The sequence below is a fragment of the Myzus persicae genome, unplaced genomic scaffold, assembly GCF_001856785.1.
Source record: "Myzus persicae strain clone G006 unplaced genomic scaffold, MPER_G0061.0, whole genome shotgun sequence".
NCBI lineage: Eukaryota > Metazoa > Arthropoda > Insecta > Hemiptera > Aphididae > Myzus > Myzus persicae.
In genome coordinates, this window is record NW_019103222.1 from 808,990 (window position 1) to 861,150 (window position 52,161).

The following is a 52,161-nucleotide window of genomic DNA, read 5'->3' on the forward strand; positions in this document are numbered from 1 at the left end:
ATATAAAATGAAAAACAAAACATATTTTATTACGTTTTTCTCTTGGCCCGTCAGCATACTTTTATAGTATTTTAGATAAGTATTAATTTTTGATGGAAATTTCTTATTACTTATTAATATTTAATTGACCGTAATATTTTGTTCTTATCTTCGCTATAATATTATATAATTGCACTGCAGCCCTTTTAAGACATTATTACAATAAAATAATGAATGCTTATACAGTAGGCATTAATTTTGATTAAAAGTGCGAGTTATTGACGTAATAAAAAACGATTGATATTATTCCTTAAAAAGTATTCGCCACTGATCGGCCCTTCCAAGTTAAATAAATTCTGGTTTGCCTGTAGTTATTATATGAATGGTACGACGAATGCAATCGCTCTAAGATTAATTTTTAGAATCACCGGAATTCGCAATCGATCTCTACAAAATGTCACCAACGCCGACTATAAAGTATTTAACGAGCACGATGTGTTAACAAGTTCTCTTTTTTTTCCTTATCCAAATCGTTTTATAAAATATTTATTATATTATGTTAATATTTGAACCAATTTTTAAATTGATATTATTTTTATGACGTTATGAACTATTTTAAGTGCATATTTACTATATACGATATAATATTAAAACATATTAAATAAGTACTTGTATATTTACATCATAGTTTATACAGTATGTTACAGAAAGACACTATCTCAAAATTTGACTTATTTTTTTTAGTGATTCCCAAGTTGGTTTTGTTTTTATGCCTAACTTGCAAGTAATCTCACAGTAAGATCAAGACCAAGAAAGTACTCTCATTACCTAGAAATAAAAAAACAAGACCAACATTGATAGACCCTAGCAGTCTTTCAAATTCTTTTTCTAAAAAAACCCATTTAGTACACCAATAATATAAATATTAAATTAGGTATGTATATTTAACAAATATAATAAAAAAGTATCGCAACATTCATCTGGTGTTCGAAAAAATTACGAATGATTGAAGTCAATAGATTTTAATGGTTGGAAATAGTATTAAAAAATATAGCTGTTTTATACTAATTAGTCGCTACAATTCAATATATATATTATTTTTTAGTTGTTGACACAGACGTGGATGAGATCCGTATGTACTGATAGATCAATAAAAAAGCACTTTAAATATTTTATAATATAAGTTAAGAAAATTATATGAATTTCGTGAATAATTAAAATGATAATAATAAGTGCAGAGTGTTAAAGAATCAGGAAACAAAAAAAAAATTAGCATAGAAAATGCAATGAATATTTTTAAATCAATAATTAAATTATACGAAAGAAAAAAGTACAACATAATTATAATATTATACTGACGAGTGATGAACACCTAATGAATAAAAACGAAAGAAGCATTTATTATCAGTGCGTAAGAAAGATATATTATATTCCCAACATGCATTGTAAATAATAATTATAAACATAATATTGAACTTGCAAGTTTACAAGTGTAACTAAATAGCCTTAGTATGTAATTATTAATACAATATTATTTCGATGATAAATCACCACTTTATTCTAACTAAATATTTATTATTGTGTATTATTGAACATTTTTATAGAGAATTTTAGCTATACTAATGCTGTGAATGTAATACCGTTAAATAGAGTTATCAAAAATACTTAAACCATTACCATTTATGAAAATGGTATCTTGGTGGTCTCGCTTTTAAAGTAAAATGAATTATGAATTCGAGTTTTTTTCAAAGTATCAAACTTCAGTATTCGATTTTTTGAAATTTAAATAAAAATCAATTAAGTGAGCTAAAAAATGTTTATAATTGTTATTATATATATTTTTAAATATTTTACCTGCAGCACAATATTGCTGTTTTAATATTCTAATTCGATTTTAATAATATTTCATTAAAATTACTGAATATTGATTATTTAAGAATTTTATTCACCTACACAGTCATGCACCACTTTTGCCTATTCAAGGCGCCCAATCATAAATAATAATACTATTTGGCATAATGGTAGGCCGTCACTAATGCGTGCAGCGGTCAACCATCAACTGGCTTCAATAGCTCCCGGATGGGTGAACACCCGGGTTTTTAGAGACGAATCCTTGCCCCACAGACCCACGTGTTATTCAAAACCATCAGTAACCCCCTCACAAAATCTATAATACTCCCAAAAAATGCTAATGGATATAGTCTCCGATGCTTTGGAGATTAGACTAATAATAATAAAAAAAAATTATATTATTATACTTATTCTTTTCTTTATTATATTATTAATGTTTTATTGCCTAATGCCTATAATAAATTGTACTGCACAATTTATATACATAAATTGAAAATGTATTAATTTTTTTAATTAGGGAAATAATAATTATAATAATAATATGTCCAGTGACGAAGTATTATAGATGAGTACCATTTTTTTCCACGTATTTTGGAGTTTTGATGTTATGTTATAATCATTATTGGTTAATAAAAACTTTTTTATTCGGCCACTAATAAAAAAATAAGTTTCTTAATATTTTAAGTATATCAAGCAATCTGAATTACCGCAATCAATCAAACTATAATTATTTATAATTAAGTTAAGTATAAGTAAGTTTAATACGTAAAAAAATTATATAATCCTTCATTACCAAAATTATTCAACATAATATTATAATTCAAAAACAATAAATATATTTTTATTAATATGTTGCAGCTCATTAGTACACAACAATCATTTACTCGATTCTTAATATAATGACATCGATTGAACTATTAGAATTTAAAACAAAACAAATTCTATTCTATTTTATTTTTACTGAACAAACAATGAGTTTTATACAAACATTATCATTCATATTGTATTATAGATTTATGGTTAGTAAATTAAGTGTAATGCGAGAAATGATATAGGTTTAGACGATATAGTAAAAAGAAATTATGTTGTTTACTTAGTTATTAAAATTGTAGAGGGTGTTTATATTTAATAATACATTGATAAAACTGGTTATAATTAATGTAACTTAACGAGTGAGTATCAGAACCATTGGAAGGTTCAAAATCGACATAATGAGCAAACTTCATTTTTTTAATCATAATTATTATTTTTATTGAATTAAAAAATAATATGTACAACCATATTTTTAGTTATTGTATATATCCTTACTGCCATGGTCTTAAAAATTGTGGAAATCAGAAAATCAATCTGATCATTTGACCATACACTTGTATTAACGAATTTATAAAATAATTAATATTATAGAATTTCATCAAATATAATCATGCCTATTTTGTTAATAATGAAAATGCAAAATTTGAACACGGTTTTTTTATCAAAGAGATTTATCGGTTTATTTGTATATAATAATTAAAACCATGTACCTACCTAAAGTCTTTGTGGTAGCTATGCAAGTTAATCAGAAACCAAATGTCTGGGGGCCTTTTATCAAAGGATTTTCATTGCGAGAACTAATATTGTGCATGACAATGAAGAGCGACATTTCAAGAGAAGTGCGTTTTAATACGCGTTTGATATTCCATAGATAATTTTATGTAATATTAATATCACACACAATGTAAATTTTAAAATTTAAAATCAGAAAGTAATAATTTGAGTAGGTGTATTAAAAAGGGATCATAATAGGTTTTGATGTTAACAAAACCTTTGTAGTTAATTGATTATTTTTTAAAGTAGTATCATGAGTGATTACAAGGTATAAAATGTTGAATTAAATTATTATGATTTATCGATTTAATAAACGTTAGATTAGACTTTTTATACATCACATACAATTATAAACTTTTTATAATACACCTATCAACCTTTATACATTTATTATTGAAACAAATAATACCGTATAACCAAAAAGTTTTGACTTTTAAGTGTAAATAATAAATGCATTTCGTTGACAATGATAGGTTTTTAATAAATTACGTAGACTGTCGTCAAAATATTATCGATTTGTTCAGTAATCAAAATCGCCGTTGAGAATGATTATACATTTAGGACTTGGGTATACTTAACTAATAATTATTATACTATTATTTGTATTATTTGCTTTTTAACTTGCATATAAATATTATAATTTATAAGGCGTGCAAATTGTGTTATGTAAGTAGGTTTTATAGATGAATAATAGGTAGAGAATTCAATAGTTACATCCATTGCATTTTTTTAAAATTAAATACCAAAGTTTTACATCTCTTGAAAAAAAAACCAATACGATACGTCCGTCTTAGACAGTACGTATTCACTATATATTAGGAAGTACTGATGTGACAGATTTAAAATTGAATCTGTTTGTTTGAATTTAAGTTTGTGTTTATTTAACAACTGTAAATATAATTTTTAAGTTTAAAATACATTTGAAAATTTATTTATTTATTAAGTTATTTTATTATTGTTCAAAGATACAATATATTGAACATATTGCATATTAGCTTATAAAGAATTTATTATTAATTAATTTTTTTTAACATGTTTTTAGATCGTTTTTTACCTATATTTGTTTGCTATTGTTTATGTAATTCAATTTATAACATTTTAAGCTTAACTTATTTAGCGTAATATTAATTTAAATTTAAAATTAAATTTTTAGCTGATTCCATTATAAATTTTAATGTTATTGATGCCATTAAAAAAAAAATGACTATAAATAATTCATCTAAATAAAAAAAAACACAAGATTTAAATTAATTTAATATACATTGTTACCTGAATAATTCGAGTAAAGATTTTTATCATGATTGCATTAAGGAAATTCAAAAACAGTAGAAATAAGTCTTTTTTAAATGTCTGGCGTTAGATGAAACTTAAACAAAAGTTGAACCGTTCAATATGAAGGAAAGCTCGTCTGATGTCATTAGACGTTGTGATAATTGAAAAGTTATTGGTTATTACTTATTAGTTATTACAACATATAACCATTAAAAATAATAAAACTAAAATTAATGGTTTATTGAATAAATAACAAAATACAGTAGGACATTATAGTCTTCCTTAAAAACATATGTATATTAATGCTCTTGTACGTAACGAATAATATTATTTATAATATTGTTTTTTTACATACTTATTGTTTATTTAACGTTATAAGATGTAATTTCCTGACCTTGGAATCAGCGTTAGGACATCGTCTCCGAATTATTGGTTTATTTATTATTTTCAAGTTTATGTCACTGGATCCTTTATTAACATTCTTCTTGAAAGGTTTTTTTTCTCCCATGATCAAATTTACTTATTTTATTTACCTATTAATTTAGATTGTAAGTAAAAAAATAAATACACAAAACAAAATTTGATGATTTATATACCTGGACAATTGATGCCATTTTACATAGATCATAGATAATATAATACGATAAATCATACGTTTTTACAAATTCTTAGATATTTTAGCAATACTGACCGATGACGCCATCTATCGTGCTAAGTTCATCGTATTCGCCGTATACATATTGTATTGTAAAAAATGCACTGCGTCAAAGTTCATTCGATGTGATGTGGTTATTCTGCAATCAGTCTATTTATAACGATATTATTCAAATCAAATCGTTCAAATTAATGAAACATTGGTACGGATCGTTATATTTTGTTGGCATAAAAACGAAAAAGATAAAATAAAAAAACTTGTCCGTTTCTAAGGCCATTACTGTCAACTGATCGTTCAGTAATATTTTTATAGGTAGGTAGATTTCTTTTCATTCAGTTACGGAAAAGCATAAATCTAAGTTAAAAAAATTTAAAAAAGTTAATACTTTTTGAAATAATTAGTGAGCTCTCTTAAATGGATCACCCTGCATGTTAAAACAAGAAAATGTGTAATTTAATTATGTCCCCCTTCATTTTTTTATTATTCAGTAAAGGTCTTAACATCTGAGGTCATTAGCCAGGGTTATTTTGGTAGGTTTATTACTGTGAGGGAGGATACGATTGGTTAGAGCACGAGTATATGTGGCAAAGATCTGTCACTAAAAACTTGGGTGGTCACCCATCCGGGAACTAGTGTAACCGACTGATGCTTGATATCAGAACACAATGGTGATTGACGCCAAGCACTGGGCAAAACCAGGCCACCATTCCATCTTCTGTCTAGAATATTCACAATAATGTATGAGAATACATGAATCAAAAATAAACTAAAAATTTAAAATATCTATAAATAGCAAAACAAGAGACAAAATATGTTTAACATTATTCGTCGTGTATTTTAAATGCTTATGTTAATATTATGTGAAAATTGCAGACTTGAAGAGATTTCTAGTTTCTAGAACTATTACATTTTAAATTAAGTATAAGAAAAAAAAATGTTTTTCTTCAAAAACTGATATATCAATAAATCACAATATTGTTTTCCTATTATTTTGGAAAAGTTGAAAATCGACACATTTTTACTGATCCAAAATATAGTGACACACAGAAAACACACGATTTTTAAGTCAACTCGGTCATCCCTCCGCGATGAGAGAATCAAAAATAGGTATATATGTTTACTACTTAAGAACTAAGAACTAAGTACCTATAGGTATAAATATAGTTCTCAATGCATTACATTACAAAATGTTTTGTTAGACCTATACCTTTAGTTGTTTAATGAGTACCTATTATATTTATATTGACTTAATAAGGGATTACAACCTATACTTTATAAAGCATATCTATGCAGGTATAGGTAATGGATAAAAAGCGGGTAAGTGGATGTCGCACTGCTGTACATTATAAAAAAAACCTTTTAATATTTTTCAACTGATATTGTAACAATGTATCAGAAGCCTTGTATTAAATTTTCACTTTTTTGACCCAACAAATAAAATTTTATTGGCACTTGTAGTAAAAAAATTTTAAATGTCCGACGGCAGCTTAAAACAACACAAAATATTTTGAAAATGTTATCAAGTATAAGAATTGATAAAATAAACATGATATAAATTTCAAGTATCTATAGTTATTCGTTTTTGAATTACAACAAAATAAGAAAATCACTACATGAGAAAAAGAGTAGATATCCAATGTTGTAAAAATTTAATTTGACTTTTCGATAGAAATTTTTTTTTTTTGTGATAGGTAGACAAACTTATAAAGGGATCTTGTATTAAATGTTTAAATTTTAAATATGAAAAGAAAATTTTTTATGTACTTCTAACCCAAAATGATTTGCTAACTTTCGTGATTTTACAAATTTTGTGAAAATTCTAAATTCAAACGCTCATAAAAAATTATTTTGGATTTGGGCTAAATTTTTTTTTAAATTTCCATTAATAACAACCTACGAGGAACCATGTGGCTTGAATTACATTTTAAAGATTTTCAGAGCGAAAAATTGTTTATCGATATTAGTTTAAAAACAACAAATAATAGCCGAAAATTGCATATGCTTTTAAATAGTTCAACCGGAGTCAAACTATTTTGAATATGTTATGTGTTGTATGGAAAATGCCACCGAAAACATTCAGTGAAAATTTCATGTATCTGAGGTAATTTTTTTTAGAGTTACGCTAAAGACTAAAATCGATTTTTTTGAAAACTAGTTTTGCGTAAAAATTAGCGTTTTTCCTGTCGCATTTGAAAACTATTGGGAATTTCAAATTTTGACTTCCCTAATGCACCTAACCAGAACCTAACCAGATTTACTTTCCTACCAGAAAAGTTGCTGTTGGAGAAAATTGAAGCACTTTCACTGCTCCAAACCGTGATGACAGACAACAAAAGAAAAATATATATAATATGTATATAAAAACACATATCATTGTAAAGCAATAAATTCATCGCTCCGCCCAGAATCTAAAATTGTTAATTAATAGACAATTTTAATACATATTATCGTACTTGATTTATTTTCATTTAATTAACTAAAAAAAAGAGAGAGAAATAGAGAAAAATAAACACAGCGTCGTTTTTTCTGAAACTTAAATAATCAATTTGTCAAACACGAAAAAAAATACTGAAAGGCGGCAGTATTCCCTAATGCCTCTTAAAATATTACCGCTGTAATACTGAATTACAAATTACTTTAGTACACATTAATCTAGTTCATGAATCTTTACTGTAAAATAAAAACTGAGTTTTCACATCAATATTTTGACACAGTGATATTTCTGTTTCACCATATCCGTTTGGGATGTGTAAGTTTATAAGGTGTATAGCCGTATCGGTAAGTGGTGTAAATATTTAAAAAGTCAATGCATTCTTGCTAAATACCTAGGTACCTACATAATATTATATTAAGACAGTACACGAAATAATCTTTGAAATTTGTTGTTTGTATCATATTGATCAAGTATTGTATTATTTGATTTCAGCTATATGAATCGGTATATAACAATAATAATATATTAATATTATGGACAAAGGTCCCTCAGGTAAAATGTTTGGCCCCTATACTCAATGTTTTACGAGCTCTAAACAAAACTTCCAACAATAAAATACAACCCATTACAAGTGATCAGGGCCTTCCCGAACGAAATGATAAGGGGGGATGAAATGCATTTATGCGCCAACTTGAAAAAATGTTCTCTCATTGCTCGACCACAATCTCCTACCTAGGTACATGCATAGTAATCAGTAAACATATTTTACACCATATTACAAAATATTAAATATTTTAGTATGTTTTTTATTTTACTAGCTTTTATACACATATTTTTTCATCACATCTTGACTAGTAGGTATATTAGAATAAGATATTTTCAATAACAAAATGTTTAACACTCTTGCATATTGATTAAGCTATTATGGAATGATCGGAATGAATAATGACTCAAATTACAAAATAACCAAATATTCAATAACAATATTAATTAAATAGTAAATATTGTCAAATGTCAATACTGACTAACATAATATAAGTGAAACAATTTAAGAATCTTATTGCTTCGTCGATGTCAGAGACGAGACGAGTCGAGGCGAGTCAACATAAAATGTTCGCATTACTTCTATAAGCAGAAATTACAGTCGGCAGCGCACAACAGTTTCTCATAAGTTATCATAACAGTATTATTGAAAATAATTTAATAATTATACGGATGTATAGTCAAATTTTCATACTGTTATAATATTATATAATAGTACATTGTTAGGTACTTAATATTCTTATAGTATTTGTGTTGGACAGTTGGCAATCGTACAATTAACTTATATTCCTTCATATTATTACAAATTACAATATATTATTATGACATATATTTTGTACTTTGTAATACTTACAAAATTATTTAAAAACGGTAAAAAAAAAATAATATAATTTGCAAAGTGCCAACTCAAATACTTCATGTACCTATTAATGTGCCAACTAGGCATTAATGTATTATACATAATGTACCTTTTGGGGGGGGGACTCATTTTTTCGCGTATATAGATTCACATACCTCGGTGGCATAGAAGGTGAAGGGGTTACATTTTAAAGTATTTGAACGTCACACATCAGATGTTGACGTATTACTACCTATTCGATATATTCGATATACAAACAATTATGTCAAATATTTAATAGAAAGTCAAATAGGAAAACTATTGAGTTATGTATAAATAAATAATAAATAGGCCATAGGTACCTTTGATTGACGACAATCGTGGTTGAATCAACTATACTTTAAATCTATAAGATAAAAATTAAACACTTTAGGTACCTTAGTGGCTTAGTAGATACGTTTATATTTTCGTTTATTGTTTATAGTTAATTTTATAAAACAAAATAATGTTTAAAAATATCGTAGATGGTAAATAATTTCGTTGAGTAATTTCGAACAACAACAAGTCACCCCTCGGCACTCGGGAGTCGCGAGTTCGCGACCGATGATTCACCAGAATTAAAAATATGGAACATAATTATTTACATAATATAATTAAATTCGGTATTATGTTATATTTAACGAATGGGTATTACCCACGCTTTACCTGATATTCTGATGTGTGTATTGTATCCATAGAGTATAGGCCTTAATAAATTGTACCAAGGTCGTAGCATAAACTATAAGGTCTATGATTGGAACAATGTAGTTTTAGTAGTAGTTTGTGCCACGGTTTAAGATATATCTTATTATAGATTATATATAAGATATATCTTAAACCGTGATTTGTACTATTCTAAAAAATAAAAATTATAATAATTCTTACCTGTCAGTAGTTGTCGTACCTTAGATCATATACACTGGATAGAGCTATAGCGTATATCAAGAGTAGTCCGTGTTTGAAGAAGACATGTTCATGCCCGAAGTACTTATTGCGCATGCGTGAGAAATGAAATAGATCGCGCGGGACGGAGAAGGAACAATAATGTGTTATAGTGATAAGGACGATTAGGTACTGAATGCTTAGATCATAAACTTTGCTCATGCGCAGTGATGACTTCGAGCACGAACAGCTATGCTTCAAGATTTTAAACCATAGCTCTATCCAGTCCCAGTGTATATGATCTAAGTGTCGTACACTACAGTCACGATTATAATCTTTATAATCGTGACTACAACAGTACAACACTTGCACAAAATACCATAATAGACCTTATCAGTTATAATATGGAAAGTCTATGCCAAGTACGTACTTTGCAGTGTGCCAGTGTCTATATGTGCCTGAAATCGAAGTGTGAGCGCTAAATAGGTACCAACTGGCAACTGACCTTACTTGGACACTGCGGCAGCCGGCAGGTATTTAATTAATATATTAAGTATAAATAGATAAAGTAATTACACATTTTGTGCATACCTACTTTATTTATAAAATATCAATATTATGACAATAGTCTGAGAAGTAATAAACAAGACTTTTTGCTATTTAAATGTACCGTCTTGAGTTTGATGTAAATATTAGACAGGGGCAAATGCCACCCTCTCCAAATGACGCCACCGTCAATGTAATTGCCATAGTTCTTATGCCTATATCAATGTCACATGTTCAATCCAAAAATAAGTGTCTACTGTGTGTTACCTACCTAAATTTAAATATTTTTAAAAATAATATAATCCTTAAACTTTCGCGACCGATGAAAGGTTGGTAGGTAACAACTAACAATATTATTACCAACCTATCGTAAAATGCCAATAGATTTTTCGTCCTAGCATGTACAATATAAAACACTTTATAACGCGATAACAATTTTAATTACCTTCACAAGCATTTGAAAATAAATTAGGTATATACAATTCTACATAATAGAGGAGGTACGTCCCTACCTATTAATTATTATCTTTTATGTATTTTCGTTTAAAATTAAATAACAATATTAAATTGAACTAATTGAAGAGAACAATATAATACAATGTTCAAATATCCAAACAACGTGCTCTGACCCGTATTGTATGTCTTCTATTAAGTACCCAATGCCAACCATGAATTCATCACATCCCCATTTTCGTGTGTAATTAAAGGACAGGAGTTGACGGGTCTCAGGTCTGTAGAAAGGTCCGCACTCGACGACCTCAAAACTTTACGAAATGTCAAAGGAATAAATAACTCAGGTCAAGATGCATCAGTAGACAATTATTTAACTTGACAATTATTTACAAAGATGAGTGACTATGATGGTCACTAATTCCTTCTGCTTTCGTGAATATTTTATTTCATTTCGAACGCCATGTTTAAATGACTCGTTGTTAGAGCAAAACGCCTTTGGCTGAAACTGGGAATAATACCTAACATAAGTACCCGGTGTGGTTTTATAATTATGTATCTATCTGACTATCTGAATTGGCAGCAACAAACGGTTCTTTATAATAACATTCTTACTCAATGAGGAAGACACACTGTCAGGTCTTTATCTTGAATCTAGGAAAAAAGACCAAGGAAAAAAAGAACACGGAAAAAAAGAACAAGTAAAAAAGAACACGGAAAAAAAACAATTTTTAAAAATTTTAAACAGTGTCCCACTAATCAATATTTTTTTAAAAAAAAATTTTAATATAATGCATAGACACTTATGCTATATTTTTGGTATTATTTATTATTATTATTATTATTATTTATTATAAAAAAAATACGAAACATAAATACAATAAAGGTTAGTATAATAATATAGAGTAAGATGCATTTTTATTACTGGAAATGCCCTAAGTAATCCTAGTGCCCTTATAGTTGACTATAGGTGACCTTTTCATACTTTATCATAAAATATAACTAAATAGTGGTAAAATATAAAATAACATTTTACTACTGGAAATTTCCCATGTAGACTTTTCATACTTAAGAGCTATAATTTGAGTGAACATATTTTAGTCTATTGACAGTCATTGAAGTGTTCAAGTGTTTTCATTAAATTTCTATACTTCAATTTTTTAAATACATTTGAAATGGAAATTTTTAAATATAATAAAGGAGGTGAAAAGTAGCTTTTGAAGGATATACTTATATCACAAAACACAAAGGTAAAAACTATTTTACATGGAAATGTTCGACTAAAAATACGACAAATTGTGCTGGAATATTAAGGACTAGTATTTTGAAAACTGATCCTACCGTGACAATAGAACACAATCATCCTGCGAACCAATCCGAAGTAAATGTTATGAAAGCAGTATCAAAAATGAAATTAATGGCTAAGACATCCTGTACAAATCCAGTCGAGATTTATGCTCGATGTGTCTCCGAGTTCGATGAACGTTCTAAATCAAAAATTTATGTTTCGTATTTTTTTATAATAAATAATAATAATAATAAATAATAATACCAAAAATATAGCATAAGTGTCTATGCATTATATTAAAATTTTTTTAAAAAAAAATATTGATTAGTGGGACACTTTAAAATTTTTAAAAATTGTTCTCTTTTTCCTTTGTTCTTTTTTTCCGTGTTCTTTTTTACTTGTTCTTTTTTTCCGTGTTCTTTTTTTCCTTGATCTTTTTTACCGATTACCCTTTATCTTACATTAGGTAGATACCTACCTACTATTAAGTTATGCAAAATACAATTTTTTCTGAAAAAAGTTTTGATCATTTAATTGAACATGAATTTATTAAATAAACAATTTTATTATAAATACGTATTTTTATAAATTACCTACTGTCTTGACTTTATTAGGAACAGTAAATAAACAATGTTCCAATTGTATTATAATAATTATTATATAGTCTGCTTTGGCATTTTTGCTACAAATTTGCTGTAAGATTTTCCATTCCCCGACAGCGGCGTACACACAGATATGGGGGATTGGCCCTCCCCCACCCATTTGTAATTTAATTACTGTATGTACAGTATAGACTATAGATGTATACAAAATTTGATATGTACTCCTCCCATTGAAAATATCCATGAACACAACTACCCCCAAAAACATAAACCAGATTTCAGAATCACAGTTCCAAACAGTACTCCAGATAAATAAAGTTATAACCACACTGAAGAGCACCGAAGAGAGACTTCTTTTCATCTAATAAAATACTTTAAAAGTTGATTATTGACTTGGGTATATTCGGTACATGCTTTGGACGAATCTAGGTCAAAATATCCTAACCAAAATATCCAACGGTCAATATATCCAAATTACGTTTATTGTTGAAAAAATAACTATACATTATTTTCTAAAAATTTAAAAAAACGTTTAAAATTGTATTTTACTTTCTAATAAAATCATCAATAGCATTTAAACAATTTGGAATGTCACTACTGCCTTCATTGTATTCTTCACAAAGATGTTTTAATTTATCTTTTCTTTTACTTTTCAATGGTGGTTCAATAATACCTAGTTGACTCTGTGCGGCTTTATGTTTTGTCTGCTGCATTTTCATGCCGTATCTTGGCAATCAATGTCCAAATTATTGAATGCTTGTGATTCCCCGAAATCAATATTAAAAAAATCAAATAACAAAATGTAATAAATAATAATCCGATAAAATCATTATAGTCACTTACAGTTGTCCGATAAACGATACGATAAGTAATATTATGGCATAGTCTCATGAAATTTCCAGATTGAAATACCATTATTATTATATATTATTAAATTTTAACTATGTATTTTTCCGCGTGTATGTTTACAGCGCATCAATCCATAAGCCGAGCTTTTGTTAATATTATTTTGTTATTTATATTGTACATTTTTTTAAAATTATTATTAAAGCTTGAACAACAATAAATATAGAAATATATAGGAACCGGAATATTTTGTGATAATATTGCTACTGTAATAAGTTAATTAAATAATTTGATATTTGAGATAATTTTATTTCAAAGTATAGAGTAATGCACTCATTTTTGGAAAAACTGATAAATTTAGATATTTTGACAGATTACCACTTTGGACGCAACTTTTCACTTTTTGTACCATTTAGAGTCCATTTTATGATAAATTTCTTAAGCATTTAAAATATAAAATTATGACACAGAGTTGTGGGTTTGCTGTTACACCACTACGGAGAGATAATTTGTATTGTAATTAAAAATAATTATGATATATTTTCAGTACATTTCAATTGCAACTAAAGCAGAGTACAAGAATAATTCAGAAAAAAATACAAAAAATAAAATTGTAAACATTTTTCTTCAAATCTTTGTACCCCAACAAAACACTTGGTAATATAATTTTGTTGTGATATAGTTAATAATATAAAAATAACCTATAGCAACTAAAAAATAATAATTGGTACATACCTATGTAAAATAATATTTGTAAGTTTAAATATTAAACAATTTAGTCAATATTACACATTTCATCAAAATTACAGTTTTGAAGTTCCGTTGAAAACAGTTGTTTAAATTTGTTATATGAACAAAGGCCATCTTTGCAACCATTAAGATGGACGATTCTTTCTTGGTGTAATGTTAGTATCTTAGTTTCATTATTATTACACCTACAATTAACAAGATTACAATGGTATATTAAACATAATATTTTCACCCATCATAAATCCAATAAATTTATAAATTCAGTACTTGTAAAGAACAAATGCAATATTTGAACCAAAAGGATCAATTTTTGAAGTCCTCCATTGCCGATTCTCCATTTCAAAATAATTGTCATGTTTTAATTTATGTTCATCTTTATAAAGACCTAACAATCCGAGCATTTTCAAAATTGTACCTGAATGGGTAAAATAGAAAATACCATTCTTGCTATTTAAATCTTGATCGCTATAAGCACAAATTAAATTAATTAGATTACAAATATTTCAATTACTAGATGTAAAAAATGCTTACTCGAAATATTCAATTGCATTTTTTAATAAGACACAAGCTTGTTTGTATGATAACTCATAAGCATAACCATCAATCAAATAATGCTTCAAATCTTCACTGTACTCGAAAAGCTACAAATTACAACCATCATTACATGCATAATTATTTGAACAGAGAAAATAATCATTCAGTAGGTCTATACTAAGAGTGTTCAAACCTTTTGGAAAGTCTAGGCCACATTGAGTGAGTAGATATTAGCCACGTATATTTTTACGATATTACATTTTATTTAAAATTACAAGGTGGGGAAGGAGAATACATTTATTCACAATGAAGAGAAGAAAAACATTTTTAAATAACAAAAAACTAATATGAAATTTTAAATTGCATTTTTGTAAATGTAGTGAAGCAATATCCGGATCATAGAAGTTGTCTCAATACAATAACTTTTGAGGTGATAGTCTGAAATAGTGAACCAATTCTTACTTTTGAAATGTTCATTCTTTAAAACAATTATTAACAAAATATAAAAACAGTGTCAAAAAGCGATATGAATAATGTGTGGTTGTGGATGATGTTTCTTCAGGTAGATATAATTTATGAAAACCATTTAAAGATAACTAATTCTATATTTATTTGAATTAAACATCCAATTTTCACCTAATAAATTACATTTAAATTTTGGTTTCTACAACAGTAATATCAACCAAAAATGGCGTTGCAAAAATAGCAAAACTCAAACTATTCTTTCAAAATTCTTGAAATTAGTGCTTGAACTTATCAATAAAAGATGCAAAATATTTCTTACTATTCTTAGAATAGTGTTTAACAAATACACGGAAAAGTTTAAAATCATTCCACTGAACTTAGCCATAATTTAAGTTTCAGTCATAAGGAAGTAATTGTTTGAACTTTGAAACCTGCATCAAAAATTAATGCTATTGATATAGCAATACAATACTGTTAACATTGATAACACATTCACAAACTACTATATTAATTCAAGGTTTATTTTATTATTAATATGTTTTTAGTTTTATATTTTTATTATAATTTATTTTTTCATGTCAAAATTGACATGGAGAAATTGAGACTGCATTAAGATCTACTGCCAAAGGTTGGACACCCCTACCGTATAGTACTGAAACAGAAACGAATTATAATTATATATTTAAAATAAATTACCATTAAATCAGATTTATTAAAAATTGAACACCATGGTGAAACTTTATTTTTCTCCCAAGCAGTTTCAAAAGCACAGTATGTATATATATTCTTGGCATCCTCTTAAATAAATAATTACGTTTATTTTATTTCCATAAGCAATGGAACTAATGATTATATATACTAACTAAATGTTAACGTGTAATCAAGTCCAAGTCTTGAAGATAAATTTTTTAAAGTAACTCTAGTTAATTGAGATTCGACAAATTTTTGGTATTCAGCTGATGCTGAAGATGATTTTTTAACATCTTTTCTCCATTTTTGGCAAACTTTATAAAACTAAAAATAATTAAATACACATATTATTAGACAGTTTATTTTTATAAGATAGACATTTATCAATAACAGTGATACTATAATATTGTATCATATAATATTAACTAAAACAACAATCAAAATAACTTGTCAAAATGTGTAGTTATAACTTAAGGTAATTTGAATAAGAAATTGGTTGGGCACTATATTCAGTATGTTATGACATATTATGATTTATACATTTAACTTTAATTTGTATTTGTATTTTGATTAAAAATTTTTTTACAGATTACTGGGCCTCACTGAGATAACTCCTGTGGAGGCCCAGGAAATATACTTTAATTTTAACTTTAAAAGCATGTAGAAAATAATATTATAATTTACTTACCCTTAATAATGGGTCTTTAGCTAATGGTTCATCAAATAATACTTTCTTAACGTCATTTCGTCCAAATAATCCAGTTGCAAATTGTTTAGCACTTACTCTAGTCCTTTGAGTATCAGTAAACCTAAACTATAAAAACAAAATTAATAAAAAATTCCAAAATAAATATATATGGCTATTATTAGTAACATTTTACCAAAAAGTTTGTATTTTCATATGGTTGATTTAATAAATTAGGAAATCTAAGTTGCATACGTTCGGCAATTGCTAAAAGTTCATCTTCTCCTTCTCTGGTTAATCGCTTTTGATCATCTATTTCTTCATGAGAAGTCCATGATTTTATTTCATCTTCATTGCATAGTTTGCCTGAATAAAATCACAATTCAATTTTACTATATAGGTACCTATTACTTACTACACTAAATTGCATGATCAAGTTAATGTAATTTTCTATTAAGGCTATATGCATAGGTACAAACACTACAAACTATAAAATGGGGGACGAGGTGACCGAGTGGTCTGACTCTTCCGTTGCGACGCAGCCGGTCGCGGTTCGATCCTCGGCCACCGGGCGGCATTTTTCTCCGGACAAGTCGCGGTGACCGGAGAGCAAGTGCTGCCATCCCCCACCCCCGGGGCATGGCAGAAACCTACGGGTGCCCCATTCAAAATTCTGCCAAAACAAACACACACGTGTTCCCCCTACCGTTCCAAAAACCTACAAACCATCAATACAAAAACCTACAGTACCTACTAATAGCTAATGGCCACAGTTGCCGGGCTCAGGATCAATTAAAAAAAAAAAAAAAAACTATAGAATAATCTAATCTTTTAGTTTAAAATTTAAAAATATACCAAAAGTTATGTGCATTGTGTTGTGCAACCAAAAAATAAAGATTAATTCATAAAATATGTAGAAGTTATTATGTTTAGTGCATTATACTTTGACTTTTATGATACATTGTAAAAATACAATTTACACAGCAAAAGTAAAATATGTACTAATGCATGTTGAGCTGATGGCCTAGTTGTAGATTTTGAATAAAGATCATTATAAAAAAATTAAATAAAAATTATATAAAGAAAACATTATAGCCACATGTGTTAATTCTGTCCTACTAACACATAACATAATATTTTATGTTAAGAAAAATCCATTTTACTCTGTAATTTTTTATATTAAAATTAATTGACTTAATATTAAATTTAAATGTAAGAATACTTTGTTTTGATAATTTAATTTATGTAATAAGTTTTAAAATGGCTTATGAGATGGCCTTGATAATTTAAATTTGATATTAGGTCAATTCACTCAAATGTTAAAAAAAACAGATAAATGGATTTTTCTTAACCTACAATTTGATGCCTATATGATGTGCTATAGTAAGATGAAGTCAATACATGCGGGTACAGTGTCCTCTTAATAGATAGGTATATTACAAATCAATTTCATCTTGGTACTTGGTACTAAATATGTTAAAAATTAAATTATATACCTACACTCAATCAAATTGTTTACAATGTCTTTTTGAATTTCTGGTAATCTGTTTTTGACGAACTGATCTAATTCTTTACCAGGTGTCCTTGTACCATGTCTTTGAACTAGCCAAATTTTCCATGCCTTACAACCTTAGAGTAAAAATAAAATTAAACAAAATTGTTGACAAACACTTATGACTAGGGCCCGGATTTCAATGCAAAGTGCATATTTTTTTGGTTGATCATATACAATGCTTTCTAAGTACATAATTCGTTCCATGTAACGAGGGTTTGAAAGCTACAAATTTTATTTTGCATTTTTTTGCATATTTCGACGTTTTTTCATTTTTAGAGCATTTTTAGCATTATTGGGTCATTTTGTTGGTTTTTAATGCATATTTGTTCAAAATAGATATAAAACTTGGAATATTCAAAAAAATATCTAAAGATAAATTATTTTCTTGATATTTAAGAAGGTTTATCGGGTTTTTCCCGAATGACAAATTGTCATTTTTTTTTTCGATTTATTTTTTATCTTATCTTAATCTATTATTGACTGTAGATGTTTAGAATGAATAATATTTCCTCTAAAACGGCCAAAACATGCATGTCGACATCATATCAGTCAATATTTAAAATTTTCAGTTTTTTTTTAATAAAATAATTATTATGTCTCATTTATAAATTACAATTTGTATATAAAAAAAATATATGGCATTTTTAAGGTCATTTTTGTGGTAAAATGCATTTTTTAAGGGCATTTTTGACTATTTTTTAGAGCATATCTGTATAGTTTTAAGTGCATTTAAATCCGGGCCCTACTTATGACTTACCTACGTTAAATATACAATACATGTATTACATCATAAACTATAATAAAATATTTATAAATTGTAAGTATATCAATTATTGAACAAGCAAAATGCCTAATTACCTTCGAAGTTGATTGGTTCTGTGTTATAGTTGGCTACATATCGGTACGGAGTTTTAGATGATAAATGATGAGAATAGTCACTGTACAAACCATTACACTGGCCTTCACTATGTATATGGCTAATAAAACTGCAAACTATTGCTGTGATTAGAACTAACATGATGTGGACAATATCCACAAGTGTCTAGTCTTAGAAGTAAATAACTGGAAAAAAAAAATAAAAGTAGGACCAATAATATAGGTACTATGTAAAATATATTTTAAACAATAATTCACCTACAATCTTTATTGATGTACTCTATATTGTCATATGCTGTAACTAAATGAAGAGTTTTAATATTTTATAGTACAGTCATATTTTTTATAGCAGTAAAGTTAAAAAGTTACAGCACGAGACAATGCTACTATTTAATACCACTACTATTGCTACATAATATAATTTAATTACTACTACATAATATTATTCTTCTGTAGCTTCCAATCTACATAGTAAATAATCATATAATATTTATGTAAATATAAAATAAAAAATAATAAATATTGATGATAAGACATGATAACAATGACCTTCATAAAATTCTATATTCTATGGTATTATCACTTATCAGATTATCTATATACTCAACAGAAATACAGAATCCGTTTTAAAATATGACTGTCGAGTAGCGAGTTCTGACTTTCTGTGCAGGTATTAACTATGCTCAAGATATCTTAGTGCATGCCTTCATGGTATTGACTAAAGTAACTTACGTAGCATATTATTATACAGTATGATTTACGACGGAATTGGCAATGACTTTTTACATTTTTATCACTTTTAATAGGAAAATGATTCTCAGTAATCAATTCATTGATCGATTAAAATAATTGACTTGCCTTTTGGTCTTTAAATAATTATAACTTTTCAAATTTATACGGCTCAATTCAATAATTTAAACTATTAATTAAATATTTCATTGTTCCTCAGTTGTTGACTTTTTATCATTTATGTATGTAATAACCTTAATGATTATTAATTATTACCTATTAAAAGATTGATTTATCGCACATCAACATTTCGCAAATTTGTTTGTATTTTGCACTTAGAGTTGAGTATATGCACTTATTATCATGAATCGCTTTGTTTTCAAAAATACTCAATATGCTATGAAAACTAAACTTGTACATGATGTAAAAAATAAGACTTTCAAGCACGAAATTTTACATGCCAAAGGTAAGTTGATTGACATTTTTAAACATAGTACTATTACGCTTAGTTAAGCCTGAAGTTTCCAATACCTATGTCTATTTTTCATTTACAAATATAAAAGTAAAATTGTATAGTAGTTTATACCTAGGTACTTTATATTGTTTTATTATTTGTGCGTTTTTAATTTAATGAACTTAACCAACAGAAGATAATATATTTGATTTTTGCAGGAAATTTTATTATAAAAATTGAATACAAAATAATTGATGGTTTATTTGTTTTATATCATACTGAAGTACCTGTAGAACATAGAGGTCATCAACTTGGATTTTTAATTTTTCAAGTATGTATAAGCTATGTACTGTTGGTGTTGAATTTAAAAGCATATACAGGTTAGGTTATGGTGCATAATAATTATAGTAAATTGTTGTAACTTGTTATTTATTTTACATTGGTATGAAGGACAAACTGAACAATACAACTGTTAAATATAGCCTACACAGTGGTGTAGCCAGGATTTTTTTGAAGGAGACTGTCAATTTGTTATATAGTAGAAGCTTAACTAGGATCCTTCATAAGTTTGGTTAGTAGGTATCATGGGTATATAACATTATATTATGACCCATGAGTATATGACATTTATGACTTACAGCAACTTTCATACAAATCACTATTTTAATTTATAACTACATATTTTATTCTTATTCTTGCGTTCACAAAACACTGAAGGCATTTTTAATTTGTCTGAAATTGCGGTGATAGGCAGTCCCTTTAGCGCCTTCCTGGCCATGTCAACAGTTTAACGGATAATTAACGTTCAATGAATAGCCATGGGTTAAGTTTGTGAGAAAAGTTAAAAAGCAAGACAAGCAACTTTTATTTGCAATAGAAAACACAGCGTGATAAATATTTAATTTTTAAACTTAAAGGAATTTAAGCACATACAATCTATGGAATAAAGTAAAACCATTATTTGCATTACTAATTTTAGAGCAAGAATGTTTAGAGTAGGTAGCATAATAACTTATTATTATCATTCATATTTTGTAACTATTTATAAAAAACGTTCATACAGCACTTTATTAATACCTACGTTCTTAGTAAATGTTGTCATAAGTATTTTTACTTAATTTGAACAGTTTCGCTACAAAATAAGAAAGGCAAAAAGTGTTTTTGCTATAATGTGTTTAATAAAAATAGAAACGTCAAAGTTATACTGCAGTACTGCTCTTTATGTATATACCAATATACCTATAGTTGAAATAATATGGACAAAATGAAGTGCATACAATATTTTTTATATTAATAAATAAAATATTCTATACATTGGATACTGGGTGTTGGTTTGATTGACACTAATTATGATATTTGTGTATGTATTTATATTTGTACTTTTATCTTTTGCTCATTGATATTTTTAAATATTGATATGATGTTCTCACTGCCAAATAATAATAACAGTGTCTGAAATTCATTTTTAATGCTCTCTCTTTCTTTTTTTTTAGGAAGTAATTGACTACTTGATCAAACATAATATACAAACAGCCATATACTGTCCCTTCCTGGTAAAAAGTTTGAAACTATATCCAAATGGAAAAATGAATATCATTAAAAAGTTACCTCCAATAGACAAACTATCATTTTGATCATAATATAAAGATATTCCATCATAATTAAACTACTATAGTTGTAGATTTATCAAGTGTAATTTATGTGCTAAAATAGTACCCAATGTGTCCAAAATAAACTAAAATGGATTTTGAACTCATACAGTATTACCTTAGAACAAAATATTACTATAGTGCTCAACTATCTGGAGCCAAAGCTATACAAATTAATTCAAATAGTGCAGTTCATCAACTTTATTATGGTCTATCATTTGTGCTTCAAAATAAACTGTCAAATGGACTGACCATACTTGATGCTTTAGTCAAAAGTACTGACTTTGGATTAGCTTCTATGCTAGTTATGATCCATGCCCATAAACAATTTGAAGTATTTATATTTTTAAATTACTTCATATTTAAATCATTAACTTTATTAGTTATATTATAACATCTTTTTTTATGCTATAGGTTCCTGATACCAACACAATAAACATGTTAGAATTAACCGTCACAGAATGCAGTCCTTCAGAAACTGTATTGTTTCATGCTGCAAATGTTATGATGCTATGTGATTGTCTTGAAAAATCTAAAATGTATGTTGACCAGCTTTTATCCAAGTTTCCAAGTTCAGTTGATGGTTATTTAATTAAAGGTTGGTTGGAATTTAAAGACAACAATCTTAAAAGCGCTAGAAACTGCTTTAAAGCCGTTCAATCACAAGTGAGTTGTTCTTCTCAATGCAGGTAATATTTAATAACCATTTATTAATATTAATATTTTAATATTTTAGAACAATGATTCAATTGGAGCTTATCTTGGCGAAGCTGCAACTTTAGAAATTACTGAAGCTATTCAGATTTTAAATCAACTTATTGTTAAATTACCTGACTTTTTACCATCCTTTATTGAGAAGTTAAATCTTTATATGAGTGTACAAAAATGGTCTGATGTTGTTGAAACTGCTGATCGTATATTAGGCATAAATTCAGACTGCCTATTAGCTATAATGGTTGGTTAAAATATTTAACACACTTTAGTAACAATATATAACTTAATACCTTCTATTTTATTTGTAATGATACTAATACAGTTTATATAACTACTTTTAATTATTTCCAGGCAAAAATTTTATATAACATAGCTGTTGCTGGGAAATATGAAGAAATACCTAACGAGTTTTTCAAAACCATTGAAAAATCTGAGCCAAGCCCAAATTTATTTGTCCAATGGTCTTCAGCCATATCTCGAACTTCTGGTCAACATAAAACCATTATAAATGAGTGTATTCGTGCAATGCAAATGGCTATAGATTTGGAACCAAGTGTCAATAATAAGCTAGAACTTGCCTATCAAATATATTTATCTGGACAATATAAGGAAGCAATACAACTGTATAGTGATTTATCTAGTGTAGAACCTATTCCTAAAGCAATGGAAGGGATAATTTTGTGTCAGATTGAATTGAATGACATAAATGTTGAAGTAAATGTTTTCTATATTTTAAAACAGTTTATCATGGTTAAAAAAAAAAATACTTGTATGTTATTTTTAGGTTGAAAAACAAATTGAATTGTTAAATGAAATTAGAGGAGAATTGAAATCAAGTGAACTTATCTTCATAAATGCATATTCCTCAAAAAATAATGAAGTGAAATCAACCTTAATAAAATTAGCAGTTGAGAAGCAATTTGATTCTATCATTCACTTGCCATTTGGCCCAGAATATTTGATAAAACTTAATCCAAATATGATAATGACCTTTTTGAAACACTTGTCTGATCGTATTTATAAGGAAATTGCCTTAGAAAAGATTTTAAATGTTTGTCCTGGACTTATTGATTGTTGGTTAATGCTTGGAAATATTCAAAACATAAAAAAAGCTCATAAATCACTAGAAAAAGTATTAGAACTAGATCCTACAAACTCAGAGGCACATCTTATGATTGCTAATCTGTTGATACAACAGGTACATTTTTATTTTTGGATATTATATTGTGTGTGTGTATTTAGTACCTAAAAATGTCAAAAACAAATTGTTAAAATATATTTTTTTTCTTAAGGGTCACTTTGCAAATGCTTCTAAAAGCTTGGATTTAGGTCTTAGCTATAACTTATCGATTAGCGAGTGGCCTTTATATAATCTATTAAATGGACTTGTTCATAAACATTTTGAAAGGAATAATGATTGCATTCAATCTTTAGAAAATTCTCTGAATAACTTGTCAAGTAATATATCTAACTAGAGCTGGGTACTAAGATGATGAATAAAATCAACTGTAAACTATTTTATATTTTAGACGAACATGCACTTGAACATAACAATTTAACTTCTTTGTTTATTACACTAAGTGAATGCTATTGTATAGAAAACAAAATCGATAAAGCAACAAAAATTGTGAATAATGCTTATGAATACTTAAAAGATACAAATCATGAAGGAGAAATTAAAATAGCAGAAGCAAAAATTTCCATATCCAAAAATGATGCTAAAAGTGCTTTAAAAATTAATAAATTCCATAAAATATGATCAAGATGTTTTTATTAAAGTATGTTTTTAAGTTTATATTCAAGTATATTATTTTATGAAACTAAAATAATTTATTGTACCTATAAATTGCCATGTATCATGTATTATATATTTATTTATATATATTAGTGTGTAAATGTGATAATGTAAATTTAATTATGTGTAGTGTGTACACTTGTGTTTATATCCAAAAGGCTTAGTCTGTTTACTCATAATACATTTTTGCCTTCCTTTAATTAAATTATTTCAAAATTAGGCCCAAAAACTGAAAGCCGATATTGTTATGAAGACAAATCAAGATCCATTTGAATATGCCGAATGCTTTAAAAACTTAGTTGATTCTTTTCCCACTGTTGATAATATGATTGAATTGGCAAATGCATATTTAAAAATCCAAGTAATTATAAAGATATTTTCACTATATTTGATTTAAGATACGGGATCTTATTTGATTCATGCGTTGCTTTCATAATATTACTTATGTATTATTATACCACTTGTGTTTGGTAATTCATTAAAAAAAATGTAAATTAGTATTTATACTATTGTTTTGTTTGTTGTAATTATAAAAATAAAAATAAAACCTAATGTAATAGGAACCTGACAAGGCTATTAGAGTGATTAAGAATGCATTGAGTTTAAAGAATGAACCATCATTGTTCTTAAAAGTAGCTCAAGTATTAGTTTCAGCACATCAATATGATGAAGCCATCAAATACTATAATAAATCAGGTACTTTAAAAGTTTAAACTCAAATATTTAAATTAAATTAAATTATTTAAGTATGCATGCATTTAAAATATATTTTGTTTTGGTTATCATAGGTAATGATGGTGCGTTGGAGATGGCAAGTCTTTTGATCAAATTGAATCAGTGTGATATGGCAATTAAAGTTTTAAATCCACTCCCATTAGAAGTTAAAGTTGTTCCCATGGCTAATGTATGTTTTTTTAAACTATTGTTATTAAAATACAGTGAAATCTCCTATTAGCAGTCAATATGTTAGGGTGATTATAGATTGTTTGCCATCGCATCAAACTATAAAGAAAAATTATATTTTAATATTTCACAGACTATTCTTTATTCATGAATTATGAAATAAAAACAACTTATCAAAACCCGATATAATAATTATTTTTAATTTTAATTCCCTATAACTTAGCTTCATAACATAAATAATGCTTAATACCTATTTATTAAAAACATTGAGGAATGTACCTACGTAGTGTTCATTAGAAAAAATAAAATATTGAGTATCTATTATTAATCCATTTTATTAATAAAATTTCAGTGTTCAAAAAACTTTCATTTTTTGTGTAGTTTATTAATTGAGATTTTATTGTATAGTTACTGGTTTTCGATGTTATGCATATTATGTTTTTTAATTATGTATAATACATGTGTTTACAGGCTTTGGAAAAAAAAGGTAAATTAGATGAAGCACTTGATTTGTTAAAACAGTGTTCTTACTTAGAAAACCAAGAGTTGAACACCAGATTAAATATATTGAAACATAGTGGTGAGATTGCTCATAAGTTAAATCGAAATGATCTCGCAGTTTCTTTATACAAACAAGCGCTTGTGTATGTAGTTGTAGACAGTGATGATGCAAGTTCATTAAAGATAAGTTTAGCCAAGTTGTATATGCAGGTAAGTTTAAATTAGAAATATATTATATATTATATTAACTAGCTTTCTGCTTTATCTAAAATAATTATATAATTCAAATTAAAAACAATTTCTTTCTTTATTCTGCAGATGAATGATTGGAATTCATGTGAAATGATATGTTCTTCACTGCTCAAAGATACAAGCAACGATTTAGCACTGTTGATCGTAGCTGACTTGTCATTTAGACGATGTGATTTTGTAACAGCTAAAAAACATTTTTATAAACTTTTGGAAAAGCAACCCACCAATTGGGCAGCATTAGCTCGGCTGATAGAAGTTTGTCGTAGAACTGATTGTTTGGAAGAAGTAAAGTCATCTATGGCAGTAGCACACAAGAATACTGCTCAACCTGGATTTCATTTCTGTTGTGGCTTATATTACTGGTATGCGTCAAACATCAATGATGCAATGAAGCATTTCAATTTGGCCAAAAACGATGCTGAATGGGGACAGCAAGCACTGCACAACATGGTTCAGATTTGTTTGGATGAAGCCACATTAAATTTAAACTTGGCCAATAAGCTGATAGCAGTATGAACAACAGTATAATATGAGCAGTTATACAATATTAAAATGTTATAAATATATTTATTTCCAGGAGATAAAACCTAATACACCAGAAGAACAAAAAAATCATACGTTGTTGTCTGCTTATGTATTATTAGAGTCCAAAGAAAAATTATCTATAGAAAAAGCTATAAATGTTTTTAATGAATTATCACAGGAATCGTGCAAGTAATACAATGTTCAATTATTTAATGCCCTGAAACTATCTTCACAAAATGTTTATAAAAATGTATTGTACTTGCAGAATTGCTGCTTCGCTAGGGTTGGCAATGGCTTTTGTTTATCAAAAACAAGCACAAAGAGCTAAGACAATTTTAAAAAGAGTTGCATTGAAAGCTACCTGGCAATTTGAAGAAGCTGAATATTTAGAACGCAGTTGGTTACTCATGGCAGAATTATATTTTCAGTCCGGAAAGACCAATATATGTGTGGAATTGGTTAATAAAGTTCTCGTCTATAATAAATCGTCAATCAAAGGTTTAGAACTTTTAAGTGCTGTGGCAGAAAAAGAACAGAAATATGGTATATTCGTATATATTGTAATTATAAGCACATTTAAATTGTTAAAATATTTTGCTTAAATTTAGATGATGCTGTGGATTATTATGAACGTGCTTGGGCGTTAAGTGGACAAAAGTATTTTAAAATTGGTTACAAGTTAGCTGTAAATTTGTATAAATTAAAACTATTCACAAAATCTGTTGAAATATGTTTTGATTTAAACCCTTCAAGTCCGGACCAAGTTAAGTTGAAAAAAGATATAATGGACAAAGCAAGACTATCATTAAGATCACGATAACTATTTGTCGAAATATTGTGTTAATAGTTTATTTATTTTATTATGTTCATTTTTCACTCTAACCAAATTAAGTAAATACATCACCAAATTGTATAATGAAAATATAGTAATGTTCAAAAACAAATGTTTCTTTGATAAATAATTACAATATATTTTTTTCACCTCTTCTTTGATTTTGCTAGAATCATAAAGACATACACAGACAGAAACACTTTATGTTGGTGATAAATGATAATAACTTGATTTTGCACAATGTCAAATCATTAAATACAAAATTGTAAGTATTGTATTTAATTTGTTAGCCGATTCAAAACATGACACTGTTAAGAGTCTCAAAAGTTTAGAAAACACGTCTATTATAGATGTATAGCCGTGACAGAGAGTTATAGGTAGTTAACTACCTTTACCTATGTAACAAATAAGTTATAAGCCATAGTCATTACAAGATTATAATATTTATTTCAACACTAAAATTATTATTGAACAGTGAGCGTATAAAAGGGAATGAGTACACTTAAATTGTTATGGAATCACGTAAAATAAAATGTTCTGCGTAGATTTCATAACCAAAATATTTGATTTTTGGAATTTAATTATTTTGAATAAAAAATTGAAAAGTCTTTACAGCCAATACAGTCAACAGTAGTACAGAAATGAAAATTTCTTTTTCACCTCTTAAAAAGTAGGTAACGATTTCGAGTTGCCTATTCCCTTTTAACTTGCTCGCTGTCCAATTAAACGGTAATACTCTTTTAATATTATATCATCATATCCATATAATTTTTACAAATATCAATACAGTATAGTTATTATCTGTCAGGTTATGTTGTTAGTTTTTTAGGTTTCTCTGCTTTCTTTGCTTGGGGATGCGTCGCTGTTGTTTTCTTTGCTTCTTGGGGTAGCGGCGGGTTCTTCTTCTCCATTTTCTTCTTTATCGGGTTGTTCGTCGCTGTTTGATCCCAAATAACTTAAAATCGGTTTTATTGCGCTGTTAGTAACCGTTTTCGACAATTTACTTGGAATTCTAGCAAACCGGTTGGCGGTGCCCACTACGTCTTCGGCTATAGATAGCGGTGTGCTCGCAACAGTTCCTCCAAGTTTCGTTACATTCGTACCCAACTTAGTCACTTTTTGCAACGCGGAATATAATTCTTTTCCACCCTGTGTAGCGATAGTCTTACCACTGTTGAGTAAATGTGACGCTCCTCTTGCTGAACTGTCACTGAAACTTCCTACCATCCCTAAACTTTGCTTAGCCACGTCCTTCACTTTGCTTGACCGGTCTCGTAAGAAATTTCCAAAAAAGTTGAATACACCACCGGATTTTTTCAGGAATCCAGTAACACCATTTAATAAACCGACCCCCCGATTGGTGGCCATCTTCCTCAAAGTTTTTACAACTCTTTTACCCGATTCTTTGATGGTTTTTGGTGGATTAGCTTCCGTCGAGTCATCGTCGTTAGGATTTGTTCCAGGATCGCTATTTCCTGGCTTTGTATTATTTCCTCCAGTCTTTGATGGATCGCTATTTCCTGGCTTTGTATTATTTCCTCCAGTCTTTGATGGATCGCTATTTCCTGGCTTTGTATTATTTCCTCCAGCCTTTGGTTTACCTAATTTGTCTCCCTTAATTAAAAAAATAATAACCATCATTTTAATAATTTTATTTTATTTAGGTACTCCATGTCAATAACATAATAATTAACCAATTGATTACACATTGCATACTATTATAGAATATTCATTGAAATACCAATGTAAGATAAGAACACTATTGTAATTTATAATATATATTAGTACAGTGGGTAGTGGGTACAGAAAAATATTTAAAATACTTAAACATTTAAAAATGAGCTGTGGAAGACATGAGCAACTAAATGAGATATCTAAGCAAAAAATAAATCTTATCGTACAAAACATACCATTATACCTATCCGCGAGTCTAATTTATTATTTGCATTAAGATAGAGTGTCGGAATCAGGACATAGGTACTATCTTATCTAGTTCATGGCCAGGTATAGTTATTATCCAGTTACATTATATTGTTAGTACTGTTAACATCTCCAAGGGAAATAACGTCAAAAATCAAGCCACCAGCCCGGGGATCGATCCCTGGTATTTTGCTTGCAGGGCGATTGCTCAAATACTGAGCTAGGTACCCGAGCGCATAGACTTTTGATACTATTTACTCCCAAGTTTACGGTAGTTGCATACTTCAGGCATTTTGGTTAGCTATGTTTACTGAAAACGAATTTTACAAAATCAATATCAAATAGACATTTTATTCGATCCCTTCTCTGTTATTTTTTTTCCAAAATAGACCTATTTTATGTCAATTATATTATTATCTATCCAAGACATCGGATAAAACTTCTGAAAACAACATATTTGAATTCGTCATGAAGTTTTCTTGTAAACAATTTTACCACTTTTGAACAGACTAAACAGATTTCAGAGGCCTCCCAATACTAAATACCTATAAATATTGTGTACCTCGTCACTCGTCAACCGTCGTCGTTTTCCGATATCGGCCTGTTCTTCCGACAATTCGACAAACAGTGACCCATAGACGCGATAAAAATAGATCTTATGGAAAAATTGATAGTACTTAAAAAGTTAAAACGTTGACACTTGAATACTCGATAGGTACCCACCTATTTCTAAACCTACCATCCTATTTTAACATATTTATTACTTAATCTAATATTAATAGTATACCTACAACTACAATAATGTTTCAACTTAAAAAAAAAATTATTGTAATTAATTAAGTTTTGAGTTTTAAGACAATTTCAGTGTTTCTTCCAGATTAGGTCCAGGCCCCCCAAATGTATGTAAGCCTTGAGGCCCGTGTGCGCCGCACACTCTGCACACCCGGTTTTCGCGGCACTCGCCCTTGACGTAGAAAATCGGATCGTTTTCACTACCCCTAAAGGTGACGAAGGAAAAAAACACGCACCATTGTAAAATTAATACAACCATCGCTCCTCTCAAAATCTAAAAAAGGCCATGTCCATGGATCCATCGACAATAATAACCCCCGTGTCTAAGTCCATGGTCATATATTATGTTGAGTATATTTAAAAATTACTACATGTGTCCTACTGATTTTGGTACAAATGATATGTTTTTAACACATTTGACGCTTAAGACCTATAGCCAAAATGGAAGTGTACTTAATCTTTAAAACACAATTTTTAAATTTATCTTCTATTATAAACAACTATTTTTAACTAATGATGGCCTTTGCTGCAGAATTGTATTTTAAGACCAATTAAAAAAAAAAACACTTATTTTGGCTCATTGGATAAAATTGCTCAACCAAATGAACAATAATAGCTAAATATTATAATAGCTGGTACCTAAATTTTCAAATTATTTTTCAAGTGAAAACAATAATGTTTTCAGTCTTAGTAACTTTATTTTTTTAGTTTATATTTACCTTTTCGCCAGCTGATAAAACTCCCTTGATGGATACATCAAAAATCTAAAACATATTTACTTATTTAGTTCAGTACTTATTAGTTATTAAAATACAATATTACAAATATTTTTTTAATTTATAATGTTAGGCGCATATTTAATATTTACAACATAAGTACTTATATATTTTAATAGCTCTGTGTACTTAATGTTGTGGACACCGACACACACAGTTGCTACAATTAAAAAAAAAACGATACACCATAAATCATTCGAAATAAATTTAAATTCTCGGTCGAACTTAACTTTGAGACCAAATTTAAAAATCATAAAACAATACATTTCATTTTAAAGATTCACCTCACCTATCATTATAGGATTTTTGGAATAAAAAAAAAATATAAAAATATCCAATCACGTTAAAATTATTTGAACTTGAAATGTGTGTATAATGGTTTTTAATTGTACATTGTACATACGTATTACTTATGGAGGTTTTAGATTTTTTGGTTTCTGTAACAACAACGTACGAGGAACATTGAATTGAGGTAATTTTTCACTTTTTTTATGCGCTTAAATAAACTACCTACTAAAATTTAAAAACATTCAAATATTTAAGAATGGCATATCAAGAACTTTTATATAGAAAATGTGTATGTGAATATTTAATTATAAATTAAAATATCTACTTTGGAAATTTCCACTTTTTCAAATCATTTTTTTTGTGTTTCCTAATTACCTATTTTGAAATGTATTGAGAATATTTTACTATTCACCTCTTCTCAGTAAGATCTAATTTGATCCTAGGAAACCACCTAAAAATTGAAAATTATTTATAAAAACACACATTGTAGAACTAATAAAATATCGCTCCACTCAAAATCTAAAAACTCAAATTTATACATGTTCAGTATTTTGTTCATTAAACAAATAAAAGTGTCCAGACTACAAAATTTATTGTGAATAAATGATTAAAAATAATGTTTCGGTCAATTAGATATCAGTTAATGGTAATGAAAAAAATTTAATCGTACGTAATTAATAATTATCAACCTATAAAATATAAATTTAAATTTTAACAAACCTGTAAGAGTGTTAGAGCCGTGCATATTATGAATAAAGTCCTCATTTTTTACCAGGAAAACTTAAACTACCTATGTCTCCTAAATAAATAATGTACCTATATATTTTTATTTTTCTGTGTCCTTTATATATCATATTTAAAACATTAAGTTTCGCTAATATACAACCGAACACGTGTTCGTCGTAATTAAAGTCTGCTAAATTGTTTTGTTGTAACTAAAATTACCAAACTGTAGTTTACATAATTGCACATTATAGCTTATACAAACAATGCACAATAATAACAAATAATCTATTGTAAAATATAATGAAAAATGTGTAATATTTGTTTCACATACCTACTTAAAGTTGAGTAATTTGGCAATGTTTCTAAAGGGGGATGGCGTTTTCTACATTTTACCTATTAGTCCCCAAAATATGTAAGTCGGTACTTACCTATGTACCATTCTATCATATGATCACTTCTCAATACAAGTTTTGCCCAGTGTGATAGGTATGTAAAATATAAATAGGTACTAAATATATGCATAAATAAGCGCATAATATATTATAATATTTAAATAAACTGTTATCAATACTTTTATTATTTTAGTAAAGTTATGCACAAATGGAAACAAATGATACATCCCTCCGCTTTTAAAATAATACTTGACCGCTCAGTTGTTTATTCTTGTACCACAATTCAATAAAAAATACAAAACATTATTGATCATGTTGTGAAATAGTGTTTAAAACGAAGTAATTTATACAATTTTACATCTGATTACTTATGTTTCGATCTTGCTTGTTAATACTTAACTGTTCAAACAAATTGTAATAACAAAGTTTTTAAAAAAAAAGTACGAAGTAATAATATTACACAGGGTGCCCCGTGAGGGTCTATCCATTGCGATATCTCCTGAAATAATGTAGATATAATAATTCTGGTTTTTTATTAAGACTCACGGGGACAAGCACTACAAATAATTCATGTTTTAATTTTTTTTTAATGTTTTGGTAAAAAAGTTAGAAAATATTATATACTTCAAACTAATTATTTAAAAAAAAAAATGAAGGTAGCCATTTTGTAGAGTTCATTTTTCTAAAAATATTGACGTTTCAACATTTTAATTTCATTAATCTCCTGATTTTTAATAATTTTTCTAGTTTTGAGAAAAATCGCGAATTATTTGACACAGTCCTACCATTAGAGTAGTGTTGTGGACTATGACCATATTCAAAAATACGACTACGGTAGGACGGACGTTACAAATGATTCGCTGTTTTTCTTAAAACGTCAATATTTTTAGAAAAATGAACTCTAAAAAATGGCTAACTTCATTTTTTTTTCAAATAATTAGTTTAAAGTATATATTTTTTAAACTTTTTTACCAAAACATTAAAAAAAATATTAAAACATGAATTATTTGTAGTGCTTGTCCCCGTGGGTCTTAATAACAAACCAGAATTATTATACCTCCATTATTTCAGGAGATATCGCAACGGGACGTTATACAACTAACATTCGAGTTCCATACTGTTATTTTTATAAAAGGACCTATAGTGATGTTAAATAAGAAGGTAGGTAGGTACATAATTGCGCCAGAATTAAAAAAAAAAGTTAGATGAGAGAGTGGGCTATATGACACTCAAATCCCCCCCTCGTAAACACACCGCTGTGGTATGGAAAATGGTTGTTTTATGTAAGAATGTATTACAAACCTGATAAACATTTTTAATTGGCTCGATGTTATAGTACACTTATCGACGTTATCAACATTTAAAATTTTAAACTCAAATAAAAATGATTTCGAATTAACGTACCATATATTATTATAGGTACCTATATAAGTACCTACATGTAAGTTTTCAAAAAAAATAGTGCCACCGATGATTTTCCTAACAAAATTTGGATTAGAAAATATGTTTCAATAAAAAACGCAATGACTGAAATGGTAAGTGGTAACTGCAAGTTTATGGACATCTTCCATATTTTGCAAATGTGTTTTCGATACTTAAATAATTATGAGGGTCGAATAAAAATCTTATTTGGAATGAGAATAGGAGAATCTAAAATATCCAAAATATTGTATTCAGTATAATATGTTTTGCACATTTTAAGGTTTTTGATAAATATATTTTAGTGCACAGTATCATAAAATTCGCGACCGTTGAGATCTTTATAATATTATAATATTGACTTTTTTTTTTACCTCGATATAGATTCGGTGTAACTATTAATACTAGGTATGCATGAATACAAATTTCAATAATTCTGTTACACTTTATTGGTTTTTTTTTGCATAATTCACTTGGACCATCGTATAACAATATCAGTTTTATGAGACTTAATATGAGATGGTATGAGTTTTTAAGTTTTTTTTGTCCATTTATTATTAATAAATAATAATAATTATAGTTTTGCACATGGAGCCAATATAAAAATGACTTTTAAGCTCTCCTTTTTTTCGAACCTGACACACCCCCACAAAATGTTCAATTAAATATAATGGGTTTCGTTGTTAAATATTGTTTTTTTTTTTTATATCATTGATTCAATCAATGCAGTCATTTGTATTAAAAGTATTTCAATTGCAGTCGCGTTCATTTGTCACGACGGGTTTGAGTGTTTCGTTCAAATGTTTGTTAAATTAATTCAATTGAATTATCATGTTTTATCCAATGCCACTTAACGATTTTTACAATCCTAACAAAACCACTCACGAAAAATTACGATCTTGGTTGTAGGTTTGGTTGTATTGCTTCTCCTGGTAGATTTGATAATATGTGGTGTTTATTTCTTGCATTTTCAAACTTCAGGCATGTCGGTTAATGTATTATGTTTGACTGAGTAATCCACTGCCCCCGAACTTATTTAGATGAACAGTGTCATAATTAACCAATTTATTTAAAACATTTAAATAATTGAATTTGCTCTAATAAATTTAATTATTTTTAATAAATTGTTCAAATGTATGGCCGTTAGTCGGTGACATCAAAATCATTAAATATAATATACCTAATTAAATGTTGTATCTTATAATACCAAAATCGCAATAACATTTTGTTCTTAACTACAATATCTTCTTTATTTACATAATTCTACTGTACGTGTGTATGTCACTTAACATAATAGGTTTATGCGTTTGGGTGAAGCTCTGGATGGTTTAGATTCACTATTGGATCCAACAGGTCCGATCCGGGGAGTTGATCAAACAGGGATTTTAAGATTCACGAAGGAAATATTCGTTTATAATATACGGTTGCTATTGGTCATAGGAGAAATATAAATATAATATTTAGTAAAAATTGGTGTTTTTCTTTATTTATTGGTTGCCTGCAGTGGTTCATCGGGCAGATCAGGTATAAGCATGCATACAATTCGCACATTGCCTACCAGGGTAGCTGAGTTGCACTTATAGCATCGTTCATCGGCGTGCCCACAATAAAAATAAAACATGTTATTTATATAAAGTACTCATCAAGCGAGGTCCACGATCCACAGCAGGTTGGCATACTATGTTGCTCGCATTATCACCATCGAGTCTCGTATAGAGTTGCCATTTTTAACACAAAGTGCACGGGATCAGCGAGTATTTTATATTATTTTAACAAGTCCAGGTACACACACCATGTTTCCTATTATTGTATTACAATGAAAAGAAAAATGGTTTTTCATATGTTCGTTAATTATTTTTGTGATTATGATCCTATGTTTTCTTTGGAGACCTGATTGTTTATAATTATTCCTGAATAACACACTAGGTATTGAACGTTTAAGTATAACAATATTCGACTTAACAAAATAAAATATAGAAAAATGTACGCATTTTATTTTACATTGTTTCTGATTTCTTATATTATATTTGAGGCTTAATCCTTTTATAAGAGGAGTAGAGTCGAAAAACAGAAAAGATAACTCTGTCTGGTCCAAAGCTCGAGTATCTACGTAAACTGCAAATATACTCTGGTAACTCGAGATCTAGGAGAGGCAGTATGAACTTTCAAACAGCGCCTACGACGAGAAAGGTATACATATTATAAATTGAGGTGTTATTTAAGTGTTATTTATTAAGTGGATTGGATTGTTAAAACATTATTATGTAGTCAATAATGTTAACCTTTTAAAATAAGTTATTGTTATTGAAGGATCGTTTAGGAAGTGCAATAAATGAAAACGACAAGTTTTTGTGACTTGTGAATAAAATGAATGTACCAAAAAAAGTTATACTTGCTTTTCACCACCAAATATGTTCATTTCTGGTATATTCATTCCATACATTTATTTAAGTTTAGAGTTATTCATATAATACAAGGTGATTTCAATGTTAACAATCTGATTTTTCAAATATCAAATATTGTATGCTTAGTTACATTTGGTACATCTGAATCGTCTACCACCACGTTATCCTACTTTTATTAGGTTTCACAGTCCTTCTCAAATATCCTCTCGCATTCTTATTATTAGCAACCTTCTTATTATTACTTCTATTTCTATTAGTAGACTTATTGTTGCAAGATGTTTTTGCTTCATTTCTACCTTTTGTACCATACCTATAATTCCATTGCACGTCTCCTCCTGATACTTTTTTAACAACGGCCTCATCTTCGTCACTAATTTCGTAGGTAGCAGTTTTATAGGGTTTCCCAGCTAAGTGTGCTTCTCTCCTTACTTTTTTTGCTAGAACTTCTTCTTTGTCTTCTTCGTCTTCTTCTTTACTTACATCAGCATCTTCTCCATGACTTATATTACTAGTAGCAGACTGACTGTTGCCACTTGTTTTTGGTTTTTGAATAGTTCTACCGATTTTACCATACCCATTCCATGGCATGGCTCCTCCTGATGCTTTTTTAACAACGGCCTCATCTTCGTCACTAATTTCGTAGGTAGCTGTTTTATAGGGTTTCCCAGCTAAGTATGCTTCTCTCCTTACTTTTTTTGCTAGAACTCCTTCTTTGTCTTCTTCATCTTCTTCTTTACCATCATCAGCATCTTCTCCATGACTTATATTACTAGTAGTAGACTGACTGTTGCAACTTGTTTTTGGTTTTTGAATAGTTCTACTGATTGTACTGTACCTATTCCATGGCATGGCTCCTCCTGATATTTTTTTAACAACGGCCTCATCTTCGCCACCAATTTCGTAGGTGGCTGTTTTATAAGGTTTCCCAGCTAAGTATGCTTCTCTCCTTTCTTTTTCAAATTCCCTTACTTTTCCTGCTAGAACTTCTTCTTTGTCTCCTTCGTCTTCTTCTTTACCATCATCAGCATTTTCTCCATGACTTCTATTTTTATTAGTAGACTTCTTGTTGTGATGTTTTTTTGGTTTTTGAATAGTTCTACCGATTTTACCATACCCATTCCATAGCATGGCTCCTCCTGACGCTTTTTTAACAACGGCCTCATCTTCGCCACCAATTTTGTAGGTAGCTGTTTTATAAGGTTTCCCAGCTAAGTATGCTTCTCTCCTTTCTTTTTCAAATTCCCTTACTTTTCCTGTTAGAACTTCTTCTTTGTCTCCTTCGTCTTCTTCTTTACCATCATCAGCATTTTCTCCATGACTTCTATTTTTATTAGTAGACTTCTTGTTGTGATGTTTTTTTGGTTTTTGAATAGTTCTACCGATTTTACCATACCCATTCCATAGCATGGCTCCTCCTGACGCTTTTTTAACAACGGCCTCATCTTCGCCACCAATTTTGTAGGTAGCTGTTTTATAAGGTTTCCCAGCTAAGTATGCTTCTCTCCTTTCTTTTTGAAATTCTCTTGTTTTTCTTGATAGTTCTTGTTCTGGGGTTTCTTCTTTCACATTATCTTTTTTTGGTTTTATAGATGTCTTTCCTTTACATGTTGCAATAATTTGGACTCCAGGAGGAGAACGTTTAGAACAGGTAGCCTAAAAATTCAAAATATAAAAATAAAAATAATGCGATTTTTATTGATACAATGTATTTTAATAAAAAAATTTCAGAAAATAAGTTGCCACATGAAGTTTGTTAAACATTTTTCATTTCCATACTTTTCGATTCTGGGCTAAGTAATGAATGTATTGATTTTACAATGACTTGTGTTTTTTTTTTGTTAGTGTTTCAACGGCTGATGAATATTATGTGGATATGATAAAAAATGAAACTTAAGGTATGCTTTGTGAGTTGATAAGCAGCAGGATTCATACTTCCAATTCATTTTAAAGTTAATCGAAATAGCATCTAATTTTGACTACTTCAAAGTATCAACTTCATCCACTTTTCTATCAAGAAATACGCTGATGTAGAAAATCGAAACATTTTCACTGCCCCAAAAGGCGATGATGGTAAAAAGCACTCATCATTGTAAAATCAATACATTCATCTCTCCGCTCAAAATTTTAAAAATAGTCATGCCCATGGATCCATCAATCATATCCTCCGTGTCTACACCCATGGTCATATAGGATGTTGAGTTATGAAGATAATTTTGTGTTAGCAAGTATGTCCTACTGATTCTAGGGAAAACGATATGTAATTTGAACACCTTTGGCGCTTATTAAAATTTGGACTTATTTCTTCTATAATAATCACCTAGTTTGGTGTATTGTAGAAAATTGCTCAATTAAATAAACTATAATAGCTGGTTCCAACATTTTCAAATTATTTTTCAAGTGAAAACAATGATGTTTAAGTCTTAGCAATTTTATTTTCGTAATTTCTTTTTAAATTTAAATTTACCGCGCTTACTGCAGGTCCCGTGACGGATACATCAAAAATCTAGAACATTGTTTTATTTAGTTCAGTATTTATTTCAAAATATTATACATGAATATTATAATTACATAAATATTTATAATGTTAGGTATGTACATAATAAATTACTGTTTTTAGCATGTACGATAATATTTCAATGCACATTTTGTAAGACTGACACAGTCACCCATGCCAGTCGCTTTAATTAAAAGAAACTATACATCATCATGTACCATTTGAAATACATTTACAATCTCATTAGGCAGTAGATATGAGATCGAATTTTAACATCGTAATGAAACACAACGAAAACAAAACAATTCACACCGAAGAATCGTCTCACTTTGACTAAAGTTATTGTAAGTACCTTAAATAATGAAAAGATTTTAGGATTTTGAAATAAGAAATAATTAAAAACAGCCAAAATTTAAACTTAAAATGTATATAAAAAATTTCACATACTTATGTAGGTTTTGGGTTTTTAGGTTTCTGTAAAAACAATCAAGAGGAACCTTTAATTAATTGTTCAGGTTTTTTTAATCGCTAAAATAAACCATTGCAATTTTAAAAAATTTAAAATTTATAAATAGCATGAAAAAACTAAAACATTTGGAAAGTTATCTAATTTCTAAAAAATTTGTATGTGAATATCTGAGCATAAAATAAGATACCTACTGTTATTAATTTTTAAATTACTGCTTCAAGATGAAAAGGGATCGAAAATTCACACTTTCCCAAATCGTTTTTTTATTTTTTTCTAATTATTTTGAAAAGTACTGAAAATATTTTACTATATACGCCTTCTTAGTAACAACTGCATATATTTGTTCTCCAAAAAACCACATAAAAGTTGAAAATTATTTTTAAAAAAACACATACCATTGTAAAACTATTAAATTCATCTCTCCACTCAGGAACTAAAATTTGAACTTATTTTTAGTTTTGTGTAAAAAAAACTATGGACAAAACTTATCAAAAATTAATAGTTTAAAATTAGGTGTCAGTAAATATTTAGGCGTTAGTGAATCATATTACCTAGTAAACACATTTAATTATGTGCAGTTAATAATTATCAACATAAAATTAACTTTAAAAAATTAATCCAAATAATAACAAACCTGTAAAACTGTTACAGCCGTTCATAGTACGAATAATGTTTGCATTTTTAACCAGGAAACCCAAAAAATACCTATGTCTCCTAAATAAATAATTTACTTATAGGTTTATTGTATTCTTTCTGTGTCCTTTATATATGTTTATAACATAAAGATTTAGGTATTTTACAACAGAACACGTGTTCGTTATAATTAAAGTCTGCTAAATTGTTTTGTTGTAACTAAACTGTAGTTTACATAATTGCACATTTTAGCTTAAACATTATACACAATAATAACAAAATCTATTGTAAAATATAATGAAAAATGTGACATTTTTGTTTCACTTACTTAATGTGGCATAGTTTGTCCATGTTTGTAAGGGGAAATGACTTCTTGTACATTATAGCTATTACCTTCCTACTCCTAAAAACAAAATTTTGGTACCTATTTATCATGAACACATTTCAATACAAGTTACCACCATTGTGATAGGTACGTATAATAAGAAGAGGTACATACTGTATAAATTAACGTTTGCTATATTATGATACTTAATTAAACTGTTATCAATACTATTATAATTATAATAAAATTATGGTCAAATGGAAATAAATAATTCATAATATCCATAAATTCATATACAATTAATTGATAATATAGAATATTTGGATATTTGGATATTTAGTATTTACCTTCTAACCTAACCTAACCTTTCTGATCGTCACTTCACGATAAATTAATATTTGACTGCTCTGTGGTTTACATTTGTGCTAAAATGCAATATAAAACTATTATAAGTAATTTTTTTTTTATTTATCTTAAAAAAACAACTCGCCAGCAAAGGCCATTTGTTCACAATACTTAATAACAATTTAGATTATATACATAGTGTTCATAGATACAATTATATTTTGTTAATTAAATTAGTTAGTTTAAGAAATTTAAGCGTTTTTTCGTTCTGATCGGGTTGTGGTCCGAGAGTTGAGTCGAGGGTTTCGGTTAAGTTGAGGTCCTGGTCGTAAACATGACATTCGGTCAAGATGTGTTTGTCGGTGAGGTGTTGGCCACAGGCTTCACAGAAGGGGGGTTCGTCATTAGACATGAGATATCCATGGGTAAGTCTAGGGTGTCCTATTCTTAAACGATTTAAAGCGGTTTCTTCTTTTCGATTGAGGTTGGGATTATCCCATCTGAAGGTTGTTGACTTGATCTGGTTTAATTTAGTAGTCTGTCTATTCCAAGATATGTGCCATTTTTTTCTTATATATGTTTTCAATGAGTTTTTAAAGTCGTCGTAGGTGATGAAGTCTAGTAATGGCGTGTTCTTGTCGGAGATGGCCATATTAGCATATGTATCCGCAGTTTCGTTACCTGAGATACCGGTATGCCCTGGAATCCAAGTTAGTATAATATGTTTTTTTTTTTTTGTTTAGCTTCGTCAATTTTATTTTGGATGAGGAAGGCAATGTCACCGGGGTATATATAAGTAATTTATTGTGAAATAGTGTTTAATATGACCAAATAATATTCTCTTGTGGCCATGTACACTGTACAGGTGACGTACAGCTAGCATGAAGGATTCCTGTTATATTGTATTATTTCTATAATATAACCTATAGCCTATAGGTAGTGGTGATAAATAATATGGTAGGTTACTAGGTACATGATTTATTGTGTTAGTCTATAAAAAAAGCTAAAATTCTTATAAAATTGTTATACGTTGTGTGTTTTCTACAAAATACGGTTTGTGATCCTGGCCACCCACTGTTATGCACGGATATTTTTAAAATTTGTTAGATAAGATAACAGCTAATGCGTTTAAATTTATCTAGATAAGATAGCAGACAATTGAATGAAAAATTATCTATATAAAAGAAAAGACACCCTCCTTTTTATTTAGATAGTAAAAGATAACTATTTAGTTTTTAGGTTTTAAAAGACTATAAATTAAATTATAATGCACACACATATATTTTATAACCTTATAGTTAATATTATTTATCATTAAACAAATTACTTTAAAAAAATGCAGTATGGATTGAATACATTTGAATAATAAAAAAAAAACGTATCTATTAATATTATATTGGACATTTTAAATTATCTGGATACTTAATTTTATTTTTTATTTTTTTTATGGCATCAACTGCATGGTTTTTAGCCGGACTTTTCTGTGCAGGAGGTTACTGTTAGTTTAGAACACGTGTATGTATGTATGGCAAGGATTCGACTCTAAGAACCCGGATGGTTCAAAAGACGTTTGTAAATAAAGCTGAAAACCACTCCAAGCCAACTACGAGTACCAAATTTTATTGTTTGGCGAAGTAATGACAATTCATTGTAATAAAAACATAAAAATCAATGTAGATAATTAAATCTAAAAAAATGAAGTGTTTATTTCCCTTGGTTTTAAACATAGATACCAACATTTTAAAATTCCACAGTCCGGATGATGACTTGTGATCTAGCCTATATTACTAAGTATACTTTATGTTTTTATAATGGTTTTCGATTCGGTTCTGCATAAACTATTATATTATTGGTATCATAAGATATCATTAATTGTAGTATTGAGTGTACACGATTCGTATAATATGGCGTATTGTCGTATATTGGCGTCTGCGAGACTGCCGACTGCACTGCATGGTGTATACCGGATATCCTAGCCCGTACATTAAGTCATAAAACGAAACAATAATACTTTTTACAATTTACTCATGTAAACTTTTGGAAAATCCATACAAATTTCAATAAATTTGATACCTGCATTTGTATTTTGTAAAGAAATAATAATTTCTGTTTCCAGAATAATTTTTAAAAAAGTTTACAACATTTGAAAATTTTCTCAAAGCTATAAATAGCTTAAAATGATAATCAACATATTATTTAGAAAATTATTTCCTAATTTCATTTATTAGTTTTTCGAGTTACACTAAAAAAATTAATTCAATTTTTTCAAAAATGATTAGATTTTTTTCACCGATTTTCTTGTTTTCAAGACGCTTTAAAAAAAAAATAGATTTGTACCTCTTTTTAAAAGGTACTTTTACTACCAACTAGATTCACTTTTCTATCACTTTACGAAAATTGGTTGGTTAATTGCTGTACCTCGGATGCATTTCGAGATTGAGGGAAAGACCCCATCAGGGCTTCAGCAAGATAATATTATCTACTTTATATTATACAACTGGCTTACAAAATATATTTCATATGATTTTATAAAATGAAAAATGAATTAATTTTTGTGTAAAACATTTGTATTAAGAGTATTTAAATAATTATATAAAAATAAGTAAGCAATTATAACCTATAAAACCGTTCAGATCGTACATAACAAGAATAATGACGCTTTCATCTTATTACTTATCCCAGACACGTAAAACCAAAAACGTTTTACTTGTAAACTATTTCTACTATGTATGACTTCAGTGTTTATATTAAATCAAGTCCAGTATCTATACCTATAATAGTTATCTCCGATGCACAATAGAACATATTTTGTTCGCCATAATTGCAGTTTGCAGCTGTATTGTTTTCTATAATAACTTCCGTCAACACTAAATTTTACATAATTAATATTGAACCTGCACAAAAATAATGCTATTCAATACTTTATTGTAAATCGAAAAACCGAACTTTATTTTCAAATTTGCGTTTTTGTGATTTTAAATTTTTATGTTTTTTTTACATAAAATGTAATAATATTATATATACTTCATGTTGATGGTGAAATAATCACATCGGTTATGTTTATGTTAATGTGAATTCGTATTAAATGCTCATAGTCTATTATTTTAATAATATATTGATAGAAAGTTCAATGACATTTGTTGTTTAATTTTAAAACATCATATTATCATAATATTTATTAATGTTTCCAATGTTTTCATTATTTTGGATATGAAAGCTACACGTTTTTTTGCATTCACGACGATCCACTTTCATTGGTGTTGCATACTGCTAGTATTTTAAAATTCAATTATGTATTTTAAGCAATGGCGCACCCCAGGGGGGATTTGGGGCTTAATCCCCCCTCCCCTCAAACAATTTTTTTTTCATTAAATTATACATTATTATAGCAAATATAATAGTATAACAATGATAAATGATAATGTAATGTTTTCAAATTGTATTATGTTAGATACACACATATATTTCATAATAGTTCAATATTACGCGATAAGGTTTGTGGGAATCGCCGATTTCTGACTTCGTTGAAAATTAATTTTAGATTTAAAGATATTAGCGAGTATTAGAGATTGTGTAGGATCGACTTTGATTGGTAACTACGATAACAATGATAGTTATGAGTAGGGCTAGGGACTTCATTCCCTAAAAAACCTTAAAATATGTATGCATTTATGCCTTTAAAAATTACCAAATATGCTATTAAAATATGCACTAAAAAAAAAAAATAACAGTATTTAATAAAAACCTTTTTATTTTAATATGAATACATAATTAATAAAATTTTAATTTATAGTAAAAAAACTTGTCATAATAAATAATTGATTTTCTTCTAACACCCGAGTTCTAGTCTAAAATAAAAAAAAATACTTTTTAAATTAAACATGTTTGTAAATTGTTTTAATTAATATTGTATTCATTACCTTGAGCATTACATTGAACTATGAGATATTTTTTCAAGTTGGAAAATTCGAATGACCTCCTGTTATCAGCCAAAATATTTTTATACTTTGAAAAGGAACGTTCCACGTCAACAGAACTGATTGGTGCAAACTTAAAAAACGGAATATCACCACTACTAATATCTGTTGGCAATCCGTCCATAGATTCATTTTGTCCATTTATAATGTCTGATATTTTTTGTAGTTGCACAAATCCAACATTTTTTTCCATAACTTTTTGGAATTTTTCATCAATTGCCTTAGCTTGAGCGCATCCACCAACTTTTGCTGAATGTATAGATTCTTTTGTAGTTTTAATTATTTTAATGGATTCAGTAAGTGACATGCCTTTGGTTTCAAGTCGAGTGATAGATGTAGAAATAAATCCATAATTTGACATGATAAAAGCTAAATTTGCTTCCAAATTATTTGATTTTAAAATTTGCTTACATTTTTTGATGGATTCTGAATCGTTTTCATCAAGCATATCAATAACTTGTTTAATTATTTCAAAATATTTACAATAATATAAAGCAGCATCAATCCATGTACCCCACCTGGTTAAAATTGGTTGCGGAGGTAATGGAATATCAGATGCAACAGATTTTAATGTTTGAATACGTGACGGTGCCTTAAGAAAAGTTTTTTTCACATTAGATACGAGTTGATCGACCTTTTTATACTGGTTTCTTATTTCTTCAGCAACACGATGAAGCCCGTGTGCCAAGCAGGTTACATGAATTATTTTAGTGTACAAATTTTGAATCGCTTTGCCGGCCTTAATCATGTAAGGCGCGGCATCGGTTACAAATAAAAGCACTTCATTGTATTTCACACCTTGTGGCCAGAGCAAGTTCATTGATTGGTCAAAAAGCTTAAATATGGTCGAATGGTTTGATTTTTCTAACTTTTCCGAATTCAACAAAAAAATACTACCCGGATCGTCTACTGTAAGAGTTCCAATTATAACGTTGGCAATAAAGCGTCCTTCTGCGTCAGTGGTTTCGTCTATCGAGACCCAAATTTTTTTTCCGTCAACACAATTTTTAATTTTTTCAATTGTTTCTAAAAATAAATCGTCGACATACCCTTTACGGAGAGTGGCTTCTTTCGGTATTTCTTTTTTAGTGTATAGCTCCAAAAATTCTCGAAAATGTTTATTTTCCAGTTTATACAATGGTATATTGGCTGATAACATCGCTTTACATAAGTCTCTATTAAAATCGTTTTTCTTGGAGAAAGACGTGGATACAAGTTGCTGAGTTTTAGTTGGTTTCAATTGTAGTCGATTTAAACCCTGGATGTGTTTTGCTGTTTTAATATGTTGAATAACAGTAAATCTTTTCTCAGCACTAACTTTAATGTCACATATTTTACAAAATAAAACAGAGTTATCTGCCAAAAATATTGTTTCACCGAATTCTTTAATAAAATTGTTTAGCCGATCATAAGCTTTAGGCTTTGGTCTAGGCATTTTAATTATTTTATTAAGAATTCACGCAAATGTACGATACTTTTCAAAAAGAAAATATCACGGCACGAAAACACGATACGAAGAACGCACAACAACAACTGTCTACTAATCAAAAATAAAAATATCACAGAACGTCCTGTCTACGGGATTATAAATATATGTCATAATTTCATAGAATGTTATTTTGGTAATATTATCGGCTATCGCCTATCGGAATCACTTGTGAAGTATACCATTAAGGCCATAGTCCATAAATAACAATGGGAGCGTTCGGCGAGAAAAACAACAATACTAATTTTATATATATATATATAAAACCATAAAATTAATATTTCTGGTCTAGGAAATCGATCTAAATTAAAAATTTTTTGTATAAAATATTTATTTAATTATAAAACTACCATTTTCATATTAAAAATGCTCAAATATGCACTTATAATTAAAAAATGGTCAAATATGCAAAATATGCAACTATAAATTTTAAATATGAACTCGTATTACCATGAAATAAATTTCTATATTACTTAGCTATGTTTTTAATGATTATTGAAAAACATGCAAACTCCTAGAAGTCCCTAGCCCTAGTTATGAGTTATGACTTTTGACTGTCGTGGCATGAAAACCTCGTTTAGATAATTCAGTCTGTTCGATTTTTTCTTTGTGATAGCTGTATCGAATGAACTTACGTGTAAAAAAAAGCTGAGTTAAAATGAGTCAAAAACGAAAGAAACCTGAATTTGGTACTAGTAGTACTCTTCTTAATTATATTAGTATTAAACCAAAAATGTCAACAATCAATTTGAACCACCCAGTCCTCAAAAACTTTTCGCTTCACCATCAACATCTGATATTGTTGGTAATTATGACAATTTTTCTTCTTTAGATATATCATTATTTTATATTCATTATTTTTATTTTTATTTTTAGAAGCACAAGAAGTTGCCTCTAATTTAGACTTGACTTTGTTTATACCTAGACTAACAAAACACCAAACTAAGCGATGTAATACACCATCAGAAAATATTGTAGAATACATTAGACGTTCAATTTTTATTCCATGAATCGATTCATTTCTTAGTAATCTTTCTGATCGATTTTTGAAACATAAAAATCTTCTTACAAGTTCTAAATGTCTTTTACCAACCGGGCATAATCCAACAGATAAACAAATTTCAAGTTTTAAAAATCTTTTTGACTTGTATGAAAAAGATATGCAATAAATTATTTTTTCTGTCGCTAAGGCCGAATTCGAATTGTGGTATGAAAAATTCAAAAACTGTGGCTATACTTTACCGCTAAACGCAATTGATGGTTTAAATTTATGTGATGTTAAAATATTTGAATCAGTATTTATACTTTTGAAAATATTTGCAAGTAAGTACAAGTACGACCGAGAGATCGTTTTCCACACTGCGGCGAATTAAAACCTATCTCCGAAACACAATGGGACAGTCAGTTTAAATGGTCTGGCTAATCTTCACATACAGCGAGAAATACAAATTAAAGAATCCGAAGTATTACAGTTCTTTCTGAAAAAGGACCCAGGAAACTTAAATATTAAATTGATTTAGTTATAAATATTAAATACATAATAATAAAACATTATATGGTGATAATCAGGGCTCGTAAGTTCATGCATTTGCATGTATTTTTTGCTACATAGAAAAATATGCTTACTGAGATACAAATCCGTTTCATAACAATAGTAATAATAATATGAAGTGCATGTTTTTGCATGTTTTGGGTGTAAAGGCATATTTCATATTTGGCATATAATCGTTTTTTAGAGTTTATAGAGCATATTATTTAATAAAAAAATTGTTTAGAAAAATATTTGAGATATTTCTTGCTTCTAATTTACTTTCCCGTTTACTGAATGATAGTGTTTTGATTTATTTTTATTTTCGTGTGACTATTTACTTTTCTAGTATTTCCCTATTTAGATTTTATGCGTTTTACTTAGGACCGCGGAAACAATTTTATAGCTACCACTGCAATCCTCCGCCGTGTATAGTCCCTCGTCGAAACGATACCTGTACAACATGTACACCTGCACAATGTTTCTTACCAATCCGCATCTACAATTTTGTACACTGGTACAGTATAGTTTTCTTGCACACGCGACACGCCAGTCGCCGATGAGTTGTTTAACTGTACGAATCGTGAAAATGTCAAATAACTAATATTTCATTCCAAATATTTTCATTGTAGGTGCAGGATAATGGTGTACAAAAATTAGACAAAAAATGACTACCTNATTTTTTGTATAAAATATTTATTTAATTATAAAACTACCATTTTCATATTAAAAATGCTCAAATATGCACTTATAATTAAAAAATGGTCAAATATGCAAAATATGCAACTATAAATTTTAAATATGAACTCGTATTACCATGAAATAAATTTCTATATTACTTAGCTATGTTTTTAATGATTATTGAAAAACATGCAAACTCCTAGAAGTCCCTAGCCCTAGTTATGAGTTATGACTTTTGACTGTCGTGGCATGAAAACCTCGTTTAGATAATTCAGTCTGTTCGATTTTTTCTTTGTGATAGCTGTATCGAATGAACTTACGTGTAAAAAAAAGCTGAGTTAAAATGAGTCAAAAACGAAAGAAACCTGAATTTGGTACTAGTAGTACTCTTCTTAATTATATTAGTATTAAACCAAAAATGTCAACAATCAATTTGAACCACCCAGTCCTCAAAAACTTTTCGCTTCACCATCAACATCTGATATTGTTGGTAATTATGACAATTTTTCTTCTTTAGATATATCATTATTTTATATTCATTATTTTTATTTTTATTTTTAGAAGCACAAGAAGTTGCCTCTAATTTAGACTTGACTTTGTTTATACCTAGACTAACAAAACACCAAACTAAGCGATGTAATACACCATCAGAAAATATTGTAGAATACATTAGACGTTCAATTTTTATTCCATGAATCGATTCATTTCTTAGTAATCTTTCTGATCGATTTTTGAAACATAAAAATCTTCTTACAAGTTCTAAATGTCTTTTACCAACCGGGCATAATCCAACAGATAAACAAATTTCAAGTTTTAAAAATCTTTTTGACTTGTATGAAAAAGATATGCAATAAATTATTTTTTCTGTCGCTAAGGCCGAATTCGAATTGTGGTATGAAAAATTCAAAAACTGTGGCTATACTTTACCGCTAAACGCAATTGATGGTTTAAATTTATGTGATGTTAAAATATTTGAATCAGTATTTATACTTTTGAAAATATTTGCAAGTAAGTACAAGTACGACCGAGAGATCGTTTTCCACACTGCGGCGAATTAAAACCTATCTCCGAAACACAATGGGACAGTCAGTTTAAATGGTCTGGCTAATCTTCACATACAGCGAGAAATACAAATTAAAGAATCCGAAGTATTACAGTTCTTTCTGAAAAAGGACCCAGGAAACTTAAATATTAAATTGATTTAGTTATAAATATTAAATACATAATAATAAAACATTATATGGTGATAATCAGGGCTCGTAAGTTCATGCATTTGCATGTATTTTTTGCTACATAGAAAAATATGCTTACTGAGATACAAATCCGTTTCATAACAATAGTAATAATAATATGAAGTGCATGTTTTTGCATGTTTTGGGTGTAAAGGCATATTTCATATTTGGCATATAATCGTTTTTTAGAGTTTATAGAGCATATTATTTAATAAAAAAATTGTTTAGAAAAATATTTGAGATATTTCTTGCTTCTAATTTACTTTCCCGTTTACTGAATGATAGTGTTTTGATTTATTTTTATTTTCGTGTGACTATTTACTTTTCTAGTATTTCCCTATTTAGATTTTATGCGTTTTACTTAGGACCGCGGAAACAATTTTATAGCTACCACTGCAATCCTCCGCCGTGTATAGTCCCTCGTCGAAACGATACCTGTACAACATGTACACCTGCACAATGTTTCTTACCAATCCGCATCTACAATTTTGTACACTGGTACAGTATAGTTTTCTTGCACACGCCAGTCGCCGATGAGTTGTTTAACTGTACGAATCGTGAAAATGTCAAATAACTAATATTTCATTCCAAATATTTTCATTGTAGGTGCAGGATAATGGTGTACAAAAATTAGACAAAAAATGACTACCTAATTAAAATTAATAAAGATGACAAATCCATATATGGTTATATGAACTTCACAAGTATTAATTTTATTAATTTTGATTGTTAAATATATAAAAATTAAAAGGAATAAAATACTTTTAAAATTAATGGATATATTCTTATTATTTTAAAATTTTTTCATTAATATTTTATATAATGCATATTTTGAGTGCATAATTTAAAAATGTAAGGGCATTTAAATGCATATTTTCGAACTTTTTAGTGCATATTTTAATGCATATTTTGCCAATTTTTAGTGCATGAATGCATGCTTATTTGTGCTTTTTTTAGTGCATGAACTTACGAGCCCTGGTGATAATAAATAAAAGTGATTATTTAAAAATTAGTTTTAATTGTTTACTTGTGTGTAATTATTAAGCCCCCCCCCCCCCAAACAAAAATTCTGGATGTGCGCCTGATTTTAAGCTAGCTTAAATAAAACCCGTGAAAATATAGATACATATTTTACCTATATAAATTCAATATTGTTCGAAATGAAAAACATCTAATCAGATCCAACACAACTATCAATAATTGATGCTTTTGTTAGTATTATTAAAAATAGCATCAATCATTGATAGAATAATACTAACAAACTAAAATACTTACATTACGATACTCTACTACAAATAACAAATATAATCTTTTGGTCATTTTGTCAATATAATCAAAACAGATAAGCAATTATCTTCAATTTGAGTTTAAAATACTCAAGAGGACGTCAAAACTTCCATAAATCGTTTGTGAAACGTATACAAAATATGGAAGAAAGTATTTAATACGTATAATGTTGGGTTAAGTGCAAAATGTATTAATTTAATGTTTCAATAAAATTGAATGGACCAATCACGGGCCGCTAAACCATGTTTATTTACCACCTCACTTTTGACTCTTTTGAGTGATTTTATTTTTATATATTTTAAGGGGTGAGCCCATTTTACATTAATATGCACAGCTTGTATTCAGTTATTTATACTAAAAAATCTTAAGCACCCATAGTAAAAGGTAATTAGAACATTAACAGAATAGGGTTCATTAATTATTACATACAGTACTAGAATATGAGTGCCAAAAGGTAAGGTAAGCAAAATTAAATTAAAAACAAAAAATTAGGGTCTAAATTTGTGTCCTTTATTAATCTTTTCAACTGTTCATTTGCAAGGTAGTTGGTGGTGGTGTGAGAAATATAAAAAGATGCAGTGGATCGTATTGTGACACCTTAAAAGAAATTAGCGAGAGAAGTTCAGGAGACTCAATTGTACCATTCAGTAATCAATTAATAAACCCAAGGCTTGCAGAGTGCCTGGACAGTGCCTCCGTTCGGCCAAAGGAGGAACTTAACTGGTTTGCAACGATAGTGATTATGAGGTGGACAAGATATTTTGAGTATGAAACTGGCAAAACACAGACATTTTGTGTTGGACTCGCTCCAGTTGCCTTGATGATGAACCATTGGTAGTGTGAGGATTCCATATAACATAACCATACTCCAGCTGGGGCCAACGAGGGTTATTAAATGTTAAGCGATTATTCATGCAATCCGGTATCATAGTGTTAATTTAATTCTTTTTTTATACCTACTTCACACGATAAAAGTTGTTCAAGTATGAATAACATAAACAATTGATCATAATATAACGATGATTGATATAATAATGCTAATACAGTATACCTAACCAGTATACCACTAAATACTTGTCACTATATTCTTTAATAAAACTGGTGTCATAACTACATTTGAAATCTAAGTGGTTCTTACATAATTCTTAAATTAATTTATTTTACAATTACTTTAAGTAATTTTCTGTACTTATACCTTAGACACTAGCGATGCATGCAACCCAACCCCGTGACCTATTTTTTGTTTTTATGTATTCTTTATTGGT

At 28.5% G+C, this 52,161-nt stretch overlaps 4 protein-coding genes across 6 annotated transcripts; 1 reads left to right on the forward strand and 3 right to left on the reverse strand.

Moving 5' to 3' along the window:
* Window positions 1-14,100: 14,100 nt before the first annotated feature.
* On the reverse strand, window positions 14,101-20,286 carry LOC111034029 (multiple inositol polyphosphate phosphatase 1-like). Of its 3 annotated transcripts, none has more exons than XM_022315050.1 (10): window positions 19,976-20,286; window positions 19,350-19,553; window positions 18,437-18,565; window positions 17,133-17,302; window positions 16,940-17,065; window positions 16,425-16,575; window positions 16,258-16,358; window positions 15,094-15,203; window positions 14,830-15,027; window positions 14,101-14,747 (listed from the first exon to the last, which is right to left on the reverse strand). In XM_022315050.1, exons 2-10 carry the CDS (start codon window positions 19,507-19,509, stop codon window positions 14,588-14,590), a joined length of 1,305 nt encoding a protein of 434 aa, XP_022170742.1. In that variant the 5' UTR covers window positions 19,510-19,553; window positions 19,976-20,286; the 3' UTR covers window positions 14,101-14,587. The 3 variants fall into 3 exon arrangements, with proteins under 3 accessions (XP_022170742.1, XP_022170741.1, XP_022170739.1); XM_022315049.1 differs by lacking the exon at window positions 19,976-20,286 and adding an exon at window positions 19,626-19,854; XM_022315047.1 differs by lacking the exon at window positions 19,976-20,286 and adding an exon at window positions 19,630-19,853.
* Window positions 20,287-20,344: 58 nt separating this feature from the next.
* On the forward strand, window positions 20,345-27,714 carry LOC111034028 (tetratricopeptide repeat protein 21B-like). The gene is given in 18 exon segments (XM_022315046.1): window positions 20,345-20,562; window positions 20,769-20,881; window positions 22,044-22,533; window positions 22,614-22,865; window positions 22,936-23,154; window positions 23,265-23,627; window positions 23,698-24,111; window positions 24,206-24,371; window positions 24,443-24,651; window positions 24,653-24,691; window positions 24,929-25,069; window positions 25,269-25,404; window positions 25,497-25,612; window positions 26,083-26,322; window positions 26,431-26,874; window positions 26,942-27,078; window positions 27,155-27,432; window positions 27,498-27,714. Coding segments are annotated over 16 exon segments (3,609 nt in total). The 5' UTR covers window positions 20,345-20,562; window positions 20,769-20,881; window positions 22,044-22,290; the 3' UTR covers window positions 27,710-27,714.
* Window positions 27,715-28,144: 430 nt separating this feature from the next.
* Window positions 28,145-32,351, reverse strand: LOC111034030 (uncharacterized protein DDB_G0287625-like). The gene is made up of 3 exons (XM_022315051.1): window positions 32,218-32,351; window positions 31,153-31,197; window positions 28,145-29,335 (listed from the first exon to the last, which is right to left on the reverse strand). Exons 1-3 carry the CDS (start codon window positions 32,260-32,262, stop codon window positions 28,547-28,549), a joined length of 879 nt encoding a protein of 292 aa, XP_022170743.1. The 5' UTR covers window positions 32,263-32,351; the 3' UTR covers window positions 28,145-28,546.
* A 4,020-nt stretch (window positions 32,352-36,371) lies between these two features.
* On the reverse strand, window positions 36,372-39,826 carry LOC111034031. Its single transcript, XM_022315052.1, has 3 exons — window positions 39,798-39,826; window positions 38,904-38,942; window positions 36,372-38,092 (listed from the first exon to the last, which is right to left on the reverse strand). The coding sequence occupies exons 1-3, from the start codon at window positions 39,798-39,800 to the stop codon at window positions 36,590-36,592; spliced, it is 1,545 nt and encodes a 514-aa protein (XP_022170744.1). The 5' UTR covers window positions 39,801-39,826; the 3' UTR covers window positions 36,372-36,589.
* Window positions 39,827-52,161: the final 12,335 nt, after the last annotated feature.

Excerpts from the sequence above, each read along its gene's own strand:
- LOC111034029 (XM_022315050.1), bottom strand. The coding sequence starts at position 19,509 with ATGTTAGTTCTAATCACAGCAATAGTTTGCAGTTTTATTAGCCATATA. Across the intron at positions 18,566-19,349 it reads AGAACCAATCAACTTCGAAG|GTTGTAAGGCATGGAAAATT; the intron begins GTAATTAGGCAT and ends TTTTACTCTAAG. Across the intron at positions 16,576-16,939 it reads CTAAAGACCCATTATTAAGG|TTTTATAAAGTTTGCCAAAA; the intron begins GTAAGTAAATTA and ends AATTATTTTTAG.
- LOC111034030 (XM_022315051.1), bottom strand. The coding sequence starts at position 32,262 with ATGAGGACTTTATTCATAATATGCACGGCTCTAACACTCTTACAG. Across the intron at positions 31,198-32,217 it reads CGGCTCTAACACTCTTACAG|ATTTTTGATGTATCCATCAA; the intron begins GTTTGTTAAAAT and ends AATATGTTTTAG. Across the intron at positions 29,336-31,152 it reads TTTTATCAGCTGGCGAAAAG|GGAGACAAATTAGGTAAACC; the intron begins GTAAATATAAAC and ends TTTTTAATTAAG.
- LOC111034031 (XM_022315052.1), bottom strand. Across the intron at positions 38,093-38,903 it reads CGGGACCTGCAGTAAGCGCG|GCTACCTGTTCTAAACGTTC; the intron begins GTAAATTTAAAT and ends TTGAATTTTTAG.